General features: G+C 37.5%; 4 protein-coding genes and 1 pseudogene across 7 annotated transcripts; 3 read left to right on the forward strand and 2 right to left on the reverse strand.

Annotated features, from left to right (window-relative positions):
• Nucleotides 1–12422: 12422 nt before the first annotated feature.
• On the forward strand, nucleotides 12423–21393 carry LOC110776772 (mediator of RNA polymerase II transcription subunit 17). Of its 4 annotated transcripts, XM_056837099.1 has the most exons (10): nucleotides 12423–12610; nucleotides 12712–12901; nucleotides 13949–14062; nucleotides 14303–14388; nucleotides 17462–17834; nucleotides 17928–18371; nucleotides 18477–18785; nucleotides 18907–19129; nucleotides 21034–21112; nucleotides 21211–21393. In XM_056837099.1, exons 1-9 carry the CDS (start codon nucleotides 12516–12518, stop codon nucleotides 21072–21074), a joined length of 1875 nt encoding a protein of 624 aa, XP_056693077.1. In that variant the 5' UTR covers nucleotides 12423–12515; the 3' UTR covers nucleotides 21075–21112; nucleotides 21211–21393. The 4 variants fall into 4 exon arrangements, with proteins under 4 accessions (XP_056693077.1, XP_056693079.1, XP_056693078.1 ...); XM_056837101.1 differs by lacking the exons at nucleotides 21034–21112; nucleotides 21211–21393 and adding an exon at nucleotides 20712–21002; XM_056837100.1 differs by lacking the exons at nucleotides 21034–21112; nucleotides 21211–21393 and adding an exon at nucleotides 20308–20653.
• LOC110776771 (pre-mRNA-splicing factor ATP-dependent RNA helicase DEAH1-like) lies at nucleotides 20934–23161 on the reverse strand. Its single transcript, XM_056837102.1, has 2 exons — nucleotides 21193–23161; nucleotides 20934–21070 (listed from the first exon to the last, which is right to left on the reverse strand). Exons 1-2 carry the CDS (start codon nucleotides 23048–23050, stop codon nucleotides 21054–21056), a joined length of 1875 nt encoding a protein of 624 aa, XP_056693080.1. The 5' UTR covers nucleotides 23051–23161; the 3' UTR covers nucleotides 20934–21053.
• A 6459-nt stretch (nucleotides 23162–29620) lies between these two features.
• LOC110776776 (protein FAR1-RELATED SEQUENCE 5-like) lies at nucleotides 29621–31258 on the forward strand. Its single transcript, XM_021981342.1, has 2 exons — nucleotides 29621–30414; nucleotides 30781–31258. Exons 1-2 carry the CDS (start codon nucleotides 29621–29623, stop codon nucleotides 31256–31258), a joined length of 1272 nt encoding a protein of 423 aa, XP_021837034.1.
• Nucleotides 31259–41094: 9836 nt separating this feature from the next.
• LOC110776777 (NAC domain-containing protein 82-like) lies at nucleotides 41095–60635 on the forward strand (annotated as a pseudogene).
• A 7057-nt stretch (nucleotides 60636–67692) lies between these two features.
• Nucleotides 67693–69501, reverse strand: LOC130467946 (uncharacterized). The gene is made up of 2 exons (XM_056837103.1): nucleotides 68491–69501; nucleotides 67693–68375 (listed from the first exon to the last, which is right to left on the reverse strand). Exons 1-2 carry the CDS (start codon nucleotides 69499–69501, stop codon nucleotides 67704–67706), a joined length of 1683 nt encoding a protein of 560 aa, XP_056693081.1. The 3' UTR covers nucleotides 67693–67703.
• Between the last annotated feature and the right edge of the window lie 711 nt (nucleotides 69502–70212).

Genomic DNA, 70212 nt, shown 5'->3' on the forward strand with positions numbered 1-70212 from the left:
GTACGTGTATGGTTTCAATAATTGCAAACATTTTAGTATTAATCCAAACGAGTTCTATACTTTATGTTATAATGAACATAATTTTTAATAAATATCTTTACAGTAGAGTTCCTTGAGTACTATATGATATATAATAAATAGGTAATATATAACATTTTTAAAACATCTTTTATCTTTTTATCTTATTGTGTGTGTGTATATATATATATATATATATATATATATATAATCACACATAAATTAATTAATAAATGTATCGACTACTTTTGTGTAAGTCTTACTGAAAATACTACTTTGATTTCTTAACTAATTGGTTTAAATATTTAACTAATTAGTTCGAGTGCTTACGTACTGGAAACCCATAAATAAGATATGAAAACTATTGCCAAAATAATTCACTAATATCTAAAATCTTAAGACTTTACGAGTGCGAAGTATTCTCAATTTTATGATATTATTATCTTCAATATCTCTATAAAATATTTTATATCACTATTAAATTAATAAAATTGTTAAAGAGGGTTGAATGAACATTTGCCTATCTCCACCCTGTTAGACGTACGAGAATATATAAGTAGTGATTTGACGAGTGATGGAGATTTATAAAGATAAAATTGTATTTCTCGTGGTGATGTGATATGTGGGTTTTCTTTGGTTTTGCAGTTCAGCAAACATAATTTCTTTCTTTAATAAATACTCCACAAAGTATAATCAATTATTTATTTATTATTTCGACCACATATATAATAAGTGAGTGGAACAAAGAAAAATGAAGGTTGATGCATTCTCTTCACCTTATTTGAAATAATTTTTTTGAATTTATCTGAACTTATCTAAACTTATTGGACTTAGAACTGATTAAATCTAATGAAATTTATAGATTTGATCAGACCTTATTTCAAGAGAATAATCTTGAGATTGGGCGGGTATACTTAATTAAAATGGACACGTGTAACACGATAAAAAATGAGATAGTATTTGAACTTAATATCGGATCTAAAATAGGTCGGTTTGAACATGTATAGCTGGGTTACAACGGGTTCAAGTTTATCACGGTTCGGGTTTTTATCGATAGGTTCATACAATGTGGATAAATCAGTGGCGGAATAAAATGGGTAGAGGTTGTACTTCGGGTCAGGTGAATTCGATCCCAAATTATAAAATCAAAATTTTTAATACGTTTGTAAATTCTATTTGAGGCCTTAATTAGGGGACAAAGGCAATAACTAACTTTTAAAAGTATTAAGAATTTAAGATCAATAGCGGGATTAAACATGTTATGGGTTGTAAACAATTCGAATTAAACGGGTTACAGGTTGTAAACGGTTCGGATTAAACGAGTTGTGCGTTAAAATAGTTCGTACTGTAAAGGGGTTTTCCTCGGGTTAAAACGGTTTGGATTTAAATAGATTGGGTCATTAACGGCTTTCAGATCCATTCGATTTGGGTTGAAACGGATCGAGTTGCTGCAAAACGGGTTTGTTATCGGGTGTTGAATCTTAATCGGGTTAATATTTTTCGGTCAGTTCGAGTTGGATATAATCGGGTCGAGGGTTGGGTACGTTCCAGCTCGTGGTTATTAACGGTTTGAGTTCTAAACGATCAGACCAACCCAACGGGTTCAACGGTTCAACTTGAGAATTAACATCTCTCGTAATACAGGATGATAACTGACTTTTATACCTAACATGAAACTATGAGTGGTGCAGGCATGAAAAGGAATTAAAAAAATATACGTATTCTTCTATGTTTCTTTTCTAAATTAATTTAACTTTGCACTTAAACTTAAAATATATAAACCGTGCATCGCACGGGTCCTATACTAGTTTACTGTAAACCGGATGTATGCAAAAGTTTTTACTCACACTCATTAATCTCAAAGGTATTTAGCATAATATATTTCCGTAAATTATCATATGAAGGAAACCTAAACCTTGTTGAACAAGACATATCGCATGTCTAACACAGTTCAGGAATGTTTCTCATAAAGCTATCGCATTAATCTACGTACAATAAATGACCAATATTTCGTAATTCTAAAAAATTAATAATCACATTAGGAATTTAGTATTTTTAATAGCTTCCTAGTATCAATGATACATAAGGCTCAAAGCCTCAAAGTCATTTTTTGTATTATTATAATTACAAAGACATAAACTTTCCATCTAATCGTTTATTAAAATTATTCTATGATGTATTAGATTTTTTTTCTTCTTTTGAAACTATTAAGTATGGATAAGATCGTTGAATACATTGTAGAAACTTGGAAATTAGTTTTAATTTTATAGTAAGAGACATTATTATTTTACACATAATTCTCGTAAACAAACTAAAAAATTACACATAATAAACACGGGTTTCGTTGGCTTGTAGGAAACCAATCTTAGAACAATCTTTGCAAGCAAAATAGACAGCATGTTATTACTTCGTTCTCTATCCAATGTCTTCATATTATATGTCATCCGATCCTTAAGCAATTTGGACAATATCTCATACTTGTGCAACTTTCTTTTTATTTTTTTATTATTATATTTTGACGCTAAACTGATAGAATACGAAATATATGATAATATTATTTCCTATATTTTGTAAAGATAGGTTTTGTGTAATTATATATATTAGAGTTCACATATGGATTACACTATTCTACATATTACGGAGTAGTATAATTTGTGAACGAGACAAAACTGTGCAAAAAGACAAAAGAGACAAACAAAGAGAAACACTTGAAGAGCTAATGTTAACAAAAAGTGCATAAATATTAAAACTTCCTAGAAAATAATCTTGCAAACACTTATACCTAGCAAACACTTAAACCTAGATACTTATAATCTTATAAATCTATAATAAAATCTACCTTAATTCTTCAGTTTTGTCATTAATTGGTGATTGTAGTTTCAGTCTTTCACCACCTAACAACGGATTTAAATCGTCGTACATGGTTATTAAAATTACGATTTAAATCGTAAAATCTTATATGGTCACGATTCGATTTACGATTCTACACGATTCTACACTTTTTTTTTTCTTGATTAGAGAAAAGCTCGTAAATTTAAATCATGTTGAGAGAGTTATTAATAAATAACTAGTTTTTGAGCTCGTTCTTAATTAGTCTATCTTTTTAAGTTCTAATTTTATCGAGCTTGTGATTTGAAAGAGAATATATGATTTAAATAGAGGTATAATTTGAAAGTTGAAATAATGCATAAATTAAATAGTGTATTGATATTGAGTGTTAATTGGGAAGATAGAATGGAAGATGTCATGGGCGGAATTAGGGGGGCTGGCAGGGGCCATGCCCCCATGATATATTTAAATATTAAATATGTACTGGAATAACACATGTCTCATATAGCTCAAGTGGTTATTTTACCTTAAAAAATAGAGGTTGTTGGAGGTATAAAGTTTGAATCTTGACTCACTAACTTTTTTATACTTGTTTTTAATTTTATTTTTGTTTTTCATTGTTAAAAGAATTAAAAGTTAAGTTTCGCCCCCCTATATATAGTTTTTGGTTCCACCCCTGGAATATGTTAAATGATGTTTTATGAGGAAAATGAAGTGGAAGAGGCAGTTGGAGTTGTATAATAGTGCAAACAACGAAGAAAAAATAAAATAACAAAACCAAATTGGTGGAGAAAATGATGGATGACACATGTCATCTAATCAAATGTGGTTTCGCTTTTTAAATACTAGGGTAGTGTTCTCTTCACCTAAATTTGACTTATCTTATCTTATCTTATTGGTCATTTGGCCCTAAACTTATCTTATTTTATCCTATCTTATCTTATTGACATTTATCTTATCTTATCTGAACTTATTGACCCTTATCTTATCTTATCTTATCTTATCTTATTGGAACTTATAGTTTTACCTTATATAATATTTACCTTATCTTATTTTATTTTATTTTATCTTATCTAATCTTATTTTATTGGCTCCGAACTTATCTTATCTTATCTCATTGCCCCTTATTTTATCTTATCAGGCTTGGAATAAGTGAAAATAAGGTGAAGAGAACAGAGCCTAGGTATAGGTTATTGTTAATTATTGTTTATTTAGATATTAAACAACTACTCCCTCCGTCTCTTTTTGTTCTTTACGTTTGATATTTTGCACGTGTTTTAACAACTAATTAATGTGCATTGAGATTTCTCTATATTTTTATTTAAACAAAGCAAATTACGTTTATTTGTAATGTTTTCACTTTTATCAAAATTCTGATATTTGGAAAATGAGAAATAATGTCCTAATGAAAAAGTGTGAGAGATTAAATGACCTAATGAATTTAATTGGACAAAATAATCATTGGACATAAATTTGATAGAATATTAAAGCATTTATGTGATAATATAAATGAAAATGTAAAAAACATTTTGGGACACCGAAAAAGGAAAACGTAAAGGACAAAAAGAGACGGAGGGAGTAGTATATATTTCAATTATTAAGTTTTCACCTATAATATAAGCACTTTAAATGAATTTGAGAATAAAATCTTGATTATACTTGTTCGTAGAATCTTGCAATTCTACGACTCGATTTTAGGATTCGATTCCAAGTCTCCCTTTCGATTCAAAGTAGAATCACGATTTTGATAACCTTACCGTCTACACGAGATGATATCGTTTTACCGAGAATACAATTTCAGGGAAAAAACCAATCAAGAAAATTGTACTATTAACGACGGGAAATCCCGTCGCGAAAGGCCAATAATCGTTGATTAACGACGGGATTTCCTGTCGCGAACCTGTCATAAAAGGGGGCCGTCGTTAATAGAAAATCCCGTCATAAACCCGTCGTAAACCCGTCGTAAAAGACATTTGTGACGGTTATTCCCGTCATTGTTTTGTTGTTAGCCCCGTCGCAAAAGGCTTTTGCGACGAGATTTTTAACCCGTGGTAATTAGGTTGTCGTTAAAGATACAAATTCTTGTTGTCTCCTTTAAAGCTGTAGTGACATATACTCCTTTCGTAGGACTCTCGGAATATAACCTCGCTTGATATTTGTTATTCGTCAAAGGATATAACTCTATGTTAGTGTGTTACGTAAAGGAAATAATGGAATCCAACATTCTTTAACGTTGTAGTACTCCTTCATGATCCACACATGAGTTTTTGCATCCCAGTCCATCGGACGTGAATTTGTCGAAAAAGGAAGGCATAAACAACTATCAAAGTCAACTAGATGCACCTCTAGAGGTGTCAAATCAGGTCACCGGATGGACTATGGGTTGACCCATAACAGTTCGGGTCTATTCGGTTCAGGTCAAATTCGGGTCAAAAAATTTCGAGAAAAAATCGGGTTTGAGTCGGGTCTATTCTGTTGGGTCAATTTTGGGTCAATTATTGTCAGGTCCGGGTAAATTTTGGGTCTGGTCAAGTTTGTTTCAGGTCATAAAACGAATCAGGTGAAACCATGTCGGGTTCTAAACGGTTTTGTTCGGGTCAGATACGGGTCGGGTAGACTTTGACTCGGGTCATTTTAGTTCGGAAAGATTCAAGTCGAATCAATTCAGTACCAGGTCGATTTCGATTCGGGTCATTTCAGTTAGGTATCGGGTTGGTCCAATTTCAGACTAAATCTTTTCAGCTCATTATCAATTTATTTTTTCATTCTATTTCTAATTAATAAGCTATTAATCTACGTCTATACGAGTATTTTTAATTTACTATATTACAACATTTTGTTTATAATAGTTTGTTATAACTCTGTAAGTTATAAGATGATTAACAATTATATTTAATGAGAACCACATGTAAACACTAAAGTGCCTAATATATATAAATCTATAAGAATAGAATTCATTAAGTTGATATGAAATCAAATTTGACTAAATAATTAACGATTATATATAGTCCATGAGAACATACATCATAATTAAATATACTCCAACTACAGCTAAACAATTACTCTGTATATCTTATCATATTAAGTCTTCAATTTACTAGTATTCCTCAAGTTTATGAATTGAATTGGATCATAGCAATAGAAATAATATTCATGTGCATATATCATGAATTGGATCATATCAATAGACATTTAATGATTATTACTCGTGGACAAGTACTTAACAGAAAGTAGCTAGCTAATTTGAACTGATAACCTTATATCGAGACTACATAGACTTAAAATATGAAACAATAAACGTGTGAGATTGTCTCTCTTTCAATCGACATGAAATCAAACACGGGTAATGTGCCAAGTGTTAGCGATCATAATGTGTATAGGAACATAAATCCACAAGACAATAACGTACTCTACAAGTATAAGAATTGAAAGTATAACAACTAGCCGAAAATAACTTATCATGAATTGGATTAAATCATTAGACATTGATTGATTTTTATTACGGGCGTTTATGAGTAATATTGATGGATGATAATATAACTGAATAGCTTAATCATAACTTGTTACATCATTTGTTTATATAGGAAACTATAACATTAAGGACTCTATTAGATTCCTAAACTAACACAACTCTAGTTTCCTAAACATACTAGAACCCTAGATATACCATAACTCTAACACTCCCCCGCAATCGTAACGGCAGTAACATAAACGGTATGATTGAAGTGTAAAATCATGACGACAGAAACCATCGATTTGATGTCGAGACAAACAGGTACACTCCTGTTCCTTTGTTGCGGTACACTCCGCAATAACTGGTGAAGAGTTTGGCGATGCTAGGACACGTTGAGCACCAAGACAAACCCAGGTACACTCCTGCTTTGGATTCCACGCAAAATCAACGAACAGGTAAACTCCTTGTTCGATTGAAACTTACGCACTACATCAACGATTAGTCACACTAGCGCAGGTACACTCCTGCACACGCGATTGCAAGTACACTCTTGCACGCGTAAAAAAACCCAACTTTAACAACAGCAACACCAATCTAGTTTCCTCTCCACTTTATATTTAATGTCAACCAAAACATGAAAAATTACCCTCAAAGCACAGACACGTCAATGAGCAAAGAAAACACCATCAACAGAAACTAACCGATCACCCCTTTTTTAGATCACGCTTAATTAATATAGGAACAAAAATATTAAAGAGTTAACAAATCCAGGCGGTGGGTTTTTATCTCATACCCACCGGCCGGAAACACCATATAAAAAAACACTAACCGATCGCTCCTTTAGGTTCTAGATCACGCTTAATAATATGGGGAAAAAATATCTCAATTTTAGAGAGTTAACCGATCGAGTCGCGCTTTTATCGAGTCTGGTTCGAGTAGCTCACGAGTTATGCTAGCTCATTGTTAGAGTTATGGTATATCTAGGGTTCTAGTATGTTTAGAAAACTAGAGTTGTGTTAGTTTAGGAATCTAATAGAGTCCTAAACTAACACAACTCTAGTTTCCTAAACATACTAGAACCCTAGATATACCATAACTCTAACAATGAGCTAGCAGAACTCGCGAGCTACGCGAACCAGACTCGATCAAAGCGCGACTCGAATAACCTCGACTCAAGCTCGAGATCGACTTGGAAATTTAACGAGTCGAGTATAGATACTCGACTCGGCTCGTGAGAAGCTCGATTTATTTATACATAAATATAACTTTTTGGAAATATAAATGTTTTATCATTTTTACTCAACATTTAATCGAGCGATTTCCTTCAATATTGTTTAAAGAACGCCAAATTCCCAAAATGCGTCACTTTTTAACTTAATTCCCACCATACCGTCCACGTCAGCATTAAAACCATTTTTTTTAACGAAGCGGCATTAAACCGCTATCTCAGGTAGCGGTTGACTTAAGTAAACCGCTATCTGAGATAGCGGTTTATAATCACTATTTATAAATGGTAAAAAAAAAATATCCGCGTTAGGTAGGGGTCGAACCTACGACCTCCTGCTTAGGAAACAAGCGCTCTATCTACTGAGCTACAGACACTAATGTTGATGAGTTAAATTTGGTAATGTTTATATTTAATATTAAGAAATGGTAAAAAGAAATAAGCACGTCAGGTAGGGTTCGACCCACGACCTTCTGTTTAGAAACAACACGCTCTATCCACTGAGCTACAGACGCGATTGATGTTACAAGAGGTTACTTCTAAGTTATATTTCTATTTAAACTGTAATTAATGTTAAAAATAATTTACAACTAAGCAAACCGCCATATGAGATAGCGGTTTTATTTTAATGCAAACCGCTATCTCAGATAGCGGTTTATAACATTGCTTTAAAACGAAACCGCTATCTCATATGGCGGTTCAATGCTGAACCGGAAAAAAAAAAATTACTTCTCTTTATCCCTTGCTTACGTGGACGGTATGGTGGGAAATAACTTAGAAAGTAACGTATTTAGGGAATTATTAGATCTTTATGCAATATTGAAGGAAATCGCTCCATTGAATCCCTGGGAAACTTATCAAAATTATTCACACATATATGATACGGAGTATATCGTCAAAGACAGTGTATTCATCCGTTTCTTCACCTAAAGGTTTGTAGTATGTTGGAAGTGGATAGACAGTAGAAATCTCATCTTCATTCATCATGATGTAGTACTTTCTTTAACTGCATGGCACGAATTAAAGTCTAGCCAGTTTTGCATCTTCTTTAGCAATAACTTTTAACAAGGTCATACCAATTGAGGTTGACATGAGTGGTTAAGGGTCTCTTGCTCCTTAACCAAGGTCTCGGGTTCAAGCCTTGGAAATGGAAAAAACTTCAACTAGGAGAGATGCTATCCATCGAGGTATCCATACAAACTCTCGCAGAAGATTAGTCCTCTCGCCGAAGGCGGTGTGAACTCCTCGTAGTAGAAAAAAAAAAAAAAACTTTTAGCAAGGTCATATAATTTGTCTTCTCTGCATCATGTTTATAGATAAAGCTCTGTTTTCTAGTAAAAAAAAAGCCATATTCTTTATGCTCCCTTCTTGAGGGGCGATAATTATGACTCACTTTCCATTTGAGCTGTTAGACGTCATTAAAGTTAAATGTATTGTGTTTGATATTGTATCTAAATTGTTAAGTTGAAATGAAATAGCAATATTCCATCATCAGAAAGCTATTCATGCAAAACCAAGTATGAAAGAAGACGGAAGAAAGTTAGATAAATTAAAGAAATATTTTGTCCCACATTGGTATAAAAAAGGGAGGGAGGAGAGAAAAGGGGTTACAAATATATCACTTTAAGTGTGAGAGTGTTACAAATCAATTTCATTTGGGCTCATTTATATTATTGATTTGAACTTTTGAAGTATACACTTCACATGAGATTGAAAGTCTGATGAGCTTGACTCTAAGATTTTTAAGTTTGAGTTGAGCTTAACCAAACCCAAGCTTAAGCTCAACTCGGCTTATTACCACCCCTAATTAGTATAGTATACAAGTAGTGCTTGTAAGTAGCTACTCCCTCCATTTTTTTTTTAAATTTTATGTTTGCTTTTTTTTTTTAACACTTTATTAACGACTAATTAATGTACAATGAGATTCCTCTATTTTTACTTCCTTAAAAAAAAAGATTCCTCTATTTTTACAATTTAAATAAGGCAAATTACTTTAATGTCCTAATGGAAAAATGTGAAAGATTAAATGACCCAATGAATTTAATTGGTTAAAATAATCATTGGACATAAAATTTGATAGAATATTAAAGCATTTATGTATGAAATTGTACATCTTTTAGTTGATATGTAATCAAACATAACTAAAATCTCTAGTGTTAACCACAATAAAAATGTCATATTTGTATATCTCTATTCTATAAGTATGCAACAAGAGTACAAGACCATAACGGGACTCCGCAAGTATGAGATCTACAAGTATAACGACTAGCCGACAATAACTTACCACCAATTTATCAATACTTCGTTAGTTCATACAAGCTATTAAACAATTATAGCCTTATTAGAATAAGAAAGGGAAAACAAGTTATCAAGTAAAAAAAAACAAGTACGTGAATTTTAGTAATTAAAAAAGTTGAAGGTAAAACTAAGCGGCGTTAGATGTTGGTCAAGTTAAAGCAAAATTGATTCAATACTAGGTCGGTTAGATAATAGTTCGGGTCAAATCATATATTTTTTGGGTCAAATCGTCGACGAGTGGTGTTCAAATCGGGTTAAGCCGGTGTCGGTTAGATAACAGTTCGGGTCAAATCATATATTTTCATGGTCAAATCGGTGTCCGATGAAGTTCAGGTCGGGCCAAACCGGTGTCGGGTGGAATTTAGGTCCAATCTAACATGTGGTGGGTGGAGTTCGGGTCGGACCAAACCGGTGAAGAGTGGAGTTCAGATCGGGTGAAACGAGTGTCGGGTAGAGTTCAAGTCGGTTACAGATCGAGTTCGGGTCCTAAATTTCCGGATCAAACCAGTTCGATTACACTTTGAAACAGGTAGTTTTTTGCATCCATTCAATGTATAAACGTTGACCATAAAACATAATTGGTACTTCACCTCACTCTTTTATCATGTAGATCAAAACACACAATTTTTTCTTGGCGAGGGCAAAGCCAATGCAACTTGTTGTTATTGAACACATCACCGCCATGACGATCACTAACAAATAACCCAATTGGCATTGATCCGATTCTCTCCAAGAATCCGACTTTAAGCTATAAAACCATGCATGTTTTATAATGCATTAATACTATTAGAATCTTAAAATCATCACTAAGATGATCAAACCCAAACCCAAACCCAAATCCAAACCCGATTACTCTAGTGGAACACCAATTAAAGTTTATACTTTCGGGAACCTCTATAAGTTTAAGCACGTGTGTGGCGGGATTGCACAATATTAAACCTTGTTTTGACGTAAGATATAACAAGCCCTTACACGATCCAACAACTTGATAATTAAACTGACACGGTAACTCAATTTTGATGAAGGGGAGAAACTATTAAGGTCATGAATATGATAAAGGGTTGACTCTCGAATAGTTACTAGGGAGACATTGTTGTTCCTTTCAAGAGAACGTTACAATGATATTCAATAAAACCCAGAGTTTGAATTAAATTGTACCATTCTTTACAAACTAACTTAAACTTAAGAAGAGCTTTAACGGGTAGTAAGGAAAGTATTTCATGAACAAGATCGGGAGGAAGACTAGCCATGGTTGATGAATGCAATATTTTTAATATGTATTTTGCTTCTTAATTCTCTAAAAATATTTCAACAAATATCATTATATTATTTCAACCGAGACTATTCTAATTATACAGAAATACAAAATTAGCATGAAAATTAGGAAACCAAGTTTTTGTACAAAAAGAAAACCGTATCTCCCAATTTAAAACATAAAACAAAGTAAATTTTCATAAGTTTTTTTTGTCCCATTTTTTTATTTCTTAGGCAAAGTTCACTAGTTTTTTATTATATTAATTTATTTTTTAAATGATAAATAATGAGATATAATTAAATATAATAGGAGTCAAATACTGGTCAAAGATAATAAGAGATAAATTTTTCTAGGAGTCCAAATAATAAATAAATACTTAGTAAAAGATAATAATACATAAATTTTATTACGAGTCAACTATCATGTTCTATATGATACTACTGCTACATTACACACACAAAAAATCTCATTAACGAAGGGCTATTTATGACGGGCTCAAATCTCGTATTTTAAGTGAAAAGTTCTACGACATGGTATCTAATTACTGACATGATCGATATATGTGATGAGGTAGTCAATTATGACGACCTAACCCTCTTTCACTACGGACTTGTGACGGAATCACGTTGTAATTGTTCTTTTACGACGGGAAATCATGTCATTAATACTTTTACCCCGTAAAAAAAAAAGTAACGAATCATGCATTACCTCTATAATTTTAATGTATTGATCTGTGCATCGCACGGTCTTAATTCTAGTACAAAATATATTAGTACCAATAACACAAAATGACTAGCTTGTATTGATATTTCTTAGCCATTTTGCGTTTTTGGTACTGACATATTATGTATCGGTACTCAAGTTGGTTGTATAGGTTTAGAAATCCTCTTCAATTACGCGACAAATTGGGTATCAAAGCATACCGAATAACTTTAACTGTATATGGCTAGGGTTGAGCAAAAGTATTCGAAAAATCAAAAACCCGATCTGATACATGAATTGAAAAAATAGGTAATGAACTGATATTATTACCAGCTCGGATAGCAAATCCAAGAACTCGAATATCAGATGATTTTTTTCATAGGGATATTATTTTACAATTAAAAGACATTCGATAAGAAATTTTCTTATAGCCTTTTCTAACTTAAATTTTGGTTTGATATAATGTGTTATTATTGGTATTACTTCGTAGTATTGAATGATATTTATAAGTAATAGTTTTGTTCGATTATAATATGTCAAAATGTTACCCGCTACCTCAAACGCTACCGCCAAACACGCCTTTGGAATAGATTAAACAGATACATTACATTGTTGATTGTACAATGTACATACAGTAAAATTTTTAATTTTAATTTTTTAGGGCTCATTTGAGCGGTTAAGCTCACCACTGCAAGAACCTCCCCCGAAACTAGAACTCCGGCGAAAGCTCAAAAATGGCGGACGGCGGAGCCATGGAAATATCTCTCGACAAGCTCCCTATCAAACGCCTCGATGCTATCGAAGAATCCGGCGTCGAACGCTTCCCACCGTACTCTCTCTTATTCTCTCTCCTCCCTCAATTAGAGCCTAATCCTCCCCAATTCTTTTCAATTTTATTTATTGGTAATTTTGATTTTGAATTTTTTTCAGTGAAATCGAATACGAAGAGAAAGCGGTGAATCTAATTCGGAGAGTGGATTTCGCTTGGGCGTTGGAAAGAGATGCGAAGAAGCAGAAGAAGGCGAAGGAAGCATCGGCGCCATCCACGTGGCAAGGATTGGTTGAGAATTTGACATTGGCTCATCAGGAGCTCTCTGTAATCATTGATCTCATAAACACTGTAAGCTCTTTCTTACGAATCGCACTGAACTTTTTTTTGTGTGTGTGAAGATATTCTTATTTGAAGCTGAAGTTGTGGCAATTGGCGATGTTGTTGAGTAGATTTAACTGTGAACTTTGAATTTTGCGCTGGAAATTTTTGGGTTTTTGCAAAATGTGAAATGAAGGTTGTACTTGTATGTGATGTATGAACACATAATTTTGTAATCGTTAGTGTTTTGGATCCGAACTTTGCTCATTGAGGATTTGAACTTGAAATTGGTTTGTTGAATGCGGGTGTTAGTTTTGTCACGGATTTCGAATTTTTGCACCGGAAAGTGCTGTGGTTTTCTGGATGCGACATTGAGGTTGTATATGAAGTATGTTTGATCAGTTTCGCAGCTGTTGTTATTTGGACGTGAATTTGGCGAATCCAGTATTTGAATTGAGCTTGATTTAAATTTAGAATTCCTAGATTTCAGTGGTTCTTTTGTTGTAAAATTGAGGTTGTATGTGAAGTATGATGCTTCTATATTATTCTTCAACTTTTAATTGCAAGTTTTCAGGAATCAGAATGTAAGTTTTGTAGACTCAGTAGTCAGTAGACTGAGTATGCAATTTAAGCTTGAGAGTCGGCGTTCGTTTTTCTGGTGCTTAGGACTTAGAGTAGTTTTACCCGCTCTCCCTTAGCCTTTTCTTTATTGCTTTTCATCAGCATTTAAGTTCTTGGACATGAACTTGCCCCCTCTCTTTTACTGTGTACTTTGGAGACAATTGAAATATTGAATGCTCATTTGATTGCGTTTAATTCCGTTTAAGGAAAATGTGGCATTTAAGTACTTGTGACCGAAATGAGCAGTTCGTTAGGACCTTATTTTGCTTGCTTCTCGGATGGGTTGGTTGTCCTGAGCTCCTGACTCCTGCATTAATATGTAATATGAAGTATGCTAATTTGGAATATTTAAGCTAGTTTTTCCACCATTTCCACAAACCTTAATTGGGGGTATGCTTTATCTTGTAATTTTCCTTATTGAAAGTGCTGATCTGCAAAATTTGGCTGATTATTCAGGTTGAAGCTAATGATGCAGTCACAGTGGCTCATATGAATAGGCCAAAACCATTGCCTAATGAAGCCATGTCCGACCTTGCAGTGTCTGCTGCAACTAAGCTACAATGTTATCGGGTATTGCCATTAGTCTTTTTGTGTCTTTAACCTTACTGTTATTACCAATGACTCATTGTGTGTATGCTACTGTAACTGAATACTTTTCCACTTCCTAAAGTAAAATAAATGTATCATAAAAGTTCTACCTTGACGTCTAAAGTAGCAGTTAACAACTTAACATGAAAATTTTCTTTTAGATCTGGATGGAATAAATTTTTAACCTTACATGCTTCTTATTCTCCTCTGCCTCACATGCAGCATCTCAGTAAGTACTTTAAGCAGTCTGCGAAATCCTTGGAACATCAGATTGCTAGAGAAGCAAGATTCTACGGAGCTCTCATTCGGTGAGTGTGCAGAAGTGGACACTCTCCCTTCCCTTAGATATATTGATAAAGTATTAATTGAATAATTAATGCCTTTTGCATGCCAATTTGTCGCATTGCAATTCTCTTTCAGCATTGATGTGGATCTCGATTATCAATTTGGCAAAGTTTTCAAAAATCCACATTTGATGAAATGAAGATTAGATCTTCATCTGTAATTTTTAATGTGAACGAACCAATATATGCACAAAGAACACCTCTGGACTTAGAGCTTTGAATCTGCGAAACCATCTAGATCACTCCTGATCTATGTCTTTCAAACACTACTCCTTAAAGGACTCCTGATTTCTGGACTAATGAAAGCTAGTTAAGCAACTCATGAAACAATCAATCATCAAATTTCTGTAAAAACTCTCTAGCTAATTCGTTTGCTATTATAAGCAATAGGCGTGTGAAATAATCCAACTTGGGGTAGGATTAGGAGCATACAACCAGATTAAAACTTCTACAAAATTAAGGAAGCAAGTTTTATTGATCTTTAAGCAAAAACACGCCTAGCAAGACCTACTTAACTAACGAAAGATAATTAACTCGTAAATGACCTTGGAACCAGAATTACTAAACTAAACACACCCAACCTAGACTAAGCTTAAGGACCAGCTCAATTTACAACTTGCACCCTGTATAATCAAGCCTTGTGAGGTAGGGGAAATCACAGGCTTATTAAACAAACCAAACTAGAGAGAAATTAAAGACAGGCTAAGCGAGAGGCGGCACAAATGAGGAACTCTTGCTTGTTGGCGAACAATGGAAGCCCATAGTATGAAGGACCAAGGTGACAGACTCATCTAAAGAAATTGACATTAAATCCTCACCGAGCATTACTGTCCCAGTTTCAGTAGCATGGACTCTTGTGGAATCTAGTTGCATTTCATCCATGTCCTCATTGCTGTTTCTCCTCATAAGTTATTATGCTTTGATTGTGTGATGTTTCCACTTTCCATTATCATTACCTTGCTTTTTTTGTTTGTTTTTTTCCAGTATTCCCAGTGATTTGGGACACGTTCGTTTCATTTACATGATTTACTTATGCTAACTACACTTTGCATGAATTGTGTATGAATATACACATTGGCCCTGTTTGCTTGTTTGAGGAGTGGAGTAATTTAGAGGTTTGACCAACTCAATCCTCTCATGTAGGTGTTTGGTTGTTAGCGGATTGGAATAGCGGATTGAGATGGATCTGCTAATTTAAAAAACGCTGCTCCTAGTAGCTTTTCTAATTAGAGGATAGCATTGGGTCATATGAAATTACAACTTTGTCCACAAGTTAATAGCAACAAAGCATCCATTTTACTTCCACCTACCTCTCACAAGTTCACTCTCACCTCCATAGTAGATCCAAGAAGGTTCCTTGTAATTTTTTTCCTTTCCCATTTTATTTTTCTTGTTTATTTTATTTATTTCTCCTCTTTTGATTCTTCTTAAGGTTTTTTTCTTGATTTTTTTGTAAAAATATTCTCTTCTGCGTTTATTTTCCTTTTTTTTTTCGAGGATCTGATTTTTTTTCTTGATTAACTTGAATCCATTATTTCGTGCTCCTCTTTTTACTCTTCAGTTTTTTTCTGGATTTATTTTCTGTCACTATTTTTTACTCTTCTGCGTTTTTATTATAAAGATTCTGCAATTTTTTTTCTGCTCCTTTTTTACTCCTCTTCTAAAATGTACTAGTCAATCTACTAATTCAATCCGCTACAGCTAACCGCTACCCGCTAATTACCAAACAAAGCCATTATATTAAGGTTTGTGTCAATTTAAGTTTTTCTGAACAATATTTATTATAAATCATTAAATCTAGGCACATATTGTAAAAAAAATATACATTTTGTATGTCTAATTTTGTGTGAAACAACCTTATACAATTTTGCTAGCAAATTCAGACACAAAAGAATTTTTTATTTTTTTTTTTGCAAAAAACAACCTTAGTTAATTTTCAAGTGTTAACTCAGCCTTTTCCGACGTTAACTGTGGCGTACCGTATGTCTTTTTTCTTATAATTTGCCAAAACAGACCTTTTACATGATTGACTTGCGAGAAACAACCTTTTATAATTTTTTTTGGCAATTTTAGACCTTATAAAAAAACTTTCCGAGAAACAACCTTTATAACCTTTTAGTGTGAAGAAAATTTCATTTTATCGGCTAGCTAGTAGCATTGCAAAACTTACACAGACACAATAAGTGAACTTAATGTTGAGACCTTCAACTATTTATCCAGCATGCTAGAGATCAAGGAATGCACGAGTCTGGTGTGTTTAACTACTGCTTTGAGAGTTTCAATAATTTGTCAAAGGAAAACCAATCCTCTAGTATTCCTTGTCGGCATGCATTGACATGCATCCAAAAGAGAAGTAGAACATAACAATACATGAGAACTTCATTCACCATGCATAACCATGTACAAATATATGCCAAATCTTATGCACCTGCCTTAATATTAGGCCATAACTAGTGGGAAGTTGCACTTACCCGGAACCATTTCTTCATACTTATTCGAAACATTGTTGATAGGCCTAGGAAAAAGGGGGAAAAAAGGAACAAGAGGAAGGTCCGGATAAAGCAAAATAGGCTAAGAGAGCCAATCATAACAAAACAATAAATTTAGTTCCTTTTGACTTCCATGTGAATCTTGAAATGATATTAACACAATAAAAGTAAACTCCTCTTCACAATAAAATGTTACGATGGTTACCTCTCGAAAATATTTTTTTTAAGGTCTAAAATTGCAATTTTTTTTATAAAAGGTTGTTTCTCTGTAAACATATATAAGGTCTATTTTGGCAAGTTTTGCAAGAGAAAAGATGCATATGACCCACATATCATAGTCAAGGCCGGAAAAGGGCCCGGTCAATGCCTGAAAATATGCTAAGGTTGGTTCTGGTTTATTTTTTTATTTTTTTTATAAGGATATGCTCATATGGTGCTAGTGGATAACCCTTCTTTCTTCAGGTGTATCTGGAAAGGCTTACTTATTGACTGCCACTTCTCTGTTTGTCAACATTAGATTATTCATCTCTGTTCTGACAAGCTGACAGTTTGCAGCAGAATTGGAAAGTCAAATGGCATCGTTTGGCTGCAACTGCTCCTGGTAGTGACGGTTTTCTGATCGATCTTTCCAACAACGCAGCACATGAGCAGCCAGCTGTTCCCCGAGCTCCGACGTTTTCTATGGTCCGTGTGGACCATGATTCATCTGGCATGTTGGCTGTGAATTTGCCTAAAAATTCATGTCGCTCTTTCCACTTTGGTTTTCTGGATGCTCAATCGGGTGATAGTGATAGTCCAGAAGGATGTGGGAGAATGAATTTAGATACAGGTGATAGTCCAAAAGAATCAAGTGACGATGATCGTATACGAGAAACGCACACCGTCCTTTGTAACACCCACAGGGCCATATTTTATGAACAGGTAGGTGTGAACTATTTACTACACTCCTTATTGAAGCTTTTTAACTTTTGACCATATCCTTCCTTTTTTGACTTACCATGTTTCTGCTGATAGGTGTTTGAATTAGTCAGTCGTGAATCCTTTAATCCATCTTTGGGGGTAAACGTGACTGGAATACGAGAAAACTATTTGGAACTGAGCATAAAACCAGGTGTATCTGTTTTCATATTGCTAAGGCCATACAATCAGGAAGATCAAGGTAAAAACAACAGTGACACTCAGAACGTGGATGATTTAGCTAAAGGATCAAGCTTGGTGGAAAGCAAGCAACATATTAAGTTAATATCTGGACACCCCAACCCCATCACTTATGAAATATATCTGCAGCAGCTTTTCCGTAATGAAATATTTTCAAAGGTGAAGCACCAACCAACCTTACCTGGTAAAGTTCAGTCTAATCAGCAGACAAATGATGCTGCGGGTCTTGTAAATCATTTCTGCCTTTCTCTGGCTCATCGAACCTTCTCAAGCAAAGTTCTAGTGGAGCTGGAAAACCTGGTATTTGCAAATTTCAATTCTATGTAGTTTTTGTAAACTTAAATAAGACTTTTGTTTCTTACTCATTATTCTCTCTTATCGCTGTAATTTATTTGCGTCAATTAGGTTACCAAAATCCCATATCTCCGGCTTATATCTCAACCTACTTGGCATTCACGGTCTTCCTCGTGGGCATTGTCCGTGAACGTTCCCAAAGCCAGAAGTGCAGAGTCTCAGGCATGGAGATCAAATGAAGATCACACTAAAGAAAACAAGTTACTGTTTCAGACAAGGGTGGTGGTGAAAGATGATTGCATCAGCATTGAAGGCGGAGGTGCCCCTAATGTTTTGTTCAAAGGTAAGCCTGAGGCAATGGGCTCCAAGAATAAATTCAATTGTGACATAGTAGATCTCCCTATGGTCCTTCTGTTACAGGTAATATTATACATCTTGAAACTCTTTTGCGTTGTGTTTATATTGTGAATATTTATCTTTGTAGTGTTTTAAATTTGAGATGTGAACTTGTGGTTGAGGATGTTGTGGGTTTGATCGGCAGGTAGCTAGCCAGATCATATACTGGCTACACGAGGAGGCATTGACGGTGGGGATAAAAACAAACCAGGATTTTCTCTGCCTTTCCTTGGAGCTTGAACAAGGGGAGACACTAAGCCTGGTTGCGCATGTTGATCCGGAGGATGAACTGGGATGCATCTCTTGGTGGCTTACGGTGGATGATGGGTCTACCGAGGAGCACAAACTTCAGGCAGATATCCCTGATGGTGAGTCTCCTTCAAGGCGGTTTTTGGGTCATTTGTCTTTGAATGCGTTATACTCCACATTGATGGATCTTGTTAGTTTGTGCAATGTCAGTGTTAGCCATTGAATCTGGCCTTGTTTTGCTTCACACATCAATGGAAATGTATACTAGTATTTGTGTTTTAGGTGTTTAGCAGCCTATGAGAAATGTGCATGAATTGAACTGACTAAATTTCACTATACGTATGCTATGGTGTTTAGCAGCCTATTTTTCTTGCAATTTGTTACAGGATATTACTTATTTGTAGAATCATGCTTTCAATGTACAGTTCTGTTGCACAATCACCAGTCCCCTAAGGAAATCTGCTGTTAGATAAAATTATAATTTATTGGTGGAAGTATATTGAATTTTCTCGTTGATCATAAGCATAGGCCTGTGTATCAATTTTTCTGTTAAGTTTCCTTAGGGCGCATTTTGATAAACATATGCTCTCTTTGCCAAGAAAATCTGATTTCCAATTTCTCTGTTAAGTTTCCTTAAGGCGCATTTTGATAAACAAATCCTCTCTTTGCCAAGAAAATCTGATTTGAAATGATAAAGAATTGATTATGATCTCCCTGTTTACTCTTGTCATTTGTTGAGGCTCAAGTCTTAATGACACCGTCGATATAAAAAATTGTTTGTTTGCTTGCTATGAGAAGTTTGAACATAGTATGAACGGAAATTTAGAACCTATCCTGTTCTCTTCATGTCTCTCTTCTGGTAGAAATTCTGCATCTATCTGATAGATTTCAACAGTTCCTTCACTCTGTACTTGTTTATTGGAAATTATTATCTAAAAAATACTTACACAAACTTGCTTGTTAGAAAGTCCTTTAGAAGTTAGTTCAGGGGAGAGAGGAAAGGGAATCAGGAAAGTGTGTACAGATCAGAGGGCATTTGGAGGCGAAATTCAGTGAATTGAGGTTATGTTTTAGTTTGTCTTGGGTGAGATCAAACCTCTGGAATGCTTAAAAATTGTCAAATTTCTGTGAATAATCATATCATTAGTTCATTACCTTCTTCTCAATTTCAGTTCATTACAAAAAGACTAGGCTTTTTAGTTTATCATTCATTATAACAAAAAATTTCTATACAAGCATTCCCTCCTAAGCTAGAAGCGGAAATTCCCTTACAACCGTGGCATTTTCTTTGCCGCAGAATCTTCGACATCCTTCTCCTTATAGTAGTGAGGAGCAATCTCAAGCAGCCACTGTGGCTTCATCTCAGTTACCTGTCTCATATATTCTTTAGTTGTCAAAACAAGCTCATGGTATAGAATCCACCTTGGCGGTGGATGCATCTGTGCTAAACTTGAACTAGGATGAAGGTATGCAACCTGAGGATGCTTAATTGTCTTATAAGATCCATTTCTGTCTAACTTTGCTGAGTGAGGGAAGAAACCTGCTGTGATAGCCTTTTTTATTGCTTCCAAATCATTTAGATTAGATGTGATTTCAATTTCAACCCTCTCCAAGAGCCCCTTGAGTTGATCTCTTATATCCCTTGCTTGTTTCATACTCCTGAACTGAACATAATTTTCATGGCACCACATGCTTCCATAGTCGCATGACTTCCATTCATTGTAAACATTGAGAAGAGCAATATGGTCTCCAACATTCCCCTCGTGGAATCTCATCCTTGCTGCATCTGCATGGACTTGTTTGTCCTTTGGGCGGTAAAAGATTGAATTGCCAATGGAAAGCATTGCTGCAATTGTAATCATCTCCTCTGAGCATTTATATTTGTCAGAAGCAACAATCATCTTTGACAGCATGGGATCAATGGGAAATTCTGCCATCCTTCTGCCAACTTTAGTTAACTCACCATGCTTATTCAGAGCACCAAGTGCATAAAGCAACTCAAGTGCTTTCAATAATGCTTCAGATGATGGTGGATCCATGAAATCAAAGGTCAACAAGTTCTGAATTCCAAGACATTTGAGAGTAAGCACAACATTTGCAAGGTTAGTTCGCTGAATTTCTGGGACAGTATTATCTTCCAGTTCATGGTAATTATGAGCAGTATATAATCTATAACACTTACCTGGACCTGTTCGCCCAGATCGACCTGCACGTTGTGTTGCTGATGCCTTGGAGATGGGCTGCACTAACAATGACTCCACTCCTGTTCGTGGATTATATGACTTGATCTTGACAAATCCCGGATCTATTACATATTTGATCCCATGGATGGTTAGAGATGTCTCTGCAATGTTTGTGGCCAACACAACCTTACGTGCTCCTCGAGGAGTAGGTTCAAATATCTTGTTCTGCAGATGTGTGGGTAGGTTGGCGTAAATGGGGCAGATAATGAGTTCAGCAATCTTTCTGCCAAGACCCCTAGTCCTGTTCTTGAATATCTCCTCTGCTGTTTCAATTTCTTCTTGTCCTGTTAGAAATATAAGGACATCACCAGGTGGTTCGGTGACATGTATTTGCAACGCAGAGACAATTGCTGCATCTAAATAATCAGGCTCTGGTGCCTTAGTGCAATGTATCTCGACATCATAAGGCCTCCCTGGAATTTTGAATATTGGGGCAGAATCAAAAAAGTCACTGAACTTGTCAGCATCAAGAGTTGCACTTGAGATTAGTAACTTCAAGTCAGGCCGAAAACGAGCAACATCCTTCACCAAACCTAATAATATGTCTGTACAAACTGTCCTCTCGTGTGCTTCGTCCAACATGATAACACTGTAGCTACCAAGGTCTGGCTCGCAAAGGAATTCACGGAGCAGCATACCATCTGTCATATACTTAATGAGTGTCTTGTCAGATGTGCAATCTTCGAAACGAATGGAATAACCCACCTCATGCCCAAGTTTGACTCCCATTTCTTTGGAAACACGAGCAGCAACACTCATGGCTGCAACTCTCCTCGGTTGAGTACATCCAATTTTCCCAACTTTTGTGTAGCCAGCTTCATGGAGGTACTGTGGTATTTGAGTTGTCTTTCCGCAACCAGTCTCCCCAACAATTATGAGCACCTGGTGCTCTTGGATGGCTTTTAGTAAATCATCTCGATATGTATAGATTGGCAGGGATCTCTGTTCTTCCTTAAGTTCCCGCAACTCTGAACTCTCCAAAGCACACTCATATGTATCTCCATCCAATACAACAGTCTTTATGAACTCAATCTGATCTTCAGAGACGTCTTTTATCAACTCTGCTGGGTCTTCAAACACGAAATCGTAGTTGTCTGCATCATTCCTTCTGTCTTTCGAACCAAAGTTGAGGGTTGCTTTTCCCATTTGGTGCTGCTCCCAAACTTGTTGTTGATTTACCTTCTTACCCTTGCCATCTCTGAAACGCTGTAAAGCTACAGAAAATCTTTCCTCTTGGTTCACTCTTCCTTCCTGATCATATGCATTCGGCATTTTATACTCGTCAATATCATCAACACTACTCATCCTTCCGGAGACAATCAGATCGTAAACTTCACTTTTGAGCCTGAATTCACAACGTTCTGTTTCAGTCAGATCAACACCATCAAACAAATACGGTTCATCTTCTATCTCATCTCTAAGCTCTTTTGATTTCTTTTCCACCCTTTTCTTTAAGTATTCTTGCCTTGAAATTTTTCTAAGAGCTTCAATGCCATCTTCCTCTCCTTTCTTCTGTGCCATTTTTCGTAATGTTAGCTTCTTTGTTCGAGCAGCATCCCGTTCTTTAATATTCCTCTCCAGTTCTTCCCTCTCAGTTTGATCGCGTAGTCTTTCCTCCTCTTCTTTGTTTAAAGTCGCTTCATCATCCTCAAAATTTCCAGTGTTCCTCCTCAATTGTTTCTTACCACGACATAGCCTCTTTGATTCAGAAACAGGTATGTTAGAAGATCTGTTTTCGGCATCTGACATATCATTCTCGTCCCCTAAAAGCTGGTTACAAGTGTTCCTGACCGACATTGCTGCAGCTTCCCTAGTTTTCTTGCCCTTAACAAAGATTTACTCCACTAATTTTATGGGAAACCCGATCAAAAACCACTGATATTTTGTGTTTTTTCTTTTATCCTGATGTTGATGCTGCAAGTACAGAGAGATATTCTGTTTTCGTTTATGGGTATTTGGCTTATTTATATACACACAAGATTTGCTTGGGATACAAGGTTTTTTTCCCGCGAAGAAGAAAAAAGGAGCACTAAATCCTTTTTTGGGCCAATTTAGGTTTAGAAAAAGGAGCACTAAATCCTTTTTTGGGCCAATTTAGGTTTAGATAGGCATGTATTGGTTTTTTTGAGTGCCTTGGCATTCAAGCATCTCGCACACCCCGCAACAAATTGTTAACAAATCCAATTTTATGATTTACTTTATTAACAACTTTTATTTATTTATTTATGCGGTCAAAGTAAAATAAGCTTGATTGTCAATAATTTTTTTTATTTTTTTTCTCTTCTTTAAATTACTAGACTTGGAAAACTTGACCTCTGATCCAATTAACGGATCCAAATTGACCAAAAATGACTATCCGAATTGAAACTGAAACGGACCTGAAACATACTTGATCTAATATGACCCGATACATGGATTAATGTGAAAAGTACCAAACCAAATTGATTTGAACCAAGATAACTGAACCCAATTGACCCTAATCGTCAAATCCACAAATATTAGTTAGTTTTACTACAACATGACCTAATTCAACCCAAAAAAATGATCTAACCTGAAAATGCCAATCCGGTGTGAACTAACATGATTTGAACTAAAATTGATCCGAAATCTTGACTCGACCAAACTTGATTCAACAATGTATAAATCAAATTATACCCGAATTGACCCAACCTTAACCCGTTCTCATCACGGAGTAGGAGCGGTACGAAATGACTCGAATCGATCCAAAGGATTTGTTTGCCAGGTCTACTTATTACCCTCACTTTCACTTTCTCAATTTTCTGTATTTATAATCCCAAGTCATTTTGGATAAAAAGCTTTTGTCGTTGTTGTATAAAAAATTATCACGTTTGATCTACTTAGATTTACGTCAGAAATGATTATCATACTATCCACTTTTTATAATATACAAACTAGTGTGTTTCCCGAGCGATGCCCCGGATTTCTACTTTAAATAATATAATTTGATTTTAGTATGAATAATTGTTACTATGCCTTAAATATTATTTGGTATCCAAAATGTTTTTTCCATCACGATCTAGTGAAAGTATAAAATAGTTGCAAGAGTTATTACATAGTACTCGTAATAAACATTCATTATTTCAAGTTATATAATTTATTTGGAGTAAAAATCATATCAAGTAGTTGGCTAAGATGGTAAAATTTCTACCTTACATCTTGGTGGTCTCGTGTTCTAGCCTTGCCATGTGAAATTTTTGTATGCATATTCCTTGCTAAGTTGATGACGTGTCATGTTCTAGTGAAAGAGAGTTCCACGTGTCATATATACTTGGTTAGAAACGCCTTTTAATATATAGTATTAAAGTATTAATTTTTAAAGATGTGACTTGATCGATAATTGCTTAAAATGCAAGTGGGTAAAACAAAGGTTCCGCAAGATTTAATCCAAGTTGTTCCGGGTATAAAACAACGGGCTTTATATGATATTTTTCATTGTAGGAGAAGTTCTAGCTCAGTTTTGAGAGTGTTGTAGCCCGAGAGTACCTGCACATAGAGATGGCCAACGTGGCGGGTTGGGTGGGTCGTGGGTGGGTTTGGTGGGTCGTGGGTCGGGATTGTTGACACACGACCCACCTCAGTTAAATTAGGGTAGGTCGAGTCGTGGGCTGTGTCGAAAAAAATGGACACAATACATGATAGGTCGTGGGTTACGTGGGTTGTGCAGGTCGGGTGAGTCTGATGGGTTTGATGGGTTAAAACAGATGTGATTCCGGTTGGTCATGTGGGTTTGGTGAGTTTACTAGAGATTTAGGAACTGATTTGGATCAGGTGGGCTTGGACGATTAATCAAGCGATAGAAAGTTATAAAATTTGTATGAACTTAAATTAATTAATTTTTATGTTATTCGCTTACTCTCGTAAATGTGGTAAATGTACATTTACACAATAAAATTAGAATTTATTAGCATGTTTAACATATAAAATTGTTTAAATTATAATGAGTTTCGTGGGTTGGGTTCGTGTGTTGGGTGGGTTGGGTTCGTGTGTTGGGTTGGGTGGGTCGGGTGTGCCGTGGCGTGTTGTGTCGGGTCCGATGGGGTGGGACGAAATGGGCTGTGTTGAAAAAAATCTGACCCACAACACATCAAAAAAATATCCGGGTTCGGTTGCGATGTGTCATGGGTCATAAGTGTGTCCGACCCATGTGACCCACTATGCGTTGTGTCAGGGTGGGCTGGGTCAAACCCGACCCACTGGCCATCTCTACCTGCACACAAGTGAGTTAACTAGCATCAGAGGGTGTTAAGGAATTCTTGAGTTACTAGAATCCTTGTAACATAATGTAACCTAAGAATTGAAGTAAGACTTGACGTAAGAATTGATGTAAGAATTAATGTTTTCCATTATTGTTTTTAGGAGTTTTGGTAAGTTAAGTTTCTTATTCTTTGTATATATAGTTGTGAATATTGTTATATAAGACATGTACTTTTCCCCTCATATTTGTGTGCGTGAGTTTAACATGGTGTTAGAGTCATCTCTAAAATAGAGATTTTATTCTCCTTTCAAACAAACATGTTCTTGCTATTTTTTTATTTTTTTTGTTGTTGTTTGCGCAATTCCCATTTGTGTTTCATGGGTGATGATGATAAATCTAAGGCTCCTCGCTATGAGCTATCTTCTGAATACTACCTTCACCCAAGTGAAGGTACAGGGGCAGTCATAAGCCCAATCCTGCTGAAAGGAGACAACTACGAGGAATGGTCTCGTTCCTTACGCAATATCTTTGTGCGAAGAACAAACTCGACTTCACCGATGGTACCATTGATGTTCCAGATGCAACATCGGATGATTTTAATCAATGGGGATTGTTAATTCTATGATTTTTGCTTGGATTTTTAATACATTAGATGTTTATGTTCGTTCTACTATGCGTTTTCCTGAGAATGTCAAGTTTTTCTGGGATGATTTGCGGGATAGATATTCTCTGGGGAACGGGCCTCGTATTCTTGAATTAAAAATAAAATTACTGATTGTAAACAAAGGGGGAGACCTGTGGCTGTATATTATGGTGAATTAAGTAGTTTGCAATATGAATTGTCTAGTTGAACAAAATTTCCTACGTGTACGTATTCCGCTGCTAATACGTATGTCCAGATTCGTGAAACGGAGATGCTCCATCAATTTTATATTGGTCTCGAATCAAAGAAATTCGTGAGTTTCCAATTTGTTAATGATGGATCCTTTGCCCTCTCTCAATGTTTCTTACTCTCGTGTGATTGCTGATGAGAGAAAGCAAACTGTTTCGGAGGCTCAAGAAAACCTACGCCCCGATGCTATGGGGTTTGCAACCAATGGTGTGGCGTATTCTCGTTATGGTAAGGCTGTGGGAACTCTGATGGTAGGCTATGTATTCATTGTGGCCGAGCATGCCATGAGAAAGACAAGTGCTTTGAACTTGTTGGATTTCCTGAATGTTATGTTGGTGGTTTGCGTGGTGGTCGTGGGGGAAGGTCTGCCTCAGGCCGTGGAAGTCGTGGTTCTGGTCGCAGTGGGCGCAATTTTGGTCGTGGCTTCACTGCAAATGTTGGTAGTTCCCGTGGTGGCAGTGCCCAGGAAGTTGGTGAGGCTGATAGAAGCAGTGCACCAACATTGACTGATGAGAAGTGGTCTCAATTCAGGGCTGCATTTAATCGGTCTAAACCATCTTCTTCATCATCCGAAAAATTAACGGCTCGCATGGTTTCAGTGATTGGATAATTGATACAGGATGCTCAAATCACATGCCGGGTAGTCATTCTTTATTCACAAATTGCGTGATATTTCATCACCTGTTGATATGCCTAACGGCAAAAGTACTACGGCCATGAAAGAAGGGAATATTTTGGTGTGCGATGGTTTATTATTGGAGAATGTTTTATATGTCCCTTCTCTAACCTGTAATTTGTTGTCGGTGTCTCAATTACTAGACTCACACAAATTTATTGTTCTTTTCACGCTATGTACTTTCCAGAACCACAATTTGAGGAACCTGGTTGGAGCAGGGGTGCAGTCTAATGGGGTTTATATATTCATGTCAGTTCGTGCTCGTGATCGTCCGTAAGAAAATAAAGTGGTTGTTTGAGATGCAAGTATGCTATGGCATAGTTGTTTAGGTCATCTTTCTATGAAAGTTATTTCTTCTTTACCCGGGGTAGTTAGTAGTAAAATGCCCAATAGTTGTGATTTTAATTGTCCGGTTTGTTTTATGGGCAAACAACCCCGAAATTCATTTCCGTCAAGTTTGAATAAAGCATATGTTATTTTTGAGTTAATCCATTGTGATATTTGGGGACCTTATAAGGTGCTTTTTAGTTGCGATGCACGTTTTTCCTCACTATTGTTGATGATTTTTTCCGTGCTACGTGGGTGTTTTTGATGTGCGGAAAAAATGAGGTTGGATATTTAATTCGTGTATTTTATTCAAAGGTAAAAACCCAATTTGATAAACGAATTAAGATTTTGGGAAGTGATAATGGGCAAAAATTCTTAAGTATGGGGTCTTACTTTAAGAAAAAGGGGATTTTGCATCAAACATATTGTGTAGATATTTCCCATCTACACTGCAAAATAGACACGAGAAAAATATAAAATTCCGATGCATAGTTATTGGTTCTAAAATTTGACGATAATATGAAACAGCAAAGTACGAACCTGAAATGTAGGTCCTTCACAGAAGTATATGCTTTCTCCTCATTAAATAGAACTTCCAAGCTGGGCCACTTGAAGACTCTTAATTTGCCATCCTGTACTGCAAAAAAGTTGGAAAGCCATAACATTGTGTTTTACAGGAACTCTGACATAAGATATGAAAACCACAAAATTTGCTAAATAGTCCTTCCGCAAGTTTCCTAAGGTAGTATGTGAGTTTGTCCCAACGCAATGCTAAGAAAGACTCCTTTCACTCTATCATCCAGAAAATTATCTCATTTTATAGGCAATATACTACAAGATAATGGTCAAGCTAGCAGGCCATTATTAGACATAAGCTAACCTCAAGGTTATCTCTGCTTTGCAAACTCCAACACAGGAGAGGAAAATAAATAACATGAAAAAAAGGAATAAAGAAGTCACGATTAGAGAAGCATAAACATTATATTATAACATGTACAAGAAGTCACCTACTCCCTCCGTCCCATAATTATCTTCTTGTTTGACCAAAAACACGGATTTTAAGAAAAGTGGAATATAGTACATGAAAAAGTGGAATAAATTACAAATGATGATTCAGTTGTATGGAAAAGTGGAATAAAGTACATGTGAAAGAGAATATAGTAAATGGGAAAAGTGGAATATAGTACATGGGTGGGATTTTCAATTCAATTTTAATTAATATAGTACATGAGAAAGTAGGGACCTTAGTAGCCAAAATTAGAAACAGGAAGATAATTTTGGGAGGCTCATTTAGGAAAGCAGGAAGATAATTTTGGGACGGAGGGAGTAATTCAAAAGGAATAATATGATGTAGATATTACTCAATTGCCCATTCAAATATAAGAGCAGAAATGTAAAGTATCATATATACCTCACCGCCAGCGGGAAGCAAAGAGCCATCCTCACTGAATGTTATAGCCAACTTTTGGCCAACATCTTCCAACTTGGTACGCACCTTGTCAGACAAAATTAAACCCAATTCCTCATTTTCATTATTATTAGTCACGTCCCAATCAAACCACCTATGCAAAAGCAGAGTAGATTTAGATTAGGGGAGTTCATACACTTACCCCCAGGGTAAGATGACTGTACATACCTTCCAATAGGAATGGGACAAGTCATGAAGTAAAATTTAGGTTAAGCGGGTAATGTGCTTATTTAGGGGGGAAATATTTTCGCACAATCCGCCATTCTCCACTGAAGAAGCGGGAGTTTTACCGCCCACTTATCTCCAAAAATTAGCCCGCCCGAAATTTCGATAGCCCCAAAAAAAAAAAAACAACTTCTTCAGCTGTGTTCATAGCAGGTGGTCTGCATTAAAGCTTGTTGGTGAATTTTCTTGAGGTGATATTCTACTCGTATTTCTTTGCTTGTTTCTTGAATTTGTACTCGTATGTCGGTTGGAAAGTATTTGTGAGTTCGTTTTGTTTGTTGAGTTAACGTATTCCCGTTTTTGCAAATCAATAAATTGTTAGTTTAGATTTCTTAGAAACCAAAGATTGAAGTTGTTATTGACGGAGATTACAATGTCGGATAATCTGTTTATAGCATTTTCTTGTTTGGTAAATACATTATATAAATAAAGGTTGTGTGTGTAATTAATACAAAATATTTTATACAGTATGCACTACCTATTAAAAATCCACACGAGTTTAAATATATTGTATGAATTATTATATAACTAGTGTACTTTATTATTATGTATTCAACAGTGCAATGGTAACTATAGACCTTAATGGTGAACCTGCTGTCGAAGAAGAAACCATTGTGAATATTCCCACGTCCAACCCCCCTACCGTAGGCATGTCCTTTAATTTCGGTCACGAGTTTAGTGAATTTTGTCATCGTTATGCTTATAAAGAAGGGTTTGAGATGTTTGTGAAAAGTAATGTTATTAAGAAGGAATACAAAGACAAGGGTGTTAGTAAAATAGGTGTTGGAGATCTTGAGGCTAGGCCGCGTATGATGGAACTAATCAGATTAAAATGTAAGAAGGGTGGTGTTAAATCAAGTGTCGGTTCTAATGTTACTGGTTGCAAGATGTTTGTTTCGCAGAAGGACGGAGAGTTGGTAATAGTTAGTTGTGACTTAAATCATAATCACCCTCTTAGCCCCGATTGCAGTAGAATGATGGTTAACTACCGATGCATTGATGGTCCGACATTCGATAGGGTAATGATAAACGAAAGGGGGGGAGTTAGTATTAGTAGAAACTTTGGCACTCAATTGATTGAAAAAGGTGGCTTTGATAATATTACTTTCAACAAAAAGGATATTAGAAATGCCATAGCCGTTGAACGACGTAAAACAATGTTTGAGAAAGGAGATGTTGCCGGTCTTGAAGAGTATTTCAAATCACAACGAGAACTGAATGGCAATTTCTATAGTTCTATTCAACGTGATGGTGAAGGTATTTTAAAAAATGCATTCTGGGCCGACGCGCGTAGTAGAGGGACTTGCAAATATTTCGGAGATGTGATAAGTTTTGACACAACTTTTTCAAGCAACAGGTACGTAATTTAAAATTGTATTTGTATATATTACGCATATACGCCTACCTAACAATTATTGAGGATACCTAATGGCAATCTTTTAATCGGTATTAGTTTTGCATTTGTGTAATTATATTGTTTTCCATGGTTACGTCATGTGGTAATCTGTATTAGTTAGTCATTTATAATTGTTGTGGTCTATTTTGTCTAGCAAATACATGTGTTAATGAGTAATGTGGTGTTCGTAAGTGTGTATTTGTGATCTTCGAGTTCAGTTGCTATTAGTTGTCCATGTCAATAAAGTCTTGGTTTATGTATTAGTGTTATGAAAAAAAAATTGAGCGTTATTCATTAACTGTGTTGGTAAACTAATAATTGCACTAGGTATCGTATGCCATTTGCTCCTTTTTTTGGCGTAAACCACCATGGCAAATCAACTATATTTGCGGCCGCTTTAATCTCACATGAAGACACTGAAAGTTTTGTTTGGGTGTTTGAGGAATGGCTAAAGTGTATGGGAAAGCCTCCGAAGGGCATTTTGACTGATCAAGATAGGGCAATATGTAGTGCAATAGGCAAAGTCTTCCCCGGTGTTCCACACCGACTTTGTTTGTGGCATATGCTACAGAATGCATCCCGGAATCTCGGTAAGCTAGTTGATTGGAAAAGCATTGATACGCTGATTAGAACAGCCGTGCATGATATGCTCGATCCCGATGAGTTTGATGAGGCTTGGTGTCTTGTGATGGATAGATATAATCAACGAGGTAAGGGTTGGATGCAGGATGCATACGACAACCGTCGGCAATGGGCACCAGCCTACAACAGAGGCACATTTTGGGCTGGAATGTCATCTACGTAGAGAAGTGAAGGTATGAATCGTTACTTCAAAATTCATGTAGACTTAGAATGTGGATTACTCCAATTTATTAAAAACTACGAGTTCTGTATGAAGATAAAGGCACAGGAAGAGAAGGAGGATAATTTGAAAAGTCTAGATACGCCTCCTCGACTATATGTTGACAAGAGTATGTTAGTTGAGTATGTGTTTCACAAGGTTTACACCAATGAGATGTTTGCTGTAGTTGTTAATGAGCGTAAAGGTTTAACCCACACAAACGTGACTAAACTTGACGCACTAGGGTCACTTGTTTTTTATAGAGCAGACGAGAAGCTAACCTCTCCTCATTGGAGGAAAAGGTTTAAGAGCTACAATGTTAAAGTCGATAAGGTTAAGGGGGAGTTATGTTGTTCATGTCAAATGTTTGAATTTAGAGGTATATTATGTAGGCACATACTGAAAGCTATGGATGTTGAGGATTTTCAATTTATACTGGAGAAATATATACTAGATAGGTGGAGTAAGCAAGTTAGGTCATATGAGACTGCTAGGGTTTCGTACTTTGATCCTGAAGAATCAAAACGGTTAGCAAAAGCTAAAGAGCTATCTCAAAGGCATAATTATTTGAAAGAATTAGCCATGCAAAATGAAACTGCGTACAAGTTGTATACCGAAGGTACTGACGTACTTAGGCTAAAAATGGAGGATGCGGTGGGTATTAGGAAGACTAATGACGTAGGTGATATTTCTATTTGTTGGTGGGATCCCGATGGACGTAATGTTTTTGGCCGTCGTAGGTTACGGTCAAGAGAGTATAATGAACGCGCCTTAAGAAGGACAGTTGTACCTCCCGAAGAAGGTGTGCTTAAAACCCCTGTTGATAAGAGGCATGTGGGACGGTCAAAGAAAGGTCCTTCTTCAATCTATGACAAATCTAAGGGGAAGCAAGCAAGCATGTTCGCACGCTGAGACTGCAGCTAACGAGGTAATGAAGTTTTCGTGAATTTAGTATTTTATGAGTAAAATATGTGTCTCGACGCCAAAAATTTAGTATTTTATGAGTAGTTTAATGTGTTTGTATTATTGTAATTGTAGGAACTTATTAGGTCTATGTATGGACATATTCCTACGTACCGGGCTAGGCAAGAACACGCCAACAACGTTCACGACGTTCGTGTACATCCGCAATACAACGGGCCAGTTTTACAAGACGTTCCTGAAAGTTCACAAATAAATTTATATGAAGATATATCCCAGACTTTCGATTACGAAACCTATGAATGGCGCACTAGAATCGGAGGACGGATGACATTGTAGTTCATTGTGTACTAGACCCATTTTTTGAAGAAATTCTGTAAAAACTGATTGGAATATAAATTTTTACCCAAATCATGTGATGGTTAGTTATTATTTAGGAGTATGATATGTTTTAAAAAACTTGAAATACCTTTTTCTCCTTAAATAATGAAAAGAAATGTCTGTTGTCCTTGGCCATTGCTATCTCGGGTCAACAATTTTATTTATTTGAACCTTCAGCATACGTCATTAATTATATATGGTTTTGATAAATTAAATAGATTTACAGATACAAACAGGAATAAATAAATGGAAGGAGTACAATGTAGACCATATGTCATATCCATTTTGAATGATACGATCTATTTAAGTTGTTCATACCCTTGTTGAAAGAAATGTAATATGTAATTGCGTTCCCATTTAAGAATTTTAGTAATTGATAAAATTCATGATGATGTATTTTTTTCAAGGTTTTGACTTATGACAAATATTCACACCACAATTAAATTATATATGTCGATATCATATGGCTAGTGATGTTCATCTAAATCAAAGAAATGTCAATACCAGTCCCAATTGTGTCACCAATTAGACAAAAAATTACAGCTAGGTTCAACGCTATCGATCTCATTACACAAGGGGTGTAAGTGTTGGAGAGGTGACAGAGTTATGTGGAGAGAATGCAACAGGTAAAACACAACTTTGCCTGCAAGCCAGTATAGCGTGTGAATTGCCTCCGTCCTTGGGTGGAATGTTCGGGTCGTCCATTTACATCCACTCGATTGGTCCATTTCCCATTCGGCGTTTAACAGGTTTAATTCCCTTCATTTTAGATTCTGAACTAAATCAACATGACAATCCTTGTGATCACATAACAATCAAGCAAGTCGAATCACCGTATGACTTGCCTAATGTTCTTGATTGGGTTGTAAAGTTGATTCAATACTCGCATAACACATGCAGGCATATCCGTTTACTTGTTATTGACTCAATAGCTAGTATATGTACTAGCCATTTTGACAACACGGTGGACGATCTAGAGGCACGTTCTCAACTTTTACGGGCCATCGGTTACGGGTTACAGTCAATTGCCGCCACATATAATGTTGCGGTCGTTGTTGTCAATAACGTTGTAGACGTGTTTCCAAGTGATCGTGATTCGTCTACACATTTCATGATGTCATCTGGAAGGAAGGTTCGACCCGCCTTGGGTATGGGATGGACTAGGAATATAGCAACTAGGTTATTTTTGAGTAAGACAATGAATTGCAGTACCCAAATGTTTGACAGATTGTGTAGTATTTTGTTATCGTCCACACTAGAGTTAAATGCTTGTAGGTTTAAAATAACCGAGCAGGGTGTTACCGATGCATAAACTTAAAGCAACTTTCACAAATTGTCACAAAGTGAAATTCTTTTGCAACAGTACTTTAACACTCCGAAATTAATGTAACAAAGAGGACACGAAAGACATACGTGATACATAATAAGTGTCGGAGTTCCAAATGAAATCAAACTACCCAACGTGCCTAATTTTCGTTTCCTATCTTGTTAGTTATGATGTCTAACACTTCTTTCGACTTTAGTTCGTTGAAGCAATTATCCACCAGACGTCCTAACATATACTTCTTAAGCTGTCTGTCATTACTTGTATAAAGCTGCATTAATGTACAAGTTCTGTAATTAGTATGCGTCGATGTTGTTAAAAATATTGTTTGTCATTATGTTGGTTTGAAACACGTTACCTTAAGTAGATCATCCACCTTCTCCACGACAGACAACAATCGCACCATGCACAGTAGTCCCTGGTCTGTTTTCCTTTTTTCAATGGGTTTGTTTATAACGCTGACCCGGTATCCGGTGATGCCCCACTCTTTGTTTTGGAACCCCAAAGGCGAGTGAAGTGTATTGAAGATACTCAAAAGCTTTGGAACAATAGTCGAACTTGTGCTGTACCTTGTATGCAGTTTCCTGCCCGTGTCATACACGTAAATTTTTCCAGTAGCATTTATGTTCTTTCTTTTGATCCGTACCATCATCCACCGCCAGTTGGTATGTATTGGTAAATACAGCTGATTCAGGAAACCCTTAGTTTACATAACTTGAATTGAAAAAACAAAATCTACTTCTAGTGTATTGCAATTACCTCATTGATATCTTTTAGAACAAATCCCATTTCCAAGTCCCTTTCAATTGCCCTTATCATCCTATCCAATTTTCCGCTGAAATCTTTTTTAAAGAGGTCACACTGATCATACAAATCACTCTGTAGTTGGGGTTGTTTTGTTAGTACTCGTTCAAATAATGTAATCCGTACTATGAAAAAACCAAATATTGTGTTTACCATTTCCACTAGACTGACTATATATGACTTCATAAAGACCATTTCCAGAATGTCTTTATTCAGACAAGTACACCATGCAGTCATAATCTGCGATGAATTAGATACGGTTAGTATACTTAAACTTAAACACTTAGTGTATACAATACTATGCCTAGATCACATAACAATCGAGGTGAGCAGGCGTACCTCATGATCCACCTGACCCTTTTCCTTAAAAGAATCATAAATGAAACCCCGACTAAGTTTTAAGTCCTTGTATTTGAAAACAAATTGATCCGGAAATGTCTGGTATGCCATGATCATATTTGAGATGCGTCTTTGTGTTGCATCTATCTTCCTGTTTGGTTGAAATGATGTCTCAATCCCCACATCTTCATCAGATTCTGTTGTGTCATCGTCAGTCTCCCCCCCTTCATCATCGTCACTCTGTTCGTCTTCATAATCCCGTCCCTCGTCTTCATTGTCAGTAACATACTCATCCTCTCCCTCACCAATGTCCATACCAGAAGCTTCTGTGTGTCCCTGATGTGGTTCAACTGATGGACCCGTATTAAGTTCGACCTCTTCCTCGGTGTCAGTGTCATTATAATCTCCAGGCGAAATACTTTTGGCCTACACACAATAAATCATACTTCAGCGTTTAAGTGATAATATGTTATACCTAAGATGGGTACTGGCAAAGATAAAATGTTTACCTTTCGTAGTAATTTTGTTCGCTTTCTTTCCTTACTGTGACGTTGGTGTAGTCGGACCAATTCACTAGGTGGAGGAATGGGTTTGCCGACCAAGTCAATGTTGTTCCCCTTTCGGTCAGCCCATGGGGGCCGTGCTAATTTGCTAATACCTGGGTACTCTTCTCCGTATACCACATCTCGGACAACCTATATTTTTCCCAGCTTTCATCAATAATTAATATGAAGTAGTGATATTTTTATCCTTCTGTTTTATACCTGGGCTTTTCCGTAAGATCCATCGGCTGCCTGATCCAGGTTTATTATGGCCATGATGTCATCATTGTTCCACGCCCCTAACCTTGGCGTATTAGTTTTCTAGCTCTTGGCAGTTTTCGTGTACCTTATTCTATCAAGGTTACGCTATCTAACAAGGTAGGTGGACATATTTTTTTTAAAAAGCACTAAAGTGAATGTTTATGGACCAACGATAAACCAAATTGAAAACATAAATTACCATAAGGACGATTGCCGAGGCCTTCCCGGGCTCCTTTCCCCGCCCTGTTAGCCAACCGAACAGGAAAGCACACCAGTTCCACGCAGCAGGGTCGGTCATGTACTTCTTCTTAAGTAAGGGCAACAACTTTGGGGTGATGAAGTTATACTTGTTCATGCAGAAAAGACACCCGGACGTCAATAAAATGAAATGTCTAAAAAACCAGAAGTTGCACTCCAGCTCCTGTATACATACATTATAAACATTGGTGTAATCTATGCCTCCCTTTGTGTCATACGCTTTCTCTAATTCCTTATACTCATTGTCCTCCAACCTGAGTGACGGGAAGTCATCATCCCCTATTGGCAGCCCTGTGATCCAAGATATCACTTGTTCATCTATTACGAACTCGTAGTCATCACGTATGTGTAGCACCTGTCTCTTCCAATCCCACTTAGATTCTAGCCAACAAATAAAACTCCTATCCACCTTGGATATCTTCAAATCCAATATGGCCGCGAAACCAGCATTCTCAACCCAAGCACGTCGAATTGGACACAATGCCACCACAGAATCAGTCACGAAAGAAGGGTATACCCGTAATGATGAATTCTGCATTTTGAATACCAATAGGCTTGCTCCATCAAGGGAAAATCTCAACTTAAAACCAAATTCATGTGCCTACGTATTTGGGACCAAGACAGTGTTGTTCGTGTTCTAAAAACAGACATAGGCCCGAACGAGGAGTATGGATATGGAAATGTTGTGGAAGACTATGGCTTTGGGGACATTTAGCGCGATAGTGTCTTTGTTATTGCACATTGTTGTGTAATTGGGACATTTACTTCGTAATTGTTAATTGTATTCGTGAGTATTCCACGTCATTATATTTCCTTTGCCACTTTTTTAATTACAATTTTTATAAAATTACGAAAGTGTTCCCAAATGAGGTAACACAATGAGTTTTTTGATTTACATGTATGTTAAACATTGTAGTGTTGTTCAAGTAATACAATTGTTCCACCGTTGTTGTTTAAACATTAATATTCAGCGTATGCTTTCATTTCTTTACTCCTACAAAACAGAGTACCGTTGAACTACAACGGTCATATTTCCACTTCTACGTATATATAAGGTAATCAAGCACCACCAAATACCTCAAGCATAACCACAACAACTAAAGAAATAACTGACTACTTTGATAAAAAACAATGGTTGTAGAGAGCAGAAGCGCAAACTCTACGTCATCTACGAAGAATAGCTCAAACGTAGCGACTTCACCTCTCCTGTGTTACCACGGTTATAAACCGAAGCTGCAGACTTGCAAGCACACTAAGAACGTTGGACAGAAGTTTACTCTTGTCCGTCATGGAAGGTAGTACATACATTACCTTATCTGTATAATAATGTTTAAGTATTAGTGACTAATGGGAAATTTTCAATGGCCAGGATGATAATTGTGGTTTTTTTTTTTGGGAGAATGAAGTGAACTGTCACATTCTAGAGACAATCAAAGACGAAAATTTGGAACTCAACAAAACAATAATGCGCTGTAAATTTGAGAAAGAAAAGTTACAAATGAAATTGGACCACTTGCTTGAAAAATTGTCCGAGGCGGAAATGAGGAACGTGGAATTGGTGAAACAAATGGTCGAAGCAAGGACTACTGAGAAGATGGATTTTGGGTTGTGTTTCGTGTTGTCGTTTGTTTGGTTAATCGTTACAAGCTTAGGATGGGGACAATAATTCTACAAATCCATGTAACAATTACGATTAATATGCAAATTTAATTACATTTGGCCTCAGTTTTTTTGGTGCTTAGCATTTAAGATTCTAAGATTTTAGGGAATCAAATTGCATATGTAATGCACGCCTAGATCATACCTTTATTGATGACCAAAAGTCATTCACCATTTACCTTTATTGGATTTAGATATCTGTTAAGAAGGACCAAATACAATTAATGAAGGACACATTACCCATATGGGTAAAAAAAAATTAATCTTCAAACACGGTTAATTATAAAAAATATTTAACATAAGGTCTCCTAGTGAATATAAATGCCAATAGAGCATGCCTAAGACAAACCCCACCAACGTATTCTACAAAACTCATTCTTGCACAAAAATACAGCCCCTACCACAAATAATCTCCAACTTCATTTACCATAATAGGTCAACACCATGTAAAATGGTCAAAATGTGTCCTCACTTGAGCAACATGAGCCCCAGAAACAGGTATTTTCACATAATTTAACTTAAACTTACATATCTATTGTACTACTAATTCGTTTCAGTTTTCAAGATATTATACAATATGTAATACATACATGGATTTGGAAGCATTACATTGTTTGTTCAACTATTCATAACTAACACATCGGCGATTCGTAGGAAACCGAAGAACATACGTACACACACAATGTGGTCAGCAAAAACAACTTCGCCACACAACCGGGTTTTTGGTTCGCACCAACTGATGAAGAGCTGCTACTATATTACTTAAAAGGGAAGGTGTTGGGAAAACCTTTGGGAAAGGACACGATTGGTGAAGTTAACGTTTTTAAATTTGCGCCATGGGATCTTCCATCTATGTCTTGTTTAAAAAGTAATGACTTAGTATGGTTTTTTTTCTACCCACCCGAAAAAAAATATGATAAGGGTAATAAAACTAACAGATCTAACATTTTTGGTTATTGGAAATCATCGGGGAAGGATAGGACCGTTAAAGAGAGAGCGTCACGTCCTCCACTTCCTATAGGTACAATCAAATCATTGGTTTTCCACAAAGGAAAACCACCAAAGGGGGAGCGAACTAAGTGGGTGATGTACGAGTATAGGCTAATAGAAGATAATATGTCCGATATAACATATACCATTGGTTCGTATTGTATCTACAAGTTATTTCAAAAAAAGGGATTTGGACCACGAACTGGACACAACTACGGGGCTATATTTTACGAAAAGGATCATGCGAAGAATTGAAGCTCAAGTACTAGTAACAATGTCGAATCTCCTACAAATACAGCTCAATGTACTACAACCATTGCGTCTACGTCATCAAACACGCACAACCAAAATTTCAATGGAAATTTCTTAGATGATGAAGTGTTCATCAATCAGGGATGGGGGGAAATTCTTTCTATATTGGATGACTAAATTAAAGAATACGGGGAAAAATCGGACTATTATTATTACTGCACTTTAAATTTTATTATCTATGTTCGTAGCATGAACATTGTACGCAATCTAAATCTCTTCAATCAAATTTTATTTATGAGTACGCATGTTTTTTGTTAACAAATTTTAGAACATATAAATGACATTGTGTTTGAAGGTGTAAAAGTAATTTAAAAGATTTAAAGGAAAAAAAATATAAAAAAAATATATAAAAGAGACATAATCATGACAAAAATCTTTCACGCTTACCTATAAAAGTAACAAATAAGTTATTTTCCTTTTTTTAAATTTAAGTTGATATTAATATTGTACACACGGCTATTAAATAAAGTAGGCATGCGTTTACCTATTTACACATTTTTAATTAAATTGTTTCGATTAATTAATTTCAAAATTGACTACCTTTGGAACAAAATAGTCAACATGACAATTAAATCACGTTTAGACTGGGATTTAGACTACTAGCCTACTACTCTAATGGCCAAAGAGTTGCAGAGACATGCAACTTTTCAGATTCTTCTTAGGCAATCTTATCAAATAAGACTCCTCCCTACAAATCCCAAACAATCTTCCACATTTAAACTCCCCTTATAACCCATCATTTCTCAAACAACTCCTTCCATTTGTTCAAACTACACCTCAAACCCGAAAACCTCTCTCAAAACAAAAAAATGGAACCGGTTATGGAATTCGAGGAGGGAGAGCAAGCTAAAGGAACCCCATGGTATGAAAATATGAAATCTTACTGTTTTGGTTTTGTTTTGGGTAACCAATTTTGTTTGTTCTTTCCGTTAATAGAGTAGGGATTTATCTTTATTTGCTATTAATTCCAATTGAAACACAATGTAGAATCAAATTACTTTCTTTGTGAGTAGGTTTCACTAGTTTACGACCTTAAAACCGTGTAATATTTCATTTTGATTTACCTATTTCGTGTGTAATCTAAAATTTATAATTCGTTCCATCAAATTTTACTAATTGAATTCGATTTCATATTTAAAAAAATGGCCATTAAGATGATTTCAAAAGAGATTAGTGATAAATTTATACTAAAATCAAATTAAAATGCAATAATAATACTTTGTCTAGCATTAGTCTACAGGTCAAATTAAAATTTTAGAATGGTTCAATCATAAAAAATAAAAATATACAAGGATGACTCAACTAAATTAAGAATGGTTCGAAAATCAGAAGTTTAATAAAAAAAAATATTCTTAATGTTTCGAAAAAATTGATTGTGCTGTTATTAAATTACATGTTTAATTCAGGTATTAGATACAGAACGGATATTTTTTGCATTTGATAAATTGAAAATACCCGTGAGCTTTATTTAAACTACATTACCTATTCGTACACTACAACAATTTCAAACAATTTTACTCGTTGTATTGGGCTTATTTAAATGCAAGATAAGAGAAAACCTTGTACATATTAAAACAATTTCACAAATTTAGTAATATTAAACATTCATGTTTTCAATTTCATAGACTACAATAACGTACAAATTAGTAAAGAATCGACATTGTGTAACAAATCGAGCTTGTGTGTTTTTTTTGGAGAACTTAGGTTACATTATGTACCTTTATTGTGATTCGAATTATTGTTTCAACAACGGTAATTAACGACACTGTGAACTTTCAAACCAAACAAAAAATGACTTTCACTGTGGTTGTATTACAAACCTAGATCTTCAGTTTCATTTAGATTAAACCACGAGATATTTCAAGTTAGGCTACTAAATATTACAAACAGAACAAAATGGAACTAATCATATACACGAGTACACGACCCCTACATACAAGTCTGGTGATTTTGTTGTGTACGGTGTGCCCTAATATAAGAAAATAAATTCCATGTAAATTAACAAATTAATGAATAAGTGTTCAAATCATCTTCTACATTCACTTTTGTTAGGTTTGTGTGAATACTTATCAGTGCACTCGTACTTGCAGCTCAGTCTTGCACAAAACAAAAAATACGAACCAGGTTTCAGATTCGCTCCCATAGATGAAGAGTTGATTTTATTTTTCCTAAGAAGGAAAGTTTTGGGAAAGGTGGCCTGCGGTCGGACGATATGCGAGGTTGACTATTACAAATACCCACCATGGGAACTTCCCAACCTATGCGGTTCAGAGTCGGGAAATCTAATTTGGCATTTCTTCGCAAAGAAAGAGCTCAAATACAACACGGGTTGCAAAAAGTCCCGGCGTGATACACAATGGGGTTCATGGAAGAAAACAGGCAAAGATAAGACTGTTACATCATCCGCATATCCAAGAGTGATCGGATAAAAGGCCACCTTAGTATTTCACATGGGGGAGAAGGGGAAGGGGAACAAGGATAGGACAGATTGGGTTATGAATGAGTTTAGGCTTGAAGATCATAAGCTACAAGGACAGAATGTGGAACAAGACTCTTACGTGATCATCAAGTTATATAAAAAAAGCGGGATCGGACGCAAAACTGGAGATAACTATGGTGAGGCATTCGTGGAGGAGGAATGGTATACGGATGATGATGAGGCTGAAATAAGAAATCAAGAGGCGAACGATGCCTTTGATATGTTGTCCAGGGACTACTCTGAAGGAAATGATGCCCTTGGTCCAAGTATGCATTCAATGATAAGTCTAATAAATGCGGTTCAGTATTAATTAAGAAGTTAATAATTCAGTGAGATCAAGTGAGCTAAATGCCTAGCTAGATGCCGCTTCAGTTCAAGTGGAATTAATGATATTAATCCACAGCTTACTCTTGACTGAACCCGTAGGGTCACACAAATAGTACGTAAACGGATCAAGTATTTAATGGCATTAAATACTCTATCTATGGATATTCGGAATCGACGGATCTTGGTTTCAGTGGGAGCTGAGATCGTCACAAGCAAGTGAATACTCCGGAAACGATGATATTGCCGGAAACGGAAATGTGGATCGTATCGGAAATATAAATATTATCCAAGTCGTAGATGTTTCCGGAAACGGAAACATGGTACGTATCGGAAAATATTATCGGAAATGGAAATATTACCGGAATCGGAAATATTGCCGGAAACGGAAATATTGTCAGAATCAGAAATATTATCGGAATCGGAAAATAATTCCGGAAACGGAAATATTAAATATTTGTTCGAAACGGAAATTAATTCCGTAATCGGAAATATTAAATATTGTTCGTATCGGAAATAAATTCCGGAACTGGGAATTTAATCGGAAGCGTATCGTACGAATTAGCATAGGACGAGGCCTGCCGGACGAAGGCCCAGCACGAAGCCAGGCCATCGCCCAGCAAGCAAGACGCACGCCAACAACGCACAGCCCATGGCAGCGCCAGGCCCACCGCAAGGCAGGCCCAGCGCGCCAAGGCGTGGCTGCGTAGCGTGGGCTGCATAGCGTGGGCCAAGCGCACGCGCATGGGCGGCCCTCGTGGCTGCCGTGCGTGTGTGTGTTTGTGTCCATGCACAATTCCTAAATCTATTAGGATTTGGTGTATGATTAAATTCCTATTCCTAAAAGGATTATTTAATTAATTAGAGTCCTTGTATGTTTCTAAGTTTAATTAAATCGTATCCTACTAGGATTCCAATTCCCTTTCCAAACCTCTATAAATAAAGGCCTAGGGTCATAATTTATGCACATGGGATTGAAGTATTCTAAGGGTAAGTTTTGAAAGAAAAATAAGCCAAACACTTGCAAACACTTAACCGAATTTCCTAGTAACCTTAAGGGCGATTCTAGTTGGTCTAACTTGAGGCGGATCCGGACGTACTGTGGACTATCTACGGAGGGACGACATTTGGAGTCCTAAAGGCTTGTTCTTGTTCGGTTCAGGCGCAGCTAGGGAGGGCACGCTACAAAGTGTATGCTCCTAAATTATGCTAAATGATTATGTGTAAATAATATGTTTCCTAGCATTAAGGTTTTTCCGCATGATTTATGTTTTGTCATATGTATCATAACCTATCAGTGGTATCAGGAGCCTCTTATTATTTTCATAATCTAAATTGCATAAACATGGTTAAATTTTACAAATTTGCAAGGAATTAAAAGGGGTGATTAATTTTCGTAATTGTTAATTAATTGCAAATTGCGTTTATTTAATTATATGTACGCAGTTTTTCGGCAGTTTCTTCGTTACTCATCCAAATCGAGTGATTTTTGTGTTAATTCCGCATGTAAAAGGCATTCTAAATTTTTGACAAAAATAATACTTTTCGGCCGAACCCAGAATTCCCAAATTCGAAGCCTAACTATGACTTTTCGGAGGTTTTAGTTTTTCGAACGCAAAATTTTGTAAATTTAAGATGTTAAATTAAATATTTGCGATTCTTGTTGATAAATCTTGAATTTTTGATTGACCTACTGTATATGTTTAACAAGTTTGAATGCCTAGCCCTGTTAATTATGCAATATAATTTGTAATTATGATTAATTTGTTGAAAATTGGAATAATTTAGAATTAATTTGATTTTCATAATTAAAATTTTTACTTTTTATGCGATTCGCTCATATAACTTGCACGCACAAAGCAATGGACGCTACGTGTTACCCTTAAGGGGTGTTGTATAGTGCGGGCATGCGACGACGAGCAAGGGAGCTCGTCGCCCATGCGGTACGAATGCAGCGAGCAAGGCTATGGTGCACGAGCACAAGGCAGCAGCCCTGCCTTGTGTCGTGTGCTATGTGCGATGGGCGAGTGGGCAAGGGCGAGAGCAAGGAAGTGACAGTCGCGTGTGGGCAGCAGGCGAGCTGCGCCACGACGCAACTGCCTCGCGCAACGTGCGAAGCCTCGCGCGCAGCGAGCGCAAGCTCGAGTGCGACGAGCGCTACGCCCAGTGACGAATGCTCGTGCGCAGCGAGCGTTTGGTCGCAAGCTACGAGCACTGCCTCGAGCAGCGAGCGCAAGCTCGCGTGCGTCGAGGGCAGGCGCGCGCAGCGAGCCAGAGGCCAACAAACCTCGAGGCGCCTTGCGATGGTGTGCAACGATGGATGCGACGTAGCACATAGGCTGCGCGCACATAGCCAGCGATGGCTGCGTGCGTGTGGCCTATGGCTATGCGTTGTATGGTGATGTTGCGTACCTTGTGTTACGATTAGATCGTTTTAAAATTTTAATTTGAAATTTTCAGTTTATGTAATTTTAATTAATTTTAAAATTAATAATTTAAATTGTTTTCTTGGATTTTAATTTTGAATATTATAATTATAATAAATTTCATTTATTCTAATTATTTTACTAAAATTAAAATCATGAATTAATTTAAATACGACTGAAAATAAATTAAATGTGTGGATTCAATTATAAATTTATATGAGCTTTAAATTTTAATTAAATTTGTATGTTTCCGGTTAGACTAGAAATACATTTTTATGTTTAAAATTAGTAAAGAATATGAATTTAGTGGTTTAAGTGGGAGCCCTTTTAGTCATAAACTCTTGATTAGGTCTACAAATCCCTTAAGGTTAAACAACTTGATTAGAATTAATAAGGACTGGATAATTGGTAGATTATTGGTGCCCTTGATTAATTGCTGCAAATATTTATGTGATGCATAACGTGTTTTACTAACCAGCTATGTGGGCCATTCATGATAATGAATGGGTGAATGGTATATATTGTATATGTACTGTTTTGCAGGTTATGAAGTGACTCGTATGGCCCAAATAGGATAGAAAATATGGTCTGCGTACCATTAATTTGAATGTAATTGGTCTAAAGTACCAAAATTGTTTTTCAATTCAAATATGGTCTGCGTACCATCAAATAGTTGTAATTAGTTTAATTATAGCTTATCCTATTTGGAGAAAATGGCGCCTCCCACGGTGAATTTCAAGACGAAGTTTCCATTTTCGAGACGGACTTTGAAGTTGAAGCTTCAAGATGAAGTCGGGCCATACTAGATTACATTTATCTTATGCATGCTTTAAGTTATTTATTGCTTTAAATATGTCTTAAATATGCATGAGATCAAAGCTTGATTATGTTGCATGATTAAGAATTTTAGTTCACTTAAAATCTAACCAACATAGTAAGAGCCTTAAGTTCCAAACGTAAAAATTGAGTTAAAAGGTGCCATGCCAAAATAACACTTACTTGGATATCCTTTACATCGATCTTAGTAATAGTTTTCCGCCATAGCGAGGTGTTACTTGTCGATACTAAAGGGGTAAGATACACAAATAATTGTGAGTACATGTTAGTTTTGGTGAAACTCAACGATATAAGTAAGGAGTCCTTTTATGTCGTGGCAAAATCGATAGGTTTACCTAATAAGTTCTTAGACGTACCTATCAACCAAGAATAGTTTCTAGACTATTAGCAAAAGGCTTTTGGTTACCTAAAAGATTTTAGAATTAAGTCTAAATACATAATGTGCTTAATTCTTCAATGGATTTTAGGATCTTGGAATGATTTTATTCACACCTGCCGGAACAATAAAATCGAATAAAATGCTAATAACTTGTTTGAATTGCATGATTGCTTTAATTTTCAAGTTATTATTCATGATAAATGTTTAGACTTTGCATGCTTCAATGAATGTTTTAATTATTGTTTATAATTAAATATCTTGCACTGCAAAAAAATCCTTTTAGAAAGGTAACAGTAAATTTCCTCGATTGGTAGTGAATTTAAGAACGATTCACGGAAATGAGAGAAAATGAGCAATATAAAATGTACGTTTCTTTTAGCGACTTTTATGGTTGTTTTCGAACATCAAAGTCGAATGGAAAACCAATTGGTGTTTGTGAATTCAAAAATACAATGTAGTTTTGAGATCATAAAGCATTGAGTTTAAACGCTCAGCTTTACCAATGGTTAACAACCTAACATCTTTTATCCATTTAATTCTCGAATGAGTCTAGTCCCTAGACATTCGGATAGATTGATGCTTAAATTAGAGAACTTTAGAAGCTTCTGGTAAGATAATCTAGTTGAAACAAAATATTCAACATAAATTAAAATGGTAAAGAACCTTGTTGGTGACATTGGACATGTCCAACACTAAGTATAAAAGTCAACACTAAAGAATTCAATTCTTAAGACTATAAGAAAGGGTACAAGAAATAGGAAAACGAGGAACAAATGAAAGGAATTTTCGATTCCGTTTCTACCTATAAGTTTATGTTTAAAGAGAAGTGACCTAGCAATCAAACTTCTTTGGTATCATATACCGCTTGAGGTTCTTACTTCGGTAATAACTCAAACTATGGAAGCTAGGATACACTAATAGCCTACAAATGGGAAATGAAGCATGGCAATGCTACATTAGTTGTAGGGTCATCTAGTTTGTTTTAAGTCCTTTCAAAGGCTGGAACTAAATGGCTATTTTGTTCCATAATCAGCATACCTAAATTTCTGTTTTCAAACACAGAAAGACTCACATTCAAGAAAAACAAAAACAATGTTTGTTTGTTTATTTGAATGAAATGGTCATTTACGGGTTGAGTCAATATGCTTGATTAAAACAAACAACTCTTTAACAATAAAAACTTTACTAGGTTCAAATCAAACCCTTGATTTGAGTTCCACTAATCTTTGGCATTGTTGCTTAGACCATATCAACAAGTTAACATTCAAAAGCTCTATTTTGATGGACTTTTGAAAGTTGATTGATTTCTAGATCATTCAAGACAAACTAGTCTTACTTGTTGAAAGTAACAAAAGATATGAACTATTGTTAGAACGCCTAGACAATAGAGTTCAAAGCTAAAGAAAGATTTTATGACTTTATTATTTCACATAAATTTGAGTGAATATAGGTTTATTTACTCAAAGTGATTTAAATTTGAATCTGTTTGGCTAGTTCAAAGATTCAGAAGTATAAAATCCACTTGGCAAAAAATCATAAAGATCTAGGTTAGATCATGTTAATGATGACTTGAGACCAAATATGATCATCAATGATTGTGTAATGTAATTTCACGATCTAGCTCCATAAGATATGACATATCTAAGTTGGAATGATCGAAGTCAATTAGTACTTGATTCGATCAATGATGAATCATAAAGAATTTTCCTATAATTTCTAAAACAAAATGCTCAACTACCACCAAACTAAACCAAATTCGTCAAAGCTATTGAAAAGTAATTTCAGAACATCTTTTCATAATATATATAAAGAGTTCCTAAACTCAGTGGGAGCTTAGTGTTTGTTATTCAACAAACTAAGGCCCAAGTATAGATATATGTTTCACTGTGATTTATTCAAATGAGACAAAAGGGTATTGTTTCTACCACGGATTTTTGAGAACATAATGTTTGTTTGCTCGAAATAATGTCCTTTTGGAGATTCGTTTCCAAAATGACAAGTGGGAGAAAATAGACCTCGAAAGTCTTCGAGGCGAACAACAAACATAAACGGACATTCTGGAGGCTTTTCGAAGTGCTTCAGAAAATCCGAACTTATTCTTTAAGGACTTTAGAAGTAACTTTAAATAATGAACAGCTCTTAGAAGACTTTACAAAGTGCTTCAAGGAGAACAGAATAATCAAAGGACTTTCAAGTGGCTATTGATATTCTATTTGTTTGATGTTCTATACCCAAGTAGGCATAGAGTTCAAGTCACTGAAGCTATGAGATTCTTCTATTAGATAATGAAGAAACCTACAACTTGCAGTCAAACTATTATCATGTAAATTAATGAGTTTGTGACTTGTAAGAAAGCTATGACGAAATATAGATTCCCTAAAATGGTTAGAGGCCATATATAGACTCAATGTTTTAAATGGTTAGAGGCCATAAAACATACTCAATGTTTTGATGACAAAATTGAAATTTTGTTGATTTGCAAGAATAGTTTCACACCTATTGGTTGCAAGTTTGTTTTAAGGAATAAAAACCATCAAACATGGAATTGTGTTCACACACAAAGCTAGATTAGTTTCTAAAGGTTACAAGCAAATTCATAGCATGGATTGTGTTGAAACCTCATGCATAATCGTAATGCTCAAGTCTATAATTCAAGCAATGATTGCATATTGGTACATATGGCAACTGGATGACAAAACATCTTCCTCAGTCAAATGTTAGAAGAAACTATGTACATGGTATGTCATAGGATTTGTGGATCCAAATAAATACTTGAAATGGAAAGCTAGCTTATGAAATCTAAGTACAGATTTAAGCAAGCAATTGGGAATTGGAATTTTATTTTAGTAAAACTAATAAGTATTTTTGTTTCATAAAATGTACATGATTCTTATAGATATATATAAGAAGTTTAGTGGGAGTACATAAAACTTAATTGGTCCTATGTGTATCATACACATATCTCTCTATTGTGAAATAACATTCAAATGCTAATTTGAAATTATTCATCAATGATGGACCATGGCGAAACTTAGTACATACTGGGTATTAAGATCTATTTACAAAGATCTTATGATATTGTTTTAGATTAAGTAATGGTATTTACTAAATCAAACACGAAAGACTCCATTGGAGATATTCGATCCATATGAATAAATCTAAGTAATGAATGTTTGAACTATGTATAAGCATTTACTTAGTTAAACATCAAAGGATCTAGATGAGATTCTTAACCTATATTATATGTCAAAGAATTTAGCTGGATTTAGTATCTACTGAAACTACAATGAGCTAAAGTTACATGAATAGAATTCAATTGGGAATTATTCTGCAAAAGAATTTATCATGTATAATATAATATGAGGATCGCCAAAAACGTATCGTATGACTTTAGGCATGACGAACATATACCGATCTATATTGATCTAAGTGAAGATCAACTAGATTGAGAACAAGAAAAACTTATGCTACTTGAAAAGGTACATAGGAATAGTTCTTGATTCAAGGAAATAAAGATATGCTAAATATTGATGCTACACGCATACACACTGGCAAAGGATCAAGCAAGATTCCCTTGGAGTTAACCATTGGCAAGGACGAGCTATAGAGCATCGTGTTTTGAAAATGGCAACATGGGTTGGAGACCATGAGTTGTTGCGTGGGAATGATAGGCTGTCGTACACCCGTCAAAAATAAAATCCTAGCGAAACCTCCTAACAATGCAGTAGGGTAAGCAGGGTCGAATCCACAGAGAGATGGCTATTTAAATCTAGCTTTCAAGGTATGGCGAAACTAACAATGTCACGAAATTTAGGATTGAATGTTTAAACTAAAATAAATAGAAAAATAAACTAAAAGATCTAGGGCAACGGTTCACCATGTTCATAGTCCAGAATCAATCAAAACATCATCAACAACTCAAATATTCAAATTATCTAGAGCACAAGTTAATCCTACAGTCGGGTCTTAACACTCTCAATTCAACATATGCAGTACGATCGCTAACATAATCAGAATTGCTAGTTGTAGGTAAGCCTCTAAAATTCGATCTTTCGATTCTAAATTCTATTAGCATGATTTAATCAAACAATTGATCAGATTGCAAAGATTAACAATATAAACCTAATCAACTAGAAATATCAATGAATAATCAAACCATCAACAATAATAATAAGGATTCATAATATAAACATGGATTCCCAAACCCTAGACAGGAAACTACTCAATCATGAAACGAACAATGAAAATCAAATCTAAGAATGAAAACATAATTAAAAGCAATAAATAAAATAAAAAGGAAAATCAATAACACCTCAAAGAATTACATTAATGGAGTTTGTAGAAAAACTATGGTTCACGAAAAAGAAAAGAGAGAAAAAAGAACGTGAAAGAGGAGTTCTAGGAGAATTAAAACCTTAGGAAAATAAAAGCATGAGGGAAATAAATTAATTCCCTTAAGTATTTATAGTTTCTCTATTCTAAAATAAAATAAATAAATAAAAATAAATAAATAAAAGAAGTCGTCAATGATTGGTCGATGGAACGATGACGTGGCGACAAAACCCGAGTACGACCAAGTTGGAAGGACAAGAGGATAATATGGGGCGAAATATGGCAGCGAGGGATCTTGGCGAGCCATCCCTCGCTGGCCCGATGAAGCATGTAAAAGCATAAGCAAGGCAGAGGCAGCGAGGGATCTCGCGCACCATCCCTCGTTGGCCTGGTGAAGTGTATAGCAAAGCAAAGCAACGAAGCAATGAGGCAGCGAGGGATCTCACGCACCATCCCTCGCTGGTGTCGAGCCATCCCTCGCTGGTGTCGAGCCATCCCTCGCTGGGAACTGTTGTGCTCGTGAAGATGGTGGGCGTAGCGTTGCCGCAGCAGCATCGTCACACTTGTTTTCACCATAACTCTTGATCCAGAGGTCCTCTAAGGCCGTGTGACCCATCGTTGGAAAGCTCTTTCAGTCTACTTTCTAACCCAATCAAAATCGTCTCGTTCCGATCTGTAGAACTTGAGATATTATCAAAAGAGTGAACGCTTGTCAGTTTTGATGCTTAGAAAAGTAGCGTTTAGCTTCGTTGTTGACTCGAAATTTATCCCAAGAGGCATGTAATGATCCTCGAGTCAACATATCGTTCTTTTATCGTTCAAACCAACCCTAAACACTCGAATGCAACCAAATGACCATAGAATCACCTGAAATATTAAGGAAAACACAAACGACGCGTAATAGAGTACAATAGCGACAACTTATGCAAAAACGACCTTAAATGCAAATAAAACGTGACGAATGCCTAGAAATGCAACCTAAATTCGCCTAAAATACCCTATACAAATGTGATTCATAAATTTCCCCCAAGCTAGACTGTTGCTTGTCCCCAAACAACACTGAACTAAAGACAAAGAAATGAGAGGCACATGACTTTCATTAAACCATGGCAAGACCGATTCAAATCTCGAGAAAACAATAAAACAAAGTTATTGAGACAGAAATCTAGCTCGGATACAAATAGAACCACAAAGCATCATGATCCACAATTGAAACAACCAATCTTAGCCACAAACTATTCTCAATCAAGCTAGTCGTCGCCGCATACCTTGTAGAATATGAATATATGATGCAACATGGGGTAAGATGAGAATAGCAAGAAACGATTTTCATTCAATCACAAAACAAACATGCCGATCAAGAGGTCTTTATAATAAGCTTGTAATGGGGCTAGGTAAAAAGAAAGGGTAGGGTATAATTTGGGAAAAAGTGAGAGTAAGGTCCAACTGGGGAGCAAATGTGAACAATATGCGTCGGCGTGATAATGCCGAAAATCCAACTCCATCAAACCATGAAACCCGAACAATAAACCAAGTTATAACCAAGGGAAAAACATAATATAATGTCAATGATCTTTCTTCATTCCCTTTTCCTGCTTTCAAACTACATACAAAAACGAAAAACATGTTTTTCTATTATTTTTCTTTGATTTTTCTCTTCTTTTTTTTTTTCTTTTTTTTTCTATATTTTTTTTCTTTTTTTTTTTCCTTTTTTTTTTATGAAAAATGAAACTAAATAATGAAATCGAAAGTACATAACTGTTACAAGCTTTGGTGCCAACAATAATATGCACCATCTCCAAACCACATATCCAACCATAGCCTCGAACCACGAACTATTGGCTTAGTATGCCAATCAGTCAACATCAATGAAACCATTACGAACACCGAAGCTCCCCCAAGCTAGACTCGGGACAAGTAACCAACGGGGCTAATAGGGCTCAATTATGTGGAGTTAAAAGAATAAAAGGACAAGGCTACAACATGGGTATGAAAGGCAGGAACTGATGTTTCTAAATTCGTCTGAAGGTTTCCTAAGAGAATGGCCTCTGTCATACGCGGCATGCGTGAGTTGCAACTAAAGTACTAATGAATCTCAAGCCAAAATCATACGATAACAAGTCACATCAATCACACAAACACATAGTAAGGTGACCTACAAGGTAATTGGCTAGCTATTCTTGACGCGAGACCAACATCTTACCGCGTACCATTCAATTGTTTCACACAATGCTAAGCAGTTATCAATGTATAGCACAACCGATTGAATTTCGAAATCATATCTAAGTTCAAAAGAAGCTCAAGAGAGTCAAATAAAGCCCGAACACGGTTTGAAAGTCGAATGCAGGACACAAAGGCGCACGAATGAAAAATGAAATGCAACTAGAATGAAACATTAATATTAAGAAAGCAATACATTTTTTCGTTGTACGTAAACTCCCACCCCTAGTGAGTGGTACAAAGCGCACAACACCTATTAAACAATAAAACTAGACTAAAGTGCAACTAACATGCGCAAACTGATGATGACAAATATCCTCCCCCAATCTAAACAACACATTGTCCTCAATGTGAACAAAGAGGATGCAAAAAACAACAAGAGAATAGGGGAGAAAGACAACTCACAAACAAGGAGCTTAGCACCAAAGGTTTTTGACGCCACTGCCACGATGTAGTAATGAAACTAGCCAAGAAACCTAACAATGCTTGTACCTAGAGAGATATTTCATCACTTAAGCACACATTAGGTGGTTAGTCATAAAAAAGGAATTAAAACAGTAAACCAGGTTGCCTCCCGGTAAGCGCTGATTTTTAAGGTCCCGCACGACCCTACTCAAATTGTTAATCAGAAGAATCCAACGCCTTGAGTAGTTTATCAAATGCCCCTGCAAACATATCATTGAGCACTACATATGGCTTGAGTAAAACCACATTCATCCTCTCAAATAGGGTATTAGATAAATAAGCAGAAAAACCAAAATCAAAAGAAAAAGAATCAGAAGAAGAAGAAGAAGAAAAAGAAAAAGAAAAAGAAAAAGAAAAAGAAAAAGAAAAAGAAAAAGAAAAAGGAGAATATATACAACTTCCCTCTAATTGCTCCTCATGCAATGTAAACGTTTTAGAATGAGCATCAAGGTCAGCAAGGTCAAATGTATCATGGAATGGAGACCTATTGATAAAGTGCGAAAGACTTAACATGGGGGATGTAGGAAAAAGATCAAGCCTCCTCGAGAACGGGACGTAGGCGGGAGGAGATATAGGGTCAACATTAATGCTTTTACCTATAATTCCACCCTCGTGTACAAACTCGTCACTAAAATCGTCAACCAAAAGTTTCGCAACCAACGGTTTCTCAACCATCGATTCTACAACCATTAGTGATTCTTCATCCTCTAAAGTCTCCGTTATATCCAACTTTTCCTCATCAGTACCAAAAGTCAAACGATAACCTTCCTCTAATGAACTAACATTCTCAACAAATCCACCATCATCATCATCATCATTATAAAGGATTTTCATGTCACAATAAGATGGTTCGAGTTGGAAATTTTGCATATCAAATCGAAGGAAATGGTCGACAATACTAACATATGACTCGTTATAGGGACAAAGAGAAGTATCATGGTCATGACAATGACAATAAGAACAATAATATGGGGGAGGGGTGTGAGTTTGAGGAATAGGAAAAGAGAAATTTTGCAGAGTAGGTTCAACAAACATTGTCGTCTCCCACTCATATGTATCCCTAGCTAATTGCTCAATCAAATCCCAACACTCTTCTGGAGTCTTCTCCACAAATATATAACTACTCATGGAATCCAACACCAATCTTGTATCTTCATTCAATCCCTCATAAATCACCATACATAGTTCCCATTGTTCAAAAAGATGATTTGGACCAAGAAAATCTCCGAGCCTATAATAATATCTCCAAAACACTTCATTCTCAAATTGAGGAAAACAAATAGAAGCCATTTTTTTTTTAAAAAAAAAAGTAATTTTATACACAAACCGAAAAAATATATACAATGTAGCCTCACCAAAGATAAAAGCTAAAAAGAAAAATAAAACCGTCTCCCCGGCAATGGCGCCAAAATTTGATAGGCTGTCGTACACCCGTCAAAAATAAAATCCTAGCGAAACCTCCTAACAATGCAGTAGGGTAAGCAGGGTCGAATCCACAGAGAGATGGCTATTTAAATCTAGCTTTCAAGGTATGGCGAAACTAACAATGTCACGAAATTTAGGATTGAATGTTTAAACTAAAATAAATAGAAAAATAAACTAAAAGATCTAGGGCAACGGTTCACCATGTTCATAGTCCAGAATCAATCAAAACATCATCAACAACTCAAATATTCAAATTATCTAGAGCACAAGTTAATCCTACAGTCGGGTCTTAACACTCTCAATTCAACATATGCAGTACGATCGCTAACATAATCAGAATTGCTAGTTGTAGGTAAGCCTCTAAAATTCGATCTTTCGATTCTAAATTCTATTAGCATGATTTAATCAAACAATTGATCAGATTGCAAAGATTAACAATATAAACCTAATCAACTAGAAATATCAATGAATAATCAAACCATCAACAATAATAATAAGGATTCATAATATAAACATGGATTCCCAAACCCTAGACAGGAAACTACTCAATCATGAAACGAACAATGAAAATCAAATCTAAGAATGAAAACATAATTAAAAGCAATAAATAAAATAAAAAGGAAAATCAATAATACCTCAAAGAATTACATTAATGGAGTTTGTAGAAAAACTATGGTTCACGAAAAAGAAAAGAGAGAAAAAAGAACGTGAAAGAGGAGTTCTAGGAGAATTAAAACCTTAGGAAAATAAAAGCATGAGGGAAATAAATTAATTCCCTTAAGTATTTATAGTTTCTCTATTCTAAAATAAAATAAATAAATAAAAATAAATAAATAAAAGAAGTCGTCAATGATTGGTCGATGGAACGATGACGTGGCGACAAAACCCGAGTACGACCAAGTTGGAAGGACAAGAGGATAATATGGGGCGAAATATGGCAGCGAGGGATCTTGGCGAGCCATCCCTCGCTGGCCCGATGAAGCATGTAAAAGCATAAGCAAGGCAGAGGCAGCGAGGGATCTCGCGCACCATCCCTCGTTGGCCTGGTGAAGTGTATAGCAAAGCAAAGCAACGAAGCAATGAGGCAGCGAGGGATCTCGCGCACCATCCCTCGCTGGTGTCGAGCCATCCCTCGCTGGTGTCGAGCCATCCCTCGCTGGGAACTGTTGTGCTCGTGAAGATGGTGGGCGTAGCGTTGCCGCAGCAGCATCGTCACACTTGTTTTCACCATAACTCTTGATCCAGAGGTCCTCTAAGGCCGTGTGACCCATCGTTGGAAAGCTCTTTCAGTCTACTTTCTAACCCAATCAAAATCGTCTCGTTCCGATCTGTAGAACTTGAGATATTATCAAAAGAGTGAACGCTTGTCAGTTTTGATGCTTAGAAAAGTAGCGTTTAGCTTCGTTGTTGACTCGAAATTTATCCCAAGAGGCATGTAATGATCCTCGAGTCAACATATCGTTCTTTTATCGTTCAAACCAACCCTAAACACTCGAATGCAACCAAATGACCATAGAATCACCTGAAATATTAAGGAAAACACAAACGACGCGTAATAGAGTACAATAGCGACAACTTATGCAAAAACGACCTTAAATGCAAATAAAACGTGACGAATGCCTAGAAATGCAACCTAAATTCGCCTAAAATACCCTATACAAATGTGATTCATCAGGGAAATTAAAATATTAATTTCTATGTTCCAAAGATACAGCTGGAAAGTCTTCCACATATCTGTGAACTGCTTGGATAAGTAAATCCAAACAAAGCATCACTAGCAACCTAAACAGTTGAAGTAAAAGTACTTATTGCCTAAGAAGCAATAAAACAGAATTGTTTATATTATTGAGTTCTTCATTGAACTTGGGAAGATCACATGTCTGCTGACTTAATGGTTCTTCATTGCAAAATGCGTAGAACCACTAATGTAGTAAGAAAGACTGGATCACATAATAAACAAACTCAAAAGACTTATCATCCTATCTCGAAAAACATTCGATGAAAAGGATATTAAGATTGGCAAAGCATGATAACTAAACCTATGCAACAAGTGAGAGACAACACTCACATTGTGGTACTGGAAATCAAGCATAGCTTTGAAATTCCACGAACTGTTTTAAAGATGGGTTTGAGGCCCATGGTTGTAAAACATTGGGGTTGAACATTTATCATATATGAAATGTATTTTCATATTCCATTTAATCTTGGTTTAGTATTAAATGATGAGTCCCTTCAATTTGACAATATATTCAAGATAGACTGTCAGGACCAGTCCTGTGACTAAGAAATGTCTATCAAGTGAACTTAAATGTCAAAGGTTGAAAATGGTCCCTGGTCGGAGTTTTCTATAAAATTGGACGCATAGAAAACGTTAGACGACTAGAATGCAAGATGACTAGTAGTTCTGTTTCTTGAACTATGTGGACATGGCAATGTCAAAATCATTTGCATAGGTACTTACTTTGGGAAGACTAGTATCCGACAGACCTATGAAACTTTACTGTAAGAGATGAAAATCTGTCATAAGTAAATTTCATTAAAATTATTAGACACTAAATCCTCAATACCTGAGTGATTTGAGATTACTTGTTTGAGAACTGGTTGCTTTGACGTTGACCAACCGTCGCACCGTAAAAGGATCCTATAAAGGCAACGCTCAGGTAATCACCTATCAAACGAAGTCTAATCTCAAGACCGCAAGATTGGGATTGTCCTCCCATAAATTGGGATGAGATGCTTAAAAGTTGTACAAGGCCACTCAGAGAGCTAGAAACTGTAAAATGCATGGCCGTGCTCGGATGAATCATAGGCTATGATTATCTGTTTATTTGATCAGTTGAACTCTGAAACCGAGAAACACCTCTGGACATAATAAGGATGACAACTCTTACCTTATGTTCAAGAGCAAACATCGAGCGACAAAGGAATTAGGTAATGCACACTTGTCCCTAACGACAAGTGGGAGACTAAAGGAAATGATGCCCTTGGTCCAAGTATGCATTCAATGATAAGTCTAATAAATGCAGTTCAGTATTAATTAACAAGTTAATAATTAAGTGAGATCAAGTGAGCTGAATGCCTAGCTAGAGGCCGCTTCGGTTCAAGTGGAATTAATGATATTAATCCACAGCTTACTCTTGACTGAACCCGTAGGGTCACACAAATAGTACGTAAACGGATCAAGTATTTAATGGCATTAAATACTCTATCTATGGATATTCGGAATCGACGGATCTTGGTTTCAGTGGGAGCTGAGATCGTCACAAGCAAGTGAATACTCCGGAAACGATGATATTGCCGGAAACGGAAATATGGATCGTATCGGAAATATAAATATTATCCAAGTCGTAGATGTTGCCGGAAACGGAAACATGGTACGTATCGGAAAATATTATCGGAAATGGAAATATTACCGGAATCGGAAATATTGCCGGAAACGGAAATATTGTCAGAATCAGAAATATTATCGGAATCGGAAAATAATTCCGGAAACGGAAATATTAAATATTTGTTCGAAACGGAAATTAATTCCGGAATCAGAAATATTAAATATTGTTCGTATCGGAAATAAATTCCGGAACCGGGAATTTAATCGGAAGCGTATCGTACGAATTAGCATCGGACGAGGCCTGCCGGACGAAGGCCCAGCACGAAGCCAGGCCATCGCCCAGCAAGCAAGACGCACGCCAACAACGCACAACCCATGGCAGCGCCAGGCCCACCGCAAGGCAGGCCCAGCGCGCCAAGGCGTGGCTGCGTAGCGTGGGCCAAGCGCACGCGCATGGGCGGCCCTCGTGGCTGCCGTGTGTGTTTGTGTCCATGCACAATTCCTAAATCTATTAGGATTTGGTGTATGATTAAATTCCTATTCCTAAAAGGATTATTTAATTAATTAGAGTCCTTGTAGGTTTCTAAGTTTAATTAAATCGTATCCTACTAGGATTCCAATTCCCTTTCCAAACCTCTATAAATAAAGGCCTAGGGTCATAATTTATGCACATGGGATTGAAGTATTCTAAGGGTAAGTTTTGAAAGAAAAATAAGCCAAACACTTGCAAACACTTAACCGAATTTCCTAGTAACCTTAAGGGCGATTCTAGTTGGTCTAACTTGAGGCGGATCCGGACGTAATGTGGACTATCTACGGAGGGACGACATTTGGAGTCCTAAAGGCTTGTTCTTGTTCGGTTCGGGCGCAGCTAGGGAGGGCACGCTACAAAGTGTATGCTCCTAAATTATGCTAAATGATTATGTGTAAATAATATGTTTCCTGGCATTAAGGTTTTTCCGCATGATTTATGTTTTGTCATAGGTATCATAACCTATCATACTCCTTGTTACCATGATCTAAAATGGATGCTGCTGCAATGCATTTTGTTGTAATATAAATCAACCAAAACTAACTACAATGTTGAATCTAACACGCTGAAATTAGGGGTCTTTTGCTATATCATAATCCACTTCGTGTATATTAAATTTGTGGTTGATGTAGTTATCACTATGCAATAGGGGGGCTTTTGCCTTGACATATCCCCTTTGGTTGCGTTAATGACGTATGCATATTTATGATTAAGTAGTATAGTAATGTTGTCTGTTCGTTGGGTTTCCCTAATGAAATTACTTCACGAACAACTTCTAGTGAATTCTTATTAAATGATATGTATTTTCTAATTTACATGAAGTTCATGTCCATTCGTACTAAATGAAATCTATTTCTTATAATTAAACTAGTTTTATTAACTACATTAGACTAGCATACATTTATCGTGTTAAGAAATATTTATTACATGTGCTAATATACATTTATTTACTAGAACCCTAGGTCAAGCATTTATTTACTGATAAGGTTAAATATGCTAATATACATTTATTTACTGAATAATTATTTAATATTAACTGTATATAGAATTATGATTATCTAAATACACAGACAGCCAACACGTTCAAATACTTTTCTTTTCAACAAATAGCAATGGCTTCGGCCTCACGTCACAGTGGTTACACGCTGAACATAGAGTATTGCAGTCACGCTAGTCACGAGTTCGATTCCTGTTAGACGCAAGATTTTCAAGCGAAATATAATAACCAGCAAAACCCCCCTTGTCCCCACCTTTTTTTTTCCATTAAAATACGATATAATTCTGTCTTACTCAACAAGATTCTAAGATTTTCAGCGATCATCTTCAAAACAACAATGTCTAGGTTTTTTTAGTACACAAATACTTGAAATCTTCACCATAAAAAGATCTTTCAATGAACAAAAACATTGGATTCCAAACTGTTACAAAAAACTTTGGTATCATCGTCAAACATCAACTCGTCCATCAGCTTCGTAAACATCGAAAATGGTAAGATACTTCAATGGAAATTTACAGTGGAATGAAACGATTACAAATTTTCCACAGATTGGTTTCATTGTTTTCATCGACACTTTTTACAGGAAAAAAAAAAGGAAATTAAATCTCTGGTTTATTTGAATTTCAAATTCAAACTACACTTGAAAATTTTGGAGCTGATTAGACTTTCATAAGATGTGAGGTGGATTAAAGAAGCCAATTAAGGGTCAAGGGTACGTGACTCATCTTACCCCCAGTGTAAGTGTGGGTTTTGCGTTAGATTAGCTCTCTAGGTCATTCATCATTTGTACACGGTGACAGACACACATCAATATATCATAATGCATTACTTTCCCAAAGTATTGCCTCATTTCTTTTAAGAAAATTTGGTGTGACGTACTAATGACGGGGGTTGTTCTAAGAAAACATATACTCTCTCCGTTTATTTTGTGATGTATCCACTTTCCAAAAGGTGTTTTTTTAATGTATCCACTTCTACTTTATTTTATTTTTGTCAATCACTTTTTACCATCTTACCCCTTTTTCTCATAATAATTACACCTTTTCAACATCTCTCTCCTACTTTATCCACAATTACCAATTAATTTATTATATCTCTCTTACTTTTTCCACTTTTTTCTTGCACCCAATCATCACTCCTCGAACAAGAGTCTAGAGTAAATGACAACATAAAAAATAAAAAAAAAATAAAAAAACGGATGGAGTAGAAATAAACAATCCTGGTTGTGCTGCAAGAAGTGCTTAAACTATCTAGTTGCTCAGAGTTTACCAATTCAGAAGAAATCCTCTTGAGTATCATAACTAAGTGATTCTTGTATAAATATTTATCCGCGAGTTCTCTTTCTTTTTCCATAACCAGGTACATGATGTTTCGAACAAGTGAAATTAAAGTCGATGCCACGATTGTTCCACACGCATAGCAGCGTGCAACAACCAACACAACAAATTAACATTATTGTAGAAGAATGAAGCACACAATCGCAACAAGCCCATCAGTAGCAGATCTTTTGTTTCTTTACGTTTTCTTACTTTGTCCGTTTCCTAATTTCTAGCTGTTTTTATGTGTCAACAAACAAGCTGTAGTATGGTGACATGACATCATAGCATGTGATGTCACCCATCATTGGCTGTTAGTATTGAGTGGTGGTGAGTGCACAAGGCTGCACTATATAAGCAACTAGGGCAATGTAATGAGGTTATGATTCTAATACACAAAACCTTTCAGCCATCAAATCTTATTGCTGCATTGCTTTCTTTTTTACTCTTCATGGTACCAGAGCTTCAGGCTAAACACACTAAGCATTGACTTGAGTAGCTGAAATCATCAAGATTCAATCTTGTGATTAACTGATTGTGAAAGATTCATCCTGTACGGAGTAGAAGTGACCTAGCAGATCATTCATGTCACAGCAGACCATCGGACGTCAGATAAGACAGATCAAGCAAAGCAACCGCAGGAAGTACCTATTGAAAGTACCACAAGTCCTCAAGAACCGCGCAGACCCTTAGGTCTGCGGGGCAACGACCTGCTAGACGACAACATAGATACGTCGTTAAGCAAAAGGACAAACAAACAAGTACATCACTAGCGTACACGCGGCAACATCTGAATAGGCCAAAGTACTGAATAGTACGCCTATAAATACTGCCGTCCCCATTCATTTGCGGACACGTTCAATACAAGTACAATTCTTAACCCTCTCTACTTTCTCTCTCTAGAACATTATCTCATTTGCTGACTTAGGCATCGGAGGGGGTTTCCTCGGTTAAACCCCCGAGGTTAGCTTACGTTCGTTCTGTCTGACAGGGCAGCATCACCAAGCAGGGCTCCTCCAGTTCCATACCCGGAACAAGTGGCGCTAGAAGGAGGGGCGTCCCAGACCTTGCTTCTGAAAGACCTACCCTCTCACGCAATGACCGAGTCAAGCGAACCGATAATCCAGCAGATAGAACCACCCACCTCAAAAAACAACCAGAGAACCACAAATGTACCCTTGTTCGGCATGCCTCAGAGTCTTGGTCCTCCAAGAGAGACACCACAACCCAGAGCTATGGCAACCCCTAGCCAGGGCCAGGGTATCCCAATTCCAACCAGTGCTTCACTAGCACGATTGGGGGCACAGTTCTCACCCGACCAGATGCGCACAGCAATAGAAGTCCTGACATTCCTTACTCAAACAACCCCACAAGCCCAGGTCATGAGAACAGCCCCAGAGGTTGAGGTTGAGCAGAGGAGAAAACGTCCCAGACCCCAGCATAGTCCGAATGTTTGGAGGAGGAATCTTCAGCAGGACATGGAAGGGGCTGATAATCAAGAGTATGAAGCAGAGAGTATCACACCAAGCAGAGCTCAACCCCGGGCAAGGACTGAACAAGCACCCAGTCAAAGACACCACTCCATGTCAGGTATGCCCAATCCCATCCGAGCAGTAGTTAAACCTGATAATTCTCCCTTCTGCGATGAAATACTCTCTGAAGGAATGAAAAAGATAAAAATGCCCACCTGCAAATACTCCGGAAAGACAGACCCAACGAATCACCTCTCTGCCTTTGGGGGACACATGATGCTATATACCAACACAGACTCTATGTGGTGTAAGGTCTTTCCTTCCACTCTAGAGGGGATGGCACAGAGCTGGTTTGGTAAAATACCCAAAGGCACCATAACATCTTTCCGGCAGCTAGCTATCTTGTTTCGCACCCAATACGTGGCAAACATTGCCAGAGAAAGGATGACAGGGGAGCTGATGTCAGTCATCCAGGGGCCTCAGGAATCTCTGAGGGAATACATATCCAGATTCAATATGGAGGCGTCAAATATACCCAAGTTGCAGCAAGAGGTAGCAGTCCTGGCCATGATGACTGGTCTGCGGGATGGAGAGTTCAAGAGTTATCTGGGCAGAAAATCATTCACAACCCTGGCAGAGGTACTGGGAAAGGCGAATGAATTTATAAAGAGTGAAGAAATTGGCAGAGCAACCTCACGTCGATATGTGGCAAGTGAGAACAATTACGGTAGTCAGAGCAAGAAAGAGCCATACAAAAAAGAATACTCAGACAGAAGAGAAAACCCACAGCCAAGAAGAGACTGGCAGGGACCAGGCAGAGGCAAAGGTAACGAGTTTAAAACTGAGAAAAGGGGGAAGTTTAATGAGTATACCCCCTTAGTGGCATCCAGAACTCAAATTTTTGCCATCAGCAAAGAAGACGAGAAGTGGCAGAGACCTCCCAAAATGTACAACAAGTACAGGGACCCAAAAAAGTACTGTGACTTTCACAGAGACCATGGCCACCTCACAGAAGAGTGCACTCATTTGAAGGATAATATCGAAGATCTGATCCGGAGGGGATACTTGACTCAATTCAAAGCAAAAAGCTCGTATAGCAGGACCTATGAAAACAGAGATAATGATAATAGGTCCGACAATAAGAAGGCGGAACCCAAGCAGAGCTACCCAGCAGACCAAAAGAGAATGGGCGACATCTTGGTCATAACAGGAGGGCCAGTTTACGCGGGAACCACTGTTAGCGGGGCCAAGGCCAGTGTGAGCGAATTCAAACACCAGGTTAATTACCATAATTCTGGCAGGTGGCCCGCCCCTCCAAAAATCCCGCAGTGCACTTTCACAGAGGAGGACTGTAAAGGCATAATATACCCCCATGACGACCCCATGGTACTAGCCCTGAATGTAGCAAACAGAAAAATCCACCGTATTCTGATAGACGGAGGTAGCTCTGCGAACATCTTATTCTGGCCTGCTTTCCAAGAGTTGCAAATTGATGAGAAATATGTAAAACCAGTCAATTACCCAGTAATCGGATTCACAGGAGCCACAGTGATACCAGAGGGGATAGTCAGTTTGCCGGTGCAGATTGGCCAAGGGAAGGATATCAAGGATATCATGGTAGACTTCATGATTGTGAAAGTCCCCGCAGCCTACAACGTCATTCTGGGCAGACCATTCATCCATGACGCAGGGGCTGTAGTCTCCACTTATCACCTTACCATGATGTATACGACAAATGATGGCCGCTCAGCCAAGGTAAAAGGCAGTCAGGAGCAGGCCAAGAAGTGCTACCACACTGCGCTAAAACAACCACCCAGACCCCCACCACTGGCAGAAGAAGAACTTCCCCAATCTCGAAAAAGAAAGAGAGCAGAGCGCAAAAAAGACAAGTTGTTAAGCATGGAAAACTTCGAACATCGGGAGGAAGGTCTGTTGGAACCTACGCCAACTGACGAAACTGAGGAGATAGAATTAGAGGAAGGGTTGACAGACCGGACGGTTCGAATTGGCACAGACGTAGATCTATCCCTCAGAGTGAACCTCATCGGTCTGCTGAGAGAGCACGCAGACATATTTGCTTTCTCAGCGGACGAAATGCCAGGGATTGACCCCAGTGTTATGGTCCATAGACTGAATGTCAGCAGAGAAGTTAGGCCAGTGAAACAGAAGAAAAGAAATTTTTCGACAGAGAAGAATGTGGCCATCCAAGAAGAAATCAACAAATTGCTAGCAGCCAAGTTCATAGAAGAGTGCGATTACCCAGAATGGCTGGCTAACGTTGTGATGGTAAAGAAAGCAAACGGTCAATGGAGGATGTGTGTAGACTTCACGGACCTAAACAAGGCCTGTCCGAAAGACTGTTACCCATTGCCCAGAATAGACCAGCTGGTTGATTCCACCAGTGGACACGCTCTCTTGAGTTTCATGGATGCATTTTCCGGCTACCATCAGATCAGTTTACTCGAATCAGATCGTAAGAAAGCTGCTTTCATCACAGACGCTGGAGTTTATAACTACAAAGCTATGCCATTCGGCCTGAAAAATGCGGGTGCAACCTACCAAAAGCTTGTAGATAAGATATTCGCACAACAAAAGGGCCGGAATGTGGAAGTATATGTGGATGATTCCATAGTCAAGAGCAAAAAAGAGGCCAATCACATCGCAGACCTGCGAGAAACATTTGCTACGTTGAGACAGTACGGCATGAAACTAAACCCAAAGAAATGTGTGTTCGGTGTTAAGTCAGGAAAGTTCCTGGGATTTCTGGTCAGTGAAAGGGGAATAGATGCCAACCCAGAGAAGGTGGAGGCCATACTCAACTTGCCAGAGCCAAAGAACATACGAGATGTGCAGAGATTAACGGGAAAGATGGCAGCACTCACTCGTTTTATCAGTAAATCCGCAGATAGATCCCTCCCATTTTTTCAGGTACTGAAAGGCAACAAAACATTCAAGTGGGAAGCAGAGCAAAAAAAGGCATTCGCAGAGGTAAAGAATCACCTAAAGAGCCTCCCAACAATAGCCAGACCAGAAGTAGGAGATGTTTTGCAGTTGTACATCTCGGCCTCCAAAAAGACTGTAGCAGCAGCCTTAATAGTGGAAAAGGACAAAGCCCAACAACCAGTATATTTCGTCAGTCACATTCTCAACCCCGCAGAGCAGAGGTACCCACTGATCGAAAAAATGGCCTTCGCAATTATGATAGCTGCCAGGAAGCTGAAACCATACTTCGACGCTCACAAGGTACAAGTATTGACAAATCAGCCTTTGGAGAAATCATTGCGAAGGCTGGATACCTCAGGCAGATTGCTGAAATGGGCGGTAGAACTCTCAGAGTACGATATTGAATACAGGCCAAGAACGGCCATAAAGGCACAGGCATTAGCAGACTTCATAGCTGAGGCATCGTACGAAGAAGAAGAAGAACCTCTGGGGACCTGGCAGATATATGTAGATGGCTCAGCCGCAGTAACAGGGTCAGGAGCAGGCATTATAATGACTTCACCAGAAGGTAATGTCTTTGAATATGCCATAAAGTTCAAATTCAAAGCCTCAAATAATGAAGCAGAGTACGAAGCAGCGATCGCAGGCATTCAAATGTGCAAGGCAGCGGATGCTAAGAAAATCGTGTTGAAAACAGATTCCCAATTAGTGGCCAGTCAGTATAAAGGCGAGTATGAAGCTCGAGAACCGTCCATGCAGAGGTATCTGGCACTGATGAAAGAAGCAGTAGCCCAGTTGGAAAGCTTCGAGATCCAATTGGTCCCCAGGGCAGAGAATAGCCAAGCAGATGCTCTCTCAAAATTAGCAAGCTCTTCGCTGCAAGACCTGGAAAGAACAGTGATGGTGGAAGTACAGGAAGAGAAGAGTATCGATAAGAGACCCATGGTAAATGCCATCAGCACAGAGCCTCAGTGGTACGACAGTATAGTATCATACAAGCTTGGCAGGGGTCTCCCCACAGCAGAGCCAGAACAGAAGAAGATAAAGCGAAATGAGCACTGGTTTGTGATCTACCAGGGCAGATTGTACAAAAAATCCTTCTCCCTACCCCTGCTGAGATGCGTCTCAACGGAGGAATCACAGAGAATCATTGAAGAAATTCATGAGGGCATATGCGGTAATCATATTGGGGGTAGAACACTAGCTTTGAAAGCCCTCAGGGCAGGGTACTATTGGCCAACTATGGTGAGTGACTCGCAATCATACGTGAAGAAATGCGACAAATGCCAAAAGTTCGCTCCAGTAATCAATCAGCCCTCAAATGATCTGCAACCAATCGTCAATCCCATACCATTCGCTCAGTGGGGAATGGACATCCTGGGTCCGTTTACAGCCGCGAGTGGAGGAAGAAGATACCTGATCGTGGCAGTGGATTATTTCACCAAATGGATAGAAGCAGAGCCCACAAAAAGCATAACAGCGAAACGAATGAAAGACTTCATCTGGAGAAACATCATCACAAGATTTGGCATCCCAGAAAGTTTGGTCTTTGATCACGGGACACAATTCGATTGCACACCGGTAAAAGATTATTGCGCAGAGCTAAGAATCAAATTTGCTTACGCATCAGTATGCCACCCACAGAGCAATGGACAGGCCGAGGCGGCGAACAAACAGATCCTTGGAGCTCTGCGAAAGAAAATAGAGGATTTTAAGGGTGCATGGGCAGACCTCATACCAGAAATTTTGTGGTCCAATAGAACAACTGAGAAGGAGGCGACAGGAGAAAGTCCCTACAAGTTAGCCTTTGGAACAGAAGCAGTATTACCGGTGGAGGTTGGCCTGCCCAGTTTCAGAGTGCAGTACTATGATGAAAGCACTAATGAACAACTCATGAGGGAATCGTTAGACCTTCTGCCAGAGGTAAGGTTGCTAGCAGAGCTGAGGCTCACAGCAAACAAAGAGAGAATGAGCAGAGCTTACAATAAAAGAGTCAAGCACAGGCCTATGCATGTGGGAGACCTGGTACTTAGACGAACAGCAGCTACAGGAAAGGGCAAGGCAGAGGGGAAATTCACTGCAAATTGGGAAGGACCATACCAGATCACAAGGGAGATAGCCCCTGGCTCATATCATCTTATGACAATGGATGGAAAAGAGCTAAAGAATAGTTGGAACGCCAACATGCTCAAAAAATACTATGTTTAGTACAGATGACCTATATAATGATAAGGCAGGATAAGCCAAAATTATCCCTCTTTGTACTCCTTCTTACAGAATACATATAATAAAATGAGCTTGGCGGTTCCAAGAAAAGATAAAGTAATAAGCAAAGCACGACGTAACTTAGAAATACGTCATGATACACACATTCAACAGATGACTTGACTTGATCACTCAAGTCAGCTGAAGAACAGTGTCATGATGAATTTCTAAGTTAGAATATCGCAGAGCAATTTCTGAGTTTTGCCTTGGCTAGAACCAAGACAATTCAAAATTGGAAACAGCCCAAAAGGCTAGTTAGAATATCGCAGAGCAATTTCCGAGTTTTGCCTTGGCTAGAACCAAGACAATTCAAAATTGGAAGCAGCCCAAAAAGCTTATTTAAAATACGCAAAGCAATGTCCGAGTTCTTGCCTTGACCAAAGCCAAAGCAATTCAAGGTTGAAGGTAGCTCAAAAGGCTAGCTAGAATACCGCACAAATGTCACAGAGCAGTCCCTAAGTTTGCCTTGGCAAAAGCCAAGACAATTCAGAAAGAGAGATAATAATAAAACATGCTATAAAGCTTGACTTTGATCAAGGCTAGAACTTCCAAAAGACAAACAAGATATCAAAAATTGGCTAAGTACCTAGAAAAAACACGTATATCAAATGCCGGCGGCTATACCTTCATTAAAAACCAAGGAAACAAATAAAGTACAGCCCTACAAAATGGCTCTGGGCAGTAAATACACCAGCCCAGCTCAAGAATATCTGAGAAGAAAGGCAGAAATGAACTAACTGTAAATTGTTCCAAAAACAGAATGGCACAAACGCCACCACCCAACAGGGCAAACCCTAAATAATATTGTCTAAAAAACTAAACTATTACATAACAGGCCCAGTCACACAAGAAGAACAGGGGGATAGCCGCCACACCCATTATTCGTCATTGCCTGCAACATCATCTTCATCTGAGAAAGGCAAATCTCCAGGGTGAATGTTCTCGACGCAGAAGTCGGGCACATCACTAGGCTCTACGGCATGACCCTCAGCAGCTTCAGCCTCCCGCAGTTCTTTAAGAATGGTAAGGTGTAGGCCAGCAAGCCAGTCCTCTTCGATTAAACTCCAATCAAACTGCGGATATTTGTGCTTGATTATGAGAGAGGCCGCTTTCCACCCGCCATCATACCTCTGCGTTAGAAGGGCATACTGAGCGTCAGAGCGACAAAATTCTCGCACAGCAGCAGCCACCTCCTTCTGCACAGAAAGGCGAAGTTCTGCCAGCTCATCAGCATGCCTCTGCTCAACAAAGCTTAGCTGCTCCGCCAAATCCTCAGTGCGCTTCCTCTCCGCCTCCACCTCCGCCTGAGCTTTAGCTAAATTCTCCCCAGTTAGACGCAGAGCTACAACCTCACTAGCCAAGTTGTCTCTTTCGACGGATATCGTCTGAACATTGGCATTGGCAATAGTGAGGGAGGAGGATGCTCTTTCGTTTTCCAAAGTCAGGTCTCGGATCTGCTTATCCTTTTCTTCAAGAAGAGCAAGATGTTCATCATGCTTCCTCTGATAGAAAAAAAAGAAGTCACAGAGCTCCTTCACAGCAACCCCAGCCTGCAAGTAATAAAAAAAAATGGCTAAGTACAAAAACATGCAAAAAATGGCTAAGTACAAAAACATGCAAAAAATGGCTAAGTATAAAAACAGCATAGATTCAAAAGCTTCTTACCTCTAGCACTTTCTGGCAGGCATTAGCCCCAGGGGTGTAAACACGCTCAAGGGGGCGGTCAGCTGGCAGTGTTAACCCCTTCAGCATCCGGTATGCCAACGTTCCGCCTTTCTCTGGGAAGCTGGCATACAAAGACTCGTTAGCTCTAACATCCCAGTGAGGAGCGAAGATGTCATCGCTAATCGGCGCAGGGGAGAAACAGGCAGCCAACTCAGGGTTCACCGCAGGGCGAACATCAATGGCCTCCTTCTCCAAAAATTCCCCGTTCCTAATATTCACAAAAGCAGGAACAGAGGACTCAGGCAACCTCAGTTGCTCCTCCAAGTAAGCAGCAAGAGCAGCAGATGAAGTAGGAAGAGAAGCGGTGCTCTGGTTAGCAGGGGCAGAAGCTTGGGCCTGCTCCTGCGAGCGAGAACTCTCCCCAGTGCAAATGCGCTTACCTGGGCGCTGCACAAAAGGGACGTCCTGCTCCTCGGCCACAATCTCCACCTGCTCGGAGATAGAGGAATTCACAACTTGGTCAGGATGAGCAGATTGCAATTGGTCTGCAGCAGTTCGCGTAACGTCAACAGAAACGCTTTCCGTCTCAGGACGAGGCCGACGTTGGCCCGCAATATTACCTCCTCCCCGTGTGGTCTGACCACGCCGAGCAGAGGCAGATATAGAAGGGGTAGCCCGAGAAACAGGGGCAGAACGTGGCGTTGAGGTGCTCGCCCCAGCGGTTATTCCTGCAGAGCCCCCCCCCCTGCTAGTGCGGCTAGCCACAGAGCCCCCACCTCTAGCAGTACGACTAGCAGCAGAACTCCCCCCTCGAACAGTGCGTCGAGAGCTTGCTCTGCGTCCGCCAACAACATCAGCTATGGTACGATAAGCATTGGCGGGGTCTTCAGCTGGCTCGTTAGTCTGAGGGGTTCCATCAACAGCTAAACCCAAGGAGCTCATATCAAGGTGTTGACGACCTAGCAGGACAAGGAAACATAAGAAGATGTTATTTAAACCCAGGGAGCTCATATCAAAAAGGTCTAAAAAAAAAAAAAAAAAAAAAAAAAAAAAAAAAAAAATGTACCATGAGGATGAGTGTTGCACAAGTGCATAGCGGAAAGAACATCATTCCGCAGAATATACATCGACTGAGGCAGCCAATTCTTAGGGGCACGACCGACGTCCTTTCCGTTCGCGTCGCGCTTAATCACTGAGTCGAACCACTCATAAGCAGCATCCTCCAAGTTATGACCAACCAAAACCTCCACACCCTCCATCTTGCCATTTGGAGGAACAAAGCTACGAGGCAAAGGAAAGTCAGCGGGAACTCGAAGCCAGAAGAATCGACCTTTCCAATCCCTCTGCCCAGTAGGGTTGCCCAAGCAGGTCATTTTGCCTCGAGCAGTGTAAGTGGTAAACCAACCAATGCTCCCTTCCTTATTATCACTGCTTCGAATACAGTGCAGTCGTTTGCACAAAGAGAGAGTCTCAGGGAAGCCTTTGAAACGCACCACCCACAAGTAGCAGACCAAAGTCCGTATAGCAAACGGATGAAGCTGCGCCAGGCAAACATTAAAAGCCTTCAAAAATTTGGCCAAGGTTGGATCCAAGGGAAAGCGCAGCCCAAAGTCCAGATGATATGAATACAACCCAATATGACCAGGGGGAGGAGCAGTAATACGAGCATCATCTGCGGGGACAACCAGCTCGTATCCAGGGGGAAAAGCATAAAGCTCCCTT

The sequence above is a fragment of the Spinacia oleracea genome, chromosome 2, assembly GCF_020520425.1.
Source record: "Spinacia oleracea cultivar Varoflay chromosome 2, BTI_SOV_V1, whole genome shotgun sequence".
NCBI lineage: Eukaryota > Viridiplantae > Streptophyta > Magnoliopsida > Caryophyllales > Amaranthaceae > Spinacia > Spinacia oleracea.

Coding starts and splice junctions, on each gene's coding strand:
- LOC110776772 (XM_021981339.2), top strand. CDS start 12,516: ATGGCGGACGGCGGAGCCATGGAAATATCTCTCGACAAGCTCCCTATC. Junction 18,372..18,476: donor TAGTGGAGCTGGAAAACCTG/GTATTTGCAAAT, acceptor TGCGTCAATTAG/GTTACCAAAATCCCATATCT. Junction 18,786..18,906: donor CTATGGTCCTTCTGTTACAG/GTAATATTATAC, acceptor TTTGATCGGCAG/GTAGCTAGCCAGATCATATA.
- LOC110776776 (XM_021981342.1), top strand. CDS start 29,621: ATGGTAACTATAGACCTTAATGGTGAACCTGCTGTCGAAGAAGAAACC. Junction 30,415..30,780: donor ACAACTTTTTCAAGCAACAG/GTACGTAATTTA, acceptor TAATTGCACTAG/GTATCGTATGCCATTTGCTC.
- LOC110776771 (XM_056837102.1), bottom strand. CDS start 23,050: ATGTCGGTCAGGAACACTTGTAACCAGCTTTTAGGGGACGAGAATGAT.
- LOC130467946 (XM_056837103.1), bottom strand. CDS start 69,501: ATGAGCTCCCTGGGTTTAAATAACATCTTCTTATGTTTCCTTGTCCTG. Junction 68,376..68,490: donor CCTGCCAGAAAGTGCTAGAG/GTAAGAAGCTTT, acceptor TATTACTTGCAG/GCTGGGGTTGCTGTGAAGGA.